The sequence below is a fragment of the Oncorhynchus kisutch genome, linkage group LG1 (assembly GCF_002021735.2).
Source record: "Oncorhynchus kisutch isolate 150728-3 linkage group LG1, Okis_V2, whole genome shotgun sequence".
Lineage (NCBI taxonomy): Eukaryota > Metazoa > Chordata > Actinopteri > Salmoniformes > Salmonidae > Oncorhynchus > Oncorhynchus kisutch.
The window spans coordinates 40312190-40383729 of NC_034174.2; the positions used below are offsets into that span (position 1 = coordinate 40312190).

At 43.3% G+C, this 71540-nt stretch overlaps 4 protein-coding genes across 6 annotated transcripts in view; 3 read left to right on the top strand and 1 right to left on the bottom strand.

The window, feature by feature from the left end:
- The window catches only part of LOC109902095 (protein unc-119 homolog B-like), a 7684-nt gene extending 6405 nt beyond the window's left edge, over positions 1 to 1279 (bottom strand). The window contains exons 1-3 of the mRNA XM_031824386.1: positions 924 to 1279; positions 559 to 672; positions 296 to 395 (exon numbers count right to left, since the gene is read on the bottom strand). Of these exons, the coding sequence (XP_031680246.1) occupies positions 296 to 395; positions 559 to 672; positions 924 to 1158 (449 nt within the window). The 5' untranslated portion in view covers positions 1159 to 1279. The remainder of the gene's footprint in view (positions 1 to 295; positions 396 to 558; positions 673 to 923) is intronic.
- Positions 1280 to 11172: 9893 nt separating this feature from the next.
- Positions 11173 to 37397, top strand: LOC109893913 (uncharacterized protein KIAA1671-like). Of its 2 annotated transcripts, none has more exons than XM_031824395.1 (7): positions 11173 to 11701; positions 31656 to 31771; positions 32648 to 32747; positions 32845 to 32998; positions 33480 to 33604; positions 33962 to 34128; positions 34352 to 37397. In XM_031824395.1, the coding sequence occupies exons 1-7, from the start codon at positions 11195 to 11197 to the stop codon at positions 34425 to 34427; spliced, it is 1245 nt and encodes a 414-aa protein (XP_031680255.1). In that variant the 5' UTR covers positions 11173 to 11194; the 3' UTR covers positions 34428 to 37397. The 2 variants fall into 2 exon arrangements, with proteins under 2 accessions (XP_031680255.1, XP_020342708.1); XM_020487119.2 differs by lacking the exon at positions 11173 to 11701 and adding an exon at positions 26986 to 28691.
- Positions 37398 to 40091: 2694 nt separating this feature from the next.
- LOC109871870 (beta-crystallin B3-like) lies at positions 40092 to 44202 on the top strand. Of its 2 annotated transcripts, none has more exons than XM_031824415.1 (6): positions 40092 to 40228; positions 40563 to 40671; positions 41258 to 41376; positions 42837 to 42969; positions 43475 to 43617; positions 43778 to 44202. In XM_031824415.1, the coding sequence occupies exons 2-6, from the start codon at positions 40597 to 40599 to the stop codon at positions 44013 to 44015; spliced, it is 708 nt and encodes a 235-aa protein (XP_031680275.1). In that variant the 5' UTR covers positions 40092 to 40228; positions 40563 to 40596; the 3' UTR covers positions 44016 to 44202. The 2 variants fall into 2 exon arrangements, with proteins under 2 accessions (XP_031680275.1, XP_020318505.1); XM_020462916.2 differs by having other exon boundaries at positions 40590 to 40671.
- Positions 44203 to 60300: 16098 nt separating this feature from the next.
- Positions 60301 to 70382, top strand: LOC109902009 (voltage-gated hydrogen channel 1). Its single transcript, XM_020498093.2, has 6 exons — positions 60301 to 60479; positions 68357 to 68582; positions 68847 to 68951; positions 69275 to 69506; positions 69714 to 69826; positions 69967 to 70382. Exons 2-6 carry the CDS (start codon positions 68406 to 68408, stop codon positions 70021 to 70023), a joined length of 684 nt encoding a protein of 227 aa, XP_020353682.1. The 5' UTR covers positions 60301 to 60479; positions 68357 to 68405; the 3' UTR covers positions 70024 to 70382.
- Positions 70383 to 71540: the final 1158 nt, after the last annotated feature.

The following is a 71540-nucleotide window of genomic DNA, read 5'->3' on the forward strand; positions in this document are numbered from 1 at the left end:
CAAGATTTGTGACCTGTTGCCACAAGAAATGGCAAAAGTGAAGAACAAACAGTATTGTAAATACAACCCATATTTATGTTTATTTATCTTTCCCTTTGTACTTTAACTATTTGCACATAATATGACATTTAAAATGACTTTTGTGAGTGTAATGTTAACTGCACATTTGTATTGTTTTTTTCCCACTTTGTTTATTATCTACTTCACTTGCTTTGACAATGTTAACATATGTTTCCCAAGCCAATAAAGCCCTTAAATTGAAATTGAATTGAAAGAGAGATAAAGTGTTACGCACGTGGCTCCCACTGTCCTCAGCTGTAGGAATGCTGCTGTGAACTGGTAGCGTACAAAACGTCCTGCACTCATGTCTCCCTCTCCATTCTCCTCGTCTTCCTCTGAGGTCAACGACACAACACACACCATTTCTTTTTACACCAATGACACGGTGATGATTTCCAGTACATGCAACAAACACAAACACATGATCATATTAGTCAGACATACTACCGTGGTAATACACAGACACACACACAAACTGAGAGAGAATATGGACTGTACCCGTATGAGGTGGTTTGGCAATTTCAAACAACACAGTCTCTGTCTCCAGGTCTCTGATTTTAAAGCGAATGAAATCTATGTTGAAGATGTTGTCCTCTGGTTTACACAGGTACCCTGGGATGGACATACAGGTTATGGGTATTCGGTGGCTGTTTTACAAGATCTAGTGTGCAATAAAATTATCTATATTCTGATCTATCCATCTATCAGAGCGACTATGCAGGTAAATAGACAGACATTCGTGTGCTAGTTTTACCCAACGCCACACTCAATGCTCAACGCCACACTCAATTACTGAATGGCACACTAAACTACTCAATGCCACTGTATATAAATGCATCGTTCAGAAAATAGATATATCCTACCCCGTGTAGCAACCCGCAATCCTAGGACCTCTTCAGGGGTGATGTGGCCAACTTGTGTCCGCAGATGGTCTTCTGTGACGGGCCTACTATCAACCTGGCTTCGCCGAGACTTGAGTCTCTTCAGAACCCCTCCACTTGGCTTGCGCTCCCGCGCAGGAGCCGCAGAACTGTGCCCGGCGCTCGAGACATTCTCAGCAGCAACAGGCGGGTCGATGCGGGCTTTAGCTCCGCTCATAATTCCCAGCTATGATGACAACCTTGTCTATCTGTCTCTGTCTCTCTCTACCTTAAAGTAATAAGATGGCGTCGTAGTTGTTGACTGACGAATCTCCGCTTCTCGTTGATGGGTCAAGCACTTGTTTTTTTAGGCACATGCTGTACAGTTGCCATGACAACTGATCAGAGCGCAAGTGCAGGTGAAAGGGGGACTTTCAAAGGAATAACACTAGGTGGCAGGATGTGCACCACACCTGGCATAGGTTACACATGCTTGCTTAAACGCACACTCAGACTTTTATGCGCAAAGGTCTTTTGGACAGATTGCGCCAAAATTGATTTACGCATGCGGTGGGCAAAGGCACTGAACCTTTGCGCCTACTGGTGTTGTGTTTAACCACCACTGATTCAGTCCCTCAATATTTTAAAGTTACAATATGTATGATGTATTGCTGTACCATCATTGATTCAGGCAGATCGAGACTCAAAGCGAATATATGCCTTATCCTCCTATGTGGTCAGAGGCTCTGTATGGAGGGGTATGGGGGGTGTGACTCATTTGCGGAGCCTCCAGAGAACAAAATCAGTACTCGTCAACTATGTGCCTCCCAAATTTTGTAACAATGCAGAGGGATCCTTATGGCGCAGTATAGCACCGCATTGACATTATTGGTTGACGGTAGGTGGGGGCAGGAGGTCCTGTATAAGCACTAACTCACTTCCTTGACAACTTCAATCACAACAGCTTTGTTCAACTGCGCTGCGCTGCTCCAGGAGGCGCACAAAGTCTGATGCAATATGTCCACCAAATGCTTATAGTTTTGCTGTATGTTGTATTTGCCAGATGTCTCGTCCACATTTTCCGTACTTGACACAAGGCTGCAGAAAGGTTTGCAGCACGGAGAAAGTCATTTTCGCTGTCTCTGGGTTCCCTGCCGTGTTTGCTACCTGGACCTACATGCTAAAAATGTTTCATGGAGACACTGCTTGTATGATTGGATTACCTGGTCATCTGAATTAGCTGGAAAGTGGAAGCTAGGTGCTGGCAATGTTTTAGCTAAGCTATCTAGCAAAGTGGTTCACGTCATAGTTAGATAGCTAACTGGATTGACTGTTTTATGAACTTCTGTTTGTATCACCGCAATTTAAAGCAACGCACGACTTGAAAATATTGAACGTATGCAGTACACAGAACGCACCGCAGTCTAGTGCGGCATCCCCAACGCAGCGCCGCGGACTGCTCCGTTGAAAATGATTGACTTCTGTCGGAACACAAAGAGTTAATCTGGTAGCTATGAGGCTTGAAAACCCTGACGTCTGCAAAGGCCATATCACCCTAAATGCTGCACGGGCAATGCAAATGCCAGATGGACTATGTCAATTTTAGGATGCTGTACTGTTTACATTAGCCCAAAATCGAAGGTTTTAGACTATTAGCCTACTTGACCAAGTTTTTTTTGCCTCGGCATAGGCCTACTAATTAGACTTTCAAAACTGCAACTACTAGTCTACTTAATAGCAAATTGTGTCCAGAGACAGAGGAAGTATACCAAAATCACCATCAACACTCAGCGGGATTTGAGCGTCTTGAATTGTGAAATTAACCCTTTCCCTAGGTAGACACAGAGGACAAATTTCCCGAGCCTTTAGTGCCAAGGAATGTGTTTCTCCGCTCATATGGGAGTACTAATGCCCAGGTTAACCGATTATTTATAGATATATATATATATACACACACAGTACCAGGCAAAAGTTTGGACATACCTACTCATTCAAGGGTTTTCCTTATTTTTACTATTTTCAACATAATAGCAATAGTAGTGAAGACATCAAAACTATCAAATAACACATATGGAATCATGTAGTAACCAAAAAAGTGTTAAGCAAATCTAAATATATTTTAGATTCTTCAAAGTAGCCACCCTTTGCCTTGATGACAGTTTTGCACACTCTTGGCATTCTCTCAACCAGCTTCACCTGGAATGCTTTTTTGAAGGAGTTCCCACATATGCTGAGCACTTGTTGGCTGCTTTTCCTTCACTCTGCGGTCCAACTCATCCCAAACCATCTCAATTGGGTTGAGGTCGGGTGATTGTGGAGGTCAGGTCATCTGAGGCAGCACTCCATCACTCTCACTATGTTAAAATAGCCCTTGCACAGCCTGGAGGTGTATTGGGTCATTGTCCTGTTGAAAAGCAAATTATAATCCCACTAAGCGCAAACCAGATGGGTTGGCGTATCACTTCAGAATGCTGTGGTAGCCATGCTGGTTAAGTGTGCCTTGAATTCTAAATAAATAACTGACAGTGTCACCAGCAAAGCACTCCCACACCATCACACCTCTTCCTCCATGCTTCACGGTGGGAACCACACATGCAGAGATCATTCATTCACCAACTCTGCGTCTCACAAAGACATGAACCAAAAATCTCAAATTTGGACTCATCAGACCAAAGGACAGATTTCCACGGGTCCAATGCCCATTTCTTGTGTTTCTTGGCCCAAGCAAGTCTCTTCTTATTATTGGTGTCCTTTAGTAGTGGTTTCTTTGCAGAAATTCAACCATGAAGGCCTGATTCACACAGTCTGCTCTGAGCAGTTGATGCTGAGATGTGTCTGTTACTTGAACTCTGTAAAGCATTTATTTGGCCTGCAGTGAGGGTCCCCAGTCCGGGGCCTCCAGCGACGGTCCCCAGTCCGGGGCCCGCAACGAGGGTCCCCAGTCCGGGGCAGGCAACAAGGGCCTCCAGTCCGGGGCCGGCAGCGAGGGTCCCCAGTCCGGGGCCCGCAACGAGGGTCCCCAGTCCGGGGTCGGCGATGAGGGTCCCCGCACCAGAGGCGCCACCAAAGTGGGGGGAGCCAGAGGCGGAGGGGGGTCTACGTCCCGCACCAGAGCCGCCGCCGTAAGGGATGCCCACCCGGACCCTCCCCTTTAAAGTCAGGTTTTACGTCCGGAGTCCGCACCTGGGGGGGGGGGGGGGGGGGGGGGGGTACTGTCACACCCTGGGCATAGAGAGGCTTTAATTCTCCATTTTGGGTAGGCCAGGGTGTGATTAGGGTGGGCATTCTAGTTTCTTTATTTCTATGTTTTCTGTTGCTATGTTTTGGCCGGGTATGGTTCTCAATCAGGGACAGCTGTTTATCGTTGTCTCTGATTGGGAATCATGCTTAGGCAGCCTTTTTTCCATTGTATTTTGTGGGTAGTTATCTTTGTTAGTGGCACTATAGCCCTAGTAAGCTTCACGGTCGTTTCTTTGTTTCTTGTTTTGTTGGCGACATTTACAGAAATAAAGGAAAATGTACGTTGACCACGCTGCACCTTGGTCCGGTCATTTCCATGACGACATCCGTGACAATTTGTGTTATTTCATAGTTTTGATGTATTCACTATTATTCTACAATGTAGAAAATAGTAAAAATAAAGAAAAACCCTTGAATGAGTAGGTGTTCTGAAACTTTTGACTGGTAGTTTATTTATATGTATAAAGGAGAGCTAGAGAGAATGGTGGAAACGGATACCGAGTTAGCAAAGATGAGATTGAGAAGGAAGATGCTGAGAATACTGGATAGACTAGAGTCACTAAAAGATGGGTAAAGAGTGCTAAAATCACATTTAAAACGCTGTCTTGTAATCCTACTGCTCATGGACCACCTACTTCACAGTTTGTATTAGGAGTGGGGTTTGAGGATGAGAAGATGTACTTGGGAGATTTGTTTGATGTTGCCAAGATGGTGAAGAAAGTCTTGGGCACTGTGGAATCTATCAGGGTGACCAGAAGTGGAATTTTGTAGAATTGTTCTGTTTGGAGAACAAAAGGAGAGCATGTTCGCCTCACTAGAATCAATGAGAAAGATTTTCGTAGTAGTGCACCAATCAAGGGTGTGATTCTGGAGTCTCTGAGAAGATCAAGATACAAATTCCTGGAGTATTTGGGGCATAATGATTGAGGTGTATGTTCAATGGAAAGATGATAGAGACTACGTCTGTGTTACTGTCATTTGATGAGGAGTCGCTCCACACATGTCAAGATGGGATATGTGAGTTAGCCTGTGAGGGCATTTGTCCCCCGGTTACTGCAGTGTTCCAACTGAAAAACATTTGGGCATGTGTAAAGTGTTTGCAAAGATAATGACTTGAGGGATTATTTGGTGTTGAATGTCGCAATTGTGGTGGGAAGCATGCGCATGAGTTCCCTGAATGTCCTGTAAGAGTGAGGGAGCCTGAGATTGCTAAAATAAGAGATGTTCAGCGTGTCTCCTATGCCGCGACAGCAAGAAAAGGTAAAGAATGTTCTAGTGGTTCTGTTGCCGTAGAGTCACTGCAGTCCAGTGCTGTGGCTGCTGTTCGCAAGGTGCAGGATCCAGATACCCTTGTCGTGAAGAAAGTAGATTTGTTTTGGCATTTATTGCTATGGTGATAAACTACCCTGCAGGAGTGGATAAGAACTCAATATCAATATCATCGTATCTGCAGATGAACGCTTCTTGGGAATGCAGGATGTAATGGGTGAGCAGCTGCGTGGTGTTCTGTGGTTCCGTTATCTCAGGTCAAACAGATCTGAGTAGGGCTCTGAGTGTATTTAGGGCAAAGTCAAAATCTGATGGATTAAATGTTTTAGTTTATTTCCCTTTTTGGATTTCTCCTTTTTTTTTTCTTCCCCGCATCCAGTAGTGGGCGGCGATACACTATTTCCAGTGAAGTCTGCCCTAAAACATCACTGAAGAAGAAGACAAAACACATACAGTTGGTGTGCACCAGACTTGACTGTCTGGACTGCCGCTCTAGGGACTTGTCGCGGACCATCGTTCGCTGTGGCACAATAGTGTTCTTGTGTGGGATCTGTGTTGAATGACTTTGGAGAGAGACATATTTGTCAAACAGCTTCTGTTCCACCATGCTGTAATCTGGAGATCCTGAAGTTTAAAGTCTTATCATATAAAACATCTGACTTGTCAGTTGGTCACAGCTATAAGTAACAGCTGCTTTATCGTTAAGCGGGCTAGAATGGTCCTTTTGGTTTAAATGTTTTCAAAGTGAAAGGCTCATAGAATCTACCTGTTTTGATAATGACTAAGTATATAATTTGTCACTATAGGCTAGGGATATGCAACAAGGAAAAGGGCTATTTCACTACCAGGAGTCAACATAGCAGGAGGTCATTCCAGGACTTTTATAATATGATTGTTATTATAGCGCCTTTATGGTTTTGATATGCCTCTGTTTATCCGCTCTCTACCTGCTGTGAAGGAGAGATTAGACTACGTGAGTTCAACCACAGTGAGGTCATTGTGTGCTGCATTTATTGGTCACATATTAACACCAACTGAAGGTTACAGAGTCAAACAAGGGGTTTGTTTCGTTGGTTTTTCTTACAACCAACCATTATTTTCCAAAAACTTTTTGCACGTTGCTAAACTTTGTTATATGTTCTGTATAAAATAACACGTCTTCAACATCAGTCTGCAAAGGATACACTCGGGCAGGTAAAGTGTATTTTTGTATTTTCTTTTGTGGACAACCTGCAAACACATACAACTATTTGAGACTAGGGGACACTGAGTTGCAGGTGTTTTGGAATTGCAAATACAAGAAGTATAAACAACATTTGACACAGGAATATTTTGGGATCTATTACATGGGGTGGAATAGACCACTAGCACATTAGAAGCTACTGCCTATATACATAGACTTGAAATCACTGGCCTCTTTAATAAATGGGACACTAGTCACTTTAATAATGTTTACATATTTTGCATTACTCATCTCATAGGTATATACTGTATTCTATACTATTTTACTGTATTTTAGTAGATGCCGCTCTGACATTGCTCGTCCATATATTTATATATTTTTAATTCCATTCCTTTACTTAGATTTGTGTGTATTGGGTATATGTTGTGAAATTGTTAGATATTACTTGTTAGATATTACTGCACTGTTGGAGCTAGAAACACAAGCATTTAGCTACAACCCGCAATAACATCTGCTAAACACGTGTATGTGACCAATACAATTTGAATTGATTTGATCATAGATAATGCCAATATCAGAATTGGCTGCTAGGTATTTGTCAGAAAGTGAAAATGGTGACAGTCACCATTTGTTTGCAACAACAAGTGATTATGTTGCAAACATTTACCAATAGATCGTATCTAACTATGTGACAAGAGTCCTATTCAATTGAAACCTATCCTGTCCTTAAAAGTGGAAACCCGGTTGATTGATGAGAGCCCTGAGTGCCACTACTATTATGATGGGGCTAGAAAGGGCTAGTCCCATAGGGCTCAAAAGTAGTGCACTTTATATGGAATTAGAGTGCCATTTGGAACGCCAACCCTTTGCCTCCCAGTCAGACCTTGGAGCTCCTCACATGATTTTAAAGAGCTTCATATGTGGAGCAGTGGTGTGTGGTTGGACTGGTTTATACTACACTCTGACAGCTGACAGGAAAGACCAGACAGGATGTACAACATGCAACTGGGACACATTTGTGTTTTGTTCCATTCAAATTTAGATGACATCACTCACAAATCAACCAAACAACCTGTCTTGACTCACTAGTGTCAATCTAAGTATGGTTAGAAATTAGAACAGCTTCCTTTAAACAACTCAAACAACTTTATAGTATAGAGATTTTGTGCAATCAGCTACCGTAGTATCAATCAGAGATTTTTTTTTAAATTAAAAGCTATTTGGATTTGAGATTAAGGGCTCTATTAAATCCGTATCACGGAAGTTCAGCATTACGGCAAGATTGAAATTTAAAGGCAATGTTCTTGCGTTAGCGAAGACTGCATTCACTGTAAACACTGCATATGTCATCTCAATCAGAAATTTTATTATACAAATGTATAGCGCGCAATCTGTAATTCTTTAGTTTACAGATTGAATAGAGCCCTAGATCATGAATATCAGGCCAAGGAACAGTATCTCACTGGGCAAAGATGTCAGTTCAACGTCTATTTTTGATTTACATTTGGTTGAGTTATCAACTAACGTGAATTCAACTTGAAATCAACAAAAAATGACCATGCCATTGTATTTAGGCTAAAATTTGGGTGATAAAAAATGCTATATTCCCTTACGTTGATAACTTTTAGCAAATACAATCAGTTTTCAACATTGATTCAATGTCATTACATCGATTTTATATTGTTGAAATGACGTGGAAACAATGTTGATTCAACCAGTTTTTGCCCAGTGGGATGTCACTGTTCCCCGTATTTCAAGTGATCATAAGTATACGATTTATTATCTTTAAGTGAATATAGTGCTAAAGGTTTGCATTTGGTGGCAAATCCCTCACAAAAATAAGTGAGTGGCCTGAATCAGAGTTGCCATGTTCATCCAGTTCAGATTCACTGACTTGATTTGCCTCCGAGGTTCCAGTTCGGTCAGATATGGTACTAGCCGGTGGCTCAGATGTTGGGGCAGTAAGGGAGCTGGATGTGGAAAGAGCAGCTTGGTTTTGTTCAGTGGTGTGGTGTTGTACATAATGTAGAATTGGATGTCAAACAAAATGTAAACAGTCAGTCCCATTGACATTTATTTGACTGACATAACAATAATACTGTTCAGTTACAGAGGTAGCTTGTAGTATGTCTCACTGTTTAGTTTTAATAGGTAGGTATTTTTCCTCTGTAAAAATCTAATTCAACCAGCCTCTTCTAGCTTGGCCTTAGAGCCAAACTGACTGGCTTTTAACCCAGGGTATCACCATAATATGTGAAAGTGATACGTTATGGTAAAAGTATTTGTCAGAGAGCAGTGTGACAGCTAAATGTGAAGTAAAGGAAATTATTTGTTTTCTACCTGGCTTCATGTAGCACCAGTAGCCTAAAATGGCCTTTCTTCTTCTCGCCTCTCTGTTCACTTCTTCCTCTCCCTCCCCTTCTGTCCCTTCTCCTCCCCTGCTCACCTCTCCCTTTCTCCCCACCATTCTCCTTTTCCACCTATTCTCCACTCCTCCCTTCGGTTTTTCTCTTCTCAAGAACGAAGTGAGGGCATGGCAGCTCGAATGGACATTGCCTCTGGTGAGGTGGGCCAAGCAAGAGGGGCTGGCTTCAAACCTGCGCCCGGCCCCAAACCTCGCCTGACTCCCAAACCCTTCTCACTGCAGAGGAACACCACCCTACGCTCCATCCTAGCCCCAAAGACACTCACAAGGACTCCACAGCCGTCTCAGACCACTTCCACTACACCCACTACCTCCAGAAAACCGGAGCCTAATCAGCCTATCAGTGGCCCTGTGTTTGACTCAAGCGGAGCTGTGAAACACGATACAGAGAGCACCATGACACCTGAACCGACCAATGCTCTCAAAGCTCCTTCAGCCATAACACCCCACACTGACTCAACCCACACCACTGAACAAAACCATGCTGCTCTTTCCACATCCAGCTCCCTTACTGCCCCAACATCTGAGCCACCGGCTAGTACCATATCTGACCGAACTGGAACCTCGGAGGCAAATCAAGTCAGTGAATCTGAACTGGATGAACATGGCAACTCTGATTCAGGCCACTCCGCTACTGGAACTGAGGCTGTACCATTACCATCGGTCACCTCAGCTCCCCTTCAACCCCAGTCTGAAGACACTGTGAGCGAGCTCACCTCTGCGATCGTCAGATGTCACGCCGGGGAGGATCAGACAGCCCGCTGGGGAGGATGCAGGAAGAGGCTGTCCATGGGGCTCACCTCCAGGTTTGAATCGGCCGGCCTCTCGTGCCCCTCACAGCCACCAGCCAAAGAAAACAACCAGAAGCAGGAACAGGCGACCAAGAGAGAGACTGCAGTCCTCAAAGTGTCGGTCCTCAGGACCAAGGAGGAAGAGAAGATAACAGATTCACCAGAGACACCGTCTGACCCGGAGTGCAGACTCAAGCACTCAGCACCGCTGAAGGAAGAGAGGTTTGAAGAAGGGGTAAAGGAGACAGGAGAAGAGAAAGTGTTCAGCATACAACGGAGGATCAGTTTGCTGCTGGACTCCTCCTCGAGGCCAGAGCCTCTGACCAAGAGGGAGGAAGTTCCTGATCCAATTAAACAAGCAGACGGTTCTGGGGGTGTGAAACAGCGAATTAAAGACTGGGCATTAGACACACCTCCTGTTCAGGCATCCAATCAGAGGGTGGATGTTGCCCCTCAACCAATCCCTGGCAGAGTTCACCGTGTGTTGAATGTCACTGGGGGGTCATTGGCGACGAGCGAAAGCGTTCAGCTAGCTCCCCGAGAGGACAAGGCTTCCATCCTATGTCGCTCAGGACGTTCTGGGATAAAGGTTAATAGTGAGGAGATAGAAGATGAGGAAGAGGAGGGAGAAGAGGAGGGAGAGGAGAAGGGGGCCCAGGTGCCACTCTACAAACCAGTAGGAAGACTTCTTCGGATGGAAGATGGAGGGAAAAAACAAGAGCTAGTGATTGATCAAATAGAGAAAGATATGGAGACCAAGGTGCAAGAGGAGGGAAAACTTAAACAGCTGGAGCTAGAAGAGAGACAAGCAGAGAAGGAGAGGGAGAAAGAGAGGAAACAAGAAGTGGAGTTAGAGATAGAAAGACAAAAAAAAGTGGAGAAAGAAAAGGAAAGGGAGAGACGTAGCGAGAAAGAAGAGAAAAAAATGAAAGAAGAGGGGAGAGAAAGACAAAGAGAAATAGAGAGGGAACGGGATAGACAGAGACAGAGGGAGGAGAGAGAGAGGGAGAGAAAGAGGAAGGAAGAGGATAGGGAGAGAGAAAGGCAAAGAGGGGAGGAGCGGGATAGGGAGAGACAGAGAGAGGACGAAGAGAGGGAGAACATGAGGAAAGAAGAGAAGGAGAGAGAAAGACAGATAGAACTTGAGAGGGAAAAGGAGATACTGAGAGAGGAAGAAGAGAGGGAAAGGAGGAAAGAAGAGAGGGAGACAGAAAGACAGATAGAACTTGAGAGGGAAAAGGAGATACTGAGAGAGGAAGAAGAGAGGGAGATGTTTAGAGTGGAAGAGGAGAGATTGAGAGAGGAGGACAGGGAAAAACTTATAGAAGAGGAGAGGAAAAGAGAAAGAAAGAGAGAGGAGGAAAAGATGAAGGAAGATGAGAGACAGAGAGAAAAAGAGCAGGCAAGAGAAAGACAAAGAGAGGAAGAGAGGGAGAAAGAACAAGTGGAGTCCCCAGTCCAATTGATCACTTTTGAACCTGACCACTCTCCCAAGCCAGAGCTTCCTTCTCGTTCCCCTACCATCCCCATCATAGAACCCATACTGAAGGATGAGGAGCAGCCTCACATCAAGGTGGTCTACAGCTTTTCTAACAAAGAGGAGAAACCTCTTCTCGAGGTGGTCAATGATAATTTCTCCATCAAGCTCGGAAGGTGGGGGTCTCAGACCAGGCTCCTCGCCGACTGTGCCCAGGATGAGACATCTTCCCCTGGAAGGTTACTGGGCCTCCAGAAAACCGTTGTTAACACCCAGGAAGCACTCAACGTCAAATCTCACCCAGCCGAGGGGAACATAGAGTGGGTAGTCCCCGCCCCAGAGAATAGGATGGAGAAGGTGGATGAAGAAGAGGAAGCAAATGTGGACACAGAGGAGGTAAGCAAAGGGAAGGTGGGAGGGGGAGGGAGAGAACTTGAAAATGATCTCCACATTTTTTTTTTTTTCATGGCCTTTTTCCTTTGCAACACTGTATGGGCAGACTTACCATGGGCTTAAAACCTGGTGTTATACTAGGGAAATTGTGTTTCCATAGCTAGGGCTGACACCATGGACAAGCAGAAACCACAAGCTCTGAATATTCCAACAGTTGCTTCTGAGGATTAAGCTCAGTGACATGAGAATCCACATAAAGGTAGATACAGTGGCAAGAAAAAGTATGTGTGCCCTTTGGAAATACCTAGATTTCTGCATAAATTGGTCATAAAATTTCCTCTGATCGTCATCTTGGTCACAACAATAGACAAACACACTCTGTGTAAACTAATAACACAAAAAAAAATATATGTTTTCATGTCTTTATTGTTCACACAGTGTAAACACGGTTCACACCGAAAAAGTATGTGAATCCTTGGATTTATTAACTGGTTGACCCTCCTTTGGCAGCAATAACCTCAACCAATTGTTTTCTGTAGTTGCGTATGAGATCTGCACAACGGTCAGGAGGAATTTTGGGCCATTCCTCTTTACAAAACTGTTTAGGTTCAGCAATATTATTGGGGTGTCTGGTGTGAACTGCTCTCAAGGTCATGCCACAGCATCTCAATCGGGTTGAGGTCAGGACTCTGTTTGGGCCATTCCAGAAGGCATATTTTCTTCTGTTGAAGCCCTTCTGTTGTTGATTTACTTCTGTGTTTTGGGTCGTTGTCCTGTTCCATCACCCAACTTCTGTCAAGCTTCTATTAAGCGGACAGATAGCCTAACATTCTCCTGCAAAATGTCTTGATAAACTTGGGAATTCATTTTTCCGTCAACGATGGCAAGCTGTCCAGGTCCTGAGGCAGCAAAGCAGCCCCAAACCATGATGCTCCCTCCACCATACTTTACAGTTGGGATGAGGTTTTGATGTTGGTGTGCTGTGCCTTTTTTTCTCCACACATATTGTTGTGTGTTCCTTCCAAACAACTGAACTGCAGTTTCATCTGTCCACAGAATATTTTGCCAGTAGCACTGTGGAATATGCAGGTGCACTTTTGCAAACTTGGGAAGTGCAGCTTTGTTTTTTTTTAACAGCAGTGGCGTGGTGTCCTCCCATGACCACCATTCTTGTTCAGTGTTTTACGTATCGTAGACTCATCAGATGTTAGCATGTTCCAGAGATTTCTGTAAGTCTTTAGCTGACACTCTAGGATTCTTCTAAACCTCGTTGAGCATACTGCACTGTGCTCTTGCAGTCATCTTGGCAGGACGGCCACTCCTAGGGAGACAGTGCTGAACTTTTTCCATTTATAAAAAAAAAATCTTATCGTGGACTGATGAACATCAAGGCTTTTAGAGATACTTTTGTAAGCCTTTCCAGCTTTATGCAAGTCAACAATTCTTAATCTTTGGTCTTCTGAGATCTCTTTTGTTCGAGGCATGGTTCACATCAGGCAATGCTTCTTGTGAATAGCAAACTCAAATTTTGTGAGTGTTTTTTATAGGGCAAGTCAGCTCTAACCAACATCTCCAATCTCGTCTCATTGATTGGACTCCAGGTTGACTCCTGACTCCAATTAGCTTTTGGAGAAGTCATTAGCCTAGGGGTTCTTTTTCCAACCTACACTGTGAATGTTTAAATTCTGTATTCAATATAGACAAGAAAAATAAAATAATTTGTGTTTTATTAGTTTAAGCACACTATGTTGGTCTATTGTTGTGACTTAGCTGAAGATCAGATTAAATTTGATGACCAATTTATGCAGAAATCCAGGTAATTCCAAAGGGTTCACATACAGTGCCTTGCGAAAGTATTCGGCCCCCTTGAACTTTGCGAACTTTTGCAACATTTCAGGCTTCAAACATAAAGATATAAAACTGTATTTTTTTGTGAAGAATCAACAACAAGTGGGACACAATCATGAAGTGGAACAACATTTATTGGATATTTCAAACTTTTTTAACAAATCAAAAACTGAAAAATTGAGAGTCTTGACTTGACTTGGTTGACTTTGTATGGAGCACGGTTGATCTAAAAAGAGACACAGAAAGGTGCAAACAATAACGAGCAATAATAGTAATGAACATACAATGAATCAGCTGTTAATGGCAATTGTGTATTTATTTTTATTTCACCTTTGTTTAACCAGGTAGGCAAGTTGAGAACAAGTTCTTATTTACAATTGCGACCAGGCCAAGATAAAGCAAAGCAGTTCGACACATACAACAACAGAGTTACACATGGAGTAAAACAAACATACAGTCAATAATACAGTAGAAAAATAAGTCTATATACAATGTGAGCAAGTGAGGTGAGATAAGGGAGGTAAAGGCAAAAAAAGGCCATGGTGGCGAAGTAAATACAATATAGCAAGTAAAACACTGGAATGGTTGATTTGCTGTGGAAGAATGTGCAAAGTAGAGAGAAATAATGGGGTGCAAAGGAGCAAAATAAATAAATAAATACAGTAGGGAAAGAGGTAGTTGTTTGGGCTAAATTATAGATGGGCTATGTACAGGTGCAGTAATCTGTGAGCTGCTCTGACAGCTGGTGCTTAAAGCTAGTGAGGGAGATGGGTGTTTCCAGTTTCAGAGATTTTTGTAGTTCGTTCCAGTCATTGGCAGCAGAGAACTGGAAGGAGAGGCGGCCAAAGCAAGAATTTGTTTTGGGGATGACCAGAGAGATATACCTGCTGGAGCACGTGCTACAGGTTGGTGCTGCTATGGTGACCAGCGAGCTGAGATAAGGGGGGACTTTACCTAGCAGGGTCCTGTAGATGACTTGGAGCCAGTGGGTTTGGCAACGAGTATGAAGCGATGGCCAGCCAACGAGAGTGTACAGGTCGCAGTGGTGTGTAGTATATGGGGCTTTGGTGACAAAACGGATGGCACTGTGATAGACTGCATCCAATTTATTGAGTAGGGTATTGGAGGCTATTTTGTAAATGACATCGCCGAAGTCGAGGAGCGGTAGGATGGTCAGTTTTACAAGGATATGGGTGAAGGATGCTTTGTTGCGAAATAGGAAGCCAATTCTAGATTTAACTTTGGATTGGAGATGTTTGATGTGAGTCTGGAAGGAGAGTTTACAGTCTAACCAGACACCTAGAATATGTGGACAACTACAAATACCTAAGTCAGAACCGTCCAGAGTAGTGATGTTGGACAGGCGGGCAAGCGCAGGCAGCGATCGGTTGAAGAGCATGCATTTAGTTTTACTTGTACTCAAGAGAATTTGGGGGCCACGGAAGGAGAGTGGTATGCCATTGAAGCTCGCCTGGAGTGTTAACACAGTGTCCAAAGGGCCAGAAGTATACAGAATGGTGTCGTCTGCGAAGAGGTGGATCAGAGACTCACCAGCAGCAAGAGCGACATCATTGATGTGAGAGTCGATCCAAGAATTTAATCCAGTGGCACTCCCATAGAGACTGCCAGAGGCCCGGACAGACCCTCCGATTTGACACACTGAACTATATCAGAGAAGTAGTTGGTGAACCAGGCGAGGCAATCATTTGAGAAACCAAGGCTGTCGAGTCTGCCGATGATGATGTGGTGATTAACAGAGTCGAAAGCCTTGGCCAGGTCAATGAATACGGCTGCACAGTATTGTTTCTTATCGATGGCGGTTAAGATATCGTTTAGGACCTTGAGCGTGGCTGAGGTGCACCCATGACCAGCTCTGAGACCAGATTGCATAGCGGAGAAGGTATGGTGGGATTCGAAATGGTCGGTAATCTGTTTGTTGACTTGGCTTTCGAAGACCTTAGAAAGGCAGGGTAGGATAAATATAGGTCTGTAGCAGTTTGGGTCAAGAGTGTCCCCCCCTTTGAAGAGGGGGATGACTGCAGCTGCTTTCCAATCTTTGGGAATCTCAGATGACATGAAAGAGAGGTTGAACAGGCTAGTAGTAGGGGTGGCAACAATTTCAGCCTATAATTTTAGAAAGAAAGGGTCCAGATTGTCTAGCCCGGCTGATTTGTAGGGGTCCATATTTTGCAGCTCTTTCAGAACATCAGCTGACTGTATTTGGGAGAAGGAGAAATGGGGAAGGCTTGGGCAAGTTGCTGTGGGGGGTGCAGTGCTGTTGACCGGAGTAGGGGTAGCCAGGTGGAAAGCATGGCCAGCCGTAGAAAAATGCTTGTTGAAATTCTCAATTATAGTGGATTTATCGGTGGTGACAGTGTTTCCTATCTTCAGTGCAGTGGGCAGCTGGGAGGAGGTGTTCTTATTCTCCATGGGACTTGTTCCAGAACTTTCTTGAGTTTGTGTTGCAGGAAGCAAATTTCTGCTTGAAGAAGCTAGCCTTGGCTTTTCTAACTGCCTGTGTATATTGGTTTCTAGCTTCCCTGAAAAGTTGCATATCACGGGGGCTGTTCGATGCTAATGCAGAAAGCCATAGGATGTTTTTGTGTTACAATATGCAATTGCATTAAGCATATAAATTGGTAACGTTCTGCATGAATGGCCAGAAAGGGGGTGCAATAGCATGCGGCAGCATAGTAGGCCGAAGCTATTGCAGGCTAATTTATTAATGGCTACATAGCATAGCATTGCAAGCAAACAGACAATAAAAAGCTAACAAAAGTAGTAAGCTTAGCCATTAAGCAGGCCTAGTTAAATTAACCAAGCAATGCACAAAAAAGGCAACAATTATTAATGTCTCCATTAACACAAGTAGCAGGGAGAACAGATCAATTGACTCAAAATGTCTGTTTGACTGACCCGTTAGCATTTCGCAGCCATTAGCGGCCAATGTCAACTATACAAAACAAACAATGTTACGGGGGTCCTCTTCTTATCCTCTTCTATAAGATAAAGGACTGTACTCACATTTCAATGATGCATACTGGTTGTTCGTCGTGCTCAACTACTCAATCCTGTCTGGGTGAAGGACCCGGATTGAAAGGAGGCACCCTCGAACCTGACCATATAAATACCTTGCCATAGAGTTATATAGAGGGCACACCTGCCACGAATGTCCTCCATCCTCGCTAGGGTTGAACATTTTCCCGGTATTTTACAAATGTTCTTATACCGAGAATTGTCAATAGGAAGTGTCATTCAAAAGCATTATAAAGTTTATGTCACAACTTCCGCCGAAGTCGGTCCCTCTCCTTGTTCGGGCGGTGTTCGGCGGTCGACGTCACCGACCTTCTAGCCATCACTGATCCATTTTTCATTTTCCATGGTTTTGTCTTGTCTTCCTTCACACCCGGTTCCAATCCCATCAATTACATGTTGTGTATTTAACCCTCTGTTTCCCCTCATGTCCTTGTCGTTGATTGTTCTATTGTATGTAATGTGCAAGTCATGTGTCGATGTGCAATGGGTTTTGTACCCAATTATATTATTTTTTGTATATTTTTGTTTTTGGAGTTTTATGAACACTTATTAAATGACTCCGTTTATACCAAGTTCGTTTTTCTGCGCCTGACTTCCCTGCCACCGACATGCACCCATTACAGAATCTCAGACCATAACTATAGAGTCAGCAGGAGAGGGTATGCCGACCATTGAGGTGGAGGAGCACGTCCAGAAGCATGCAGTTATGCTCTACCATCTTGGCGCCGCAATGGATCACATTGTCCAGAAAATGGACCACTGGGAGAGACAGGGAGTTCTTCCAGCGCCTCCACCAGCACAACCGGGGTCTCCCCTGAGCGCCCCTTACCGCTGGGCCCTGATCGACCATTACCGCTGCAGTCTACGCGAGGATGTCCGTCGGGAGCTGGCCTGCAAAGACACCACCCTCACGTTTGAGGACCTGTCCATCCGGCTGGACAACCTGCTGGCTACTCGCGGACGTTCAGATCGGGGTCTGGTGGTTCCATCCTCCCGCACTCCCTCTCCAATGCCCATGGAGCTGGGAGGGGCAGTGCGCAGGGAGACCGGAGGGGGTTCACGCTCATGTACCATGTGTGGCCTCAGAGGTCCCACTGCCGGTCCATGCCGGGTTGGTTCCTACGGGAAGTGAGGCAGCAGGCAGGGCGCTCTGTTCATATGTTTGTGTCTGTCACGTTCCCTGAGTTTTCCCCGCATTCCCAGCATAAGGCGCTCATCGATTCAGGCGAGGCTGGGAATTTTATTGATAGAGCTTTAGCCTATAGTTTAGGGATCCCCATCGTTCACGTGGATGTGCCCTTCCCCGTTCACGCCTAAGATAGTCGTTCATTAGGGTCAGGGTTGATTAAGGAGGTCACCGCGCCTTTGGGCATGGTGACGCAGGGGGATCATATGGAGAGAATTAGTCTCTTCCTCATTGACTCTCCTGCGTTTCCCGTGGTGCTGGGCCTACCCTGGTTAGCTTGTCATAACCCCACTGTTTCTTGGCCACAGAGGACTCTCACGGGGTGGTCACGAGAGTGCTCAGGTAGGTGTTTAGGGGTTTCCGTTGGTGCTACAACGGTGGAGAGTCCAGACCAGGTCTCCATCGTGCGCATCCCCCCCTGAATATGCCGATTTGGCTCTCGCCTTCTCCAAACAGAAGGCTACTCAATTACCACCTCATCGACAGGGCAATTGTGCGATAGACCTCCTGGTAGACGCTGCACTTCCCAGGAGTCATGTGTATCCCCTCTCATAGGCGGAGACGGAGGCTATGGAAACATACAGTGCCTTGCGAAAGTATTCGGGCCCCCTTGAACTTTGCGACCTTTTGCCACATTTCAGGCTTCAAACATAAAGATATAAAACTGATATTTTTTTGTGAAGAATCAACAACAAGTGGGACACAATCATGAAGTGGAATGACATTTATTGGATATTTCAAACTTTTTTAACAAATCAAAAACTGAAAAATTGGGCGTGCAAAATTATTCAGCCCCTTTACTTTCAGTGCAGCAAACTCTCTCCAGAAGTTCAGTGAGGATCTCTGAATGATCCAATGTTGACCTAAATGACTCCTTCCTAGGGTATCGCATTTCCACTTCAGGGGTGGAGATGGAGAGTGACCGCATTGCAGCTGTGCGTAATTGGCCGACTCCCACCATGGTAAAGGAGTTGCAGCGGTTCTTAGGGTTTGCCAACTACTACCGGAGATTTATCCAGGGTTTTGGTCAGGTGGCGGCTCCCATTACCTCACTGCTGAAGGGGAGCCCGGTGCGCTTGCAGTGGTCAGCTGAGGTGGACAGGGCTTTTGGTCACCCGAGGGCTCTGTTTACCTTGGCTCCCGTGTTGGCCCATCCGGATCCCTCTTTGGCGTTCATAGTGGAGGTGTACGCGTCCGAGGTTGGGATAGGAGCGGTGCTCTCTCAGCGCTCGGGTCCGCCACCGAATCTCCGCACCCTGTGCCTTCTTCTCAAAGAAGCTCAGCCCGGCAGAGCAAAACTATGATGTGGGGGACCGGGAGCTGTTGGCTGTCATCAAGGCCTTGAAGGCGTGGAGACATTGGCTTGAGGGGGCTAAACACAGTCCTGGAAATTCGTGTTTGTGCGCACTATGAAGACAATATGTACCTGCTAAAATCGGTTTCCTATTGAACATACTTCTTTCTGTAATTAATATTATAGTTTGATTACATTTTAGGGTATCTGAGGAGTAAATAGAAATGTATATTGACTTGTTGAAACAAAGTTTAGGGGTAGATTTTCAGATTCCTTTCTCTGCATGTTGAACGGCTAGATTACTGAAATCGATGTCGCCAATTAAACGTTTTGGGTTATAAAGAAGGATTTTATCTAACAAACCGACACTACATGTCTTAGCTGGGACCCTTTGGATGACAAATCAGAGGAAGTTTTTCAAAAAGTAAGTGAATATTTCATCGTTATTTGTGAATGTATGAAACCTGTGCCTGTGGAAAAATATTTTGATGTGGGACGCCGTCCTCAAACTATCGCATGGCATGTTTTCGCTGTAATGGCTACTGTAAATCGGACAGTGCAGTTAGATTAACAAGAATTTAAGCTTTCAGCCGATATACGATACTCATATGTACCTAAATGTTTAAAATCCATATGATTTATTATTATTTATTTGAATTGTGTGCCCTCCAGTATCACTGGAAGTTGCGTGACCCCTAGCCCTAAGAACTACATTAAACTTTCATATAGCTCTTTGTTGACTATTGCTTGGAATTATCGTCCACCATCATCACTGGCCTGTACCCTACCTGCCCTATGCTCTCCCCTGGCCCCTTACTCTAAATCTGAATTTGTCCTGCTAGGGGACCTAAATTGGGACATGCTTAAACCAGTCCTAAAGCAATGGGACTCCCTAAATCTCTTTCAGATTATTACCATTCCCACAAGGTATGACTCCAAACACTCATAAAAGGCTACCATCCTTGATGTTATCCTCACAAATAATTCTGATAGGTATCAGTCTGGTGTTTTCTGTAATGACTTAGTGATCACTGTTTTACAGCCTGTGTTCGTAATGGCTGCTCAGTGAAATGGCGTGTCCTGATTTGTCATAGATGCCTGCTAAAAAATGTAATGAGCAAGCCTTCCTTCATGACCTGGCCTCTTTAAATCAGCTTGATCCCCTCTGTCGAAGATGCTTGGACCTTCTTTTTTTATATGTTTAGTGATATTGTTAACAAACACGCCACCATAAAGAAAACGAGAATTAAAAAAGGTTCAGCCCCTGGTTCGGTCATGATCTGGCAGAGTTACTCCACCTCAAGAATTCCATTTGGCAAAAGGCTCGGTACACGCATACTCAGGCTGACTGGCTCTCGTTCAGGTAAATGAGAAGTGCACTCAGGCTATTCGGAAGGCCAAAGTTAGTTACTTTAAGGAGCAGTTCTCTGTCTGTGGGTCTAACCCCAATAAGTTCTGGAAAATGGTTAAAGACTTGGAGAATAAAGCCTCCTGCTCACAGCTGCCTATGTCCCTTAATGTTGATTAATGTTGTTACTGACAAGGAGCACATGGCTGAGCTCTTTAAGGTTGCAGCCCCTATCATCGCCAAGCCTATCTCTGACCTTTTTAACCTGTCTCTCCTCTCTGGGGAGGTTCCCATTGCTTGGAAGGCAGCCACGATGCGTCCTTTATTTAAAGGGGGAGACCAAGCTGATCCTAACTGTTATAGGCCAATTTCTATCTAGCCCTCAAAAGTGTTGGAAAAACGTGTCCATAATCAACTGCCTGGCTTTCTTAAAACGTGCCAATTATCAACTGAATGGCTTTCTTAATGTCTATGGTACTCTCTTGTATGCAATCTGGTTTCCACTCAGGTTATGGATGTATCACTGCAACCTTAAATGATGTCACCATTGCCTTTGATTCTAAGCAATGTTATGCTGCTATTTTTATTGACTATTTTCTTTGGCCTGGTTTGCTACCTGCCTCTCTCAAAGTGTATAAAGTCAAAACTTCTGCTGTCTCAGTCACTGCCTGTCACCAAGGGAGTACCCCAAGGCATGATCCTAGGCCCCAAGCTCTTCTCAATTTACATCAACAATATAGGTCAGGCAGTGGAAAGCTCTCTCTTCCATTTATATGAAGATGATACACTCAGCTGGCCCCTCCCTGGATTTTGTGTTAAACGTTCTACAACTGGTCATCTCTGTATACCCGTCGCAAGACCCACTGGTTGATGGTTATTTATAAAACCCTCTTAGGTCTCACTCCCCCTTATCTGAGATACCTACTGCAGCCCTCATCCTCCACATACAACACCCATTCTGCCAGTCACATTCTGTTAAAGGTCCCCAAAGCACACACATCCCTGGGTCGCTCCTCTTTTCAGTTCGCTGCAGCTAGTGTTGTGGAATTATTGTAATCAAAAGGAGAGACTTTTAACTTTTTTCAAAACAATCAAATTCTATTATTTAATTACTGCAGTAATGGAGCTAATCCCGTAGGTGATTAGTTGTGAGCCCAACGAGCGGATTTGAGCCACAGCATTTTATAGCAAAGTCCATCCTCTTGGATATTCATGACAAACAACAGATGTATGGAATGGGTCACAAGGTTAGGATTCGTATGAAAGATACTAATAATTCACAGCAAACAGTATCTGCTGTAAAGACTGTTCTCATTGTGTAGAGACCATGGTCTGGCCCCCAACTCCATACTGGAGCCATCTCCCCTTGGTACCACAGTACAGAAACATTAACTCATGCTATGGAAAGTGGTCTTGTTAGGCTTATCATCCAAAGACATCGCAAATCTCCTAGAGGCCCACTTTCAGTTCACACAGACACAATAGAGTTATAAGAATCCGCTATTCTGTTGCATAAAACAACCATTTGATGCAATTACAGGATTATAACATAACCTTGAATTTTCCCCCCACACTAGCGACTGGAACGAGCTGCAAAAAACACTCAAACTGGACAGTTTTATCTATTCATTTAAAGACTCCATCATGGACACTCTTATTGAGAGTTGGGGCTGCTTCGCATTATGTATTGTTGTCTCTACCTTGCCTTTGTGCCGTTGTCTGTGCCCAATAATGCTTGTACCATGTTTTGTGCTGCTACCATGTTGTGCTGCTGCCATGTTGTGTTGCTACCATGTTGTTGTCATGTTGTTTTGCTACCATGCTGTGTTGTCATGTATTGCTGCCATGCCTTGTTGTTGTCTTAGGTCTCTCTTTATGTAGTGTTGTGGTGTCTCTCTTGTCATGATGTGTGTTTTGTCCCATATTTATATTGTATTTATTTGTATTTTTAATCCCAGCCCCCGTCCCCGCAGGAAGCCTTTTGCCTTTTGGTAGGCATCATTGTAAAAAAAGAATTTGTTCTTAACTGACTTGTCTAATTAAATAAAGGGGAGGTAAAAAGACTAATAATTGTCACATTTTGCTATGTAAAAATTATAATAAATGCGATCAAATTTAATTCGTATTGGCTCTTCATTAATTCTCGTTTCCCCTCCAGATTAGAGAAGACTCTAATCTGTCAACTATAGGCTACCAAAATATTTGATCAATTTCCAAATATTGAGAGAGAGAGGCTTTTTTCACGAGCGCATATGCCATCACCAGCGAGTGAGCTCCACGTCATTGGGTGAGTCAGTGAAACTGGAAAGTATTTTTAGGACCGTCATTTCCTCATTATATTGTAGCCTACAATATGTCTCCTCACACCTAGGCTATTGATGGATTCAAGACAAGGTTGTTTTCATTGATCTCAGATTCTCAGTTTGTCAGTGTCAAAGTAGCCTGTCATTTCGATCTTTTGTGCGGTATTATGGTGCTTTCAAGACAACTGGGAACTCTGTAAAAAAAACGAGGTCCAATCATGACGTCTCAATCTTCAGGTCGGAAAGTCGGAGCTCTAGAAAGAGGCCAAACTTCCCCACTTGGAATTCCATGTTGGATGACCGTTCAAAATACATTTTCCCAGTTGGAGCTCGTTTTTTCCCGATTTTCAAGTTGTCTTGAACACGCTGATGTCGGACGTCGGAGATTTCCAAGCTCCGTGTTCCCAGTTGTTTTGAAGGTTGCATTTTAAAAAATTATGCCAAAGTCTCCAATCATGTAAAATGATGTAGAAATGCATGAAATGTGTTTATAAAAGGCCAACCATTTCCTGGACCCTAGGCCACAAAAATGTTTTTCCCATGTGTGCAACTTCTGTAAGTGGCTCTACTCTCTGCTCTATGCCACTACGGAAATGTGATGATATTATTATAAAGGTGATTTTTTTTCTTCTCATGCGTTCTGGTACCTCCGAACTCCTCAGGTCACCCCCCCCCCCCTCGCGCTCACTTTTTGTTCCAGCGCCTCTCGATTTACAAATTACGCACTGGGTAATGAAGACATATACAATCAAATCATATTTTATTGGTCACATACAGATATTTAGCCGATATTATCGCGGGTGTAGCGCAATGCTTGTGTTCCTAGTTCCAACAGTGCAGTTGGAGTCCTGATATAGTATTTCTTAGTCATTTAGAACATTTTCTACACATTCATTTTCACTTTGAAAATGTGGACTACGTTGTGTAGATTGATAGGAAAAAAAAATCGAATTTAATCCCTTTTTAGATTATTTTTTTAAGGCAGCAAACAGTAAATGTGAAGACTGTGCAACGGGTGTGTAGACAGACATTCAATAGCGACTGTAGATATGAAAAAGGAAAGGAAATTGAGAGTTACAGGAAGGACATACCGACCTAAGAGTGAGAGATAGAGGAGGAAGAGAGGATAGATTGTGTTCGGAGACAGAGTGATAAACTGGTGAAGGGGAATAAGAGAGAAGCAATGTGTCTGTCGTACCTGAGGCTTCTATGGGTGAGTGATCTTTTTTTCTCATAGAAGAACAAACAGCTACATTGAAAGCGGTCACACTTTCCGTCAGTGTAAAAGAGAACTAGAGAATTCAGGCCAGGTGACATGGTTAAATATGAATGTAATCTCTATTAATTTTGAATATCAATCTGGTTCTACCCGCTAGGAAGAGTTACTGCTAAAAAAGTTATGACATTCCATGCATGCACATTGGTGGGATTGAGAAGTATCAAATTAGCCACACGATCTAGTTTAGTATTTTGATTATGCAAACACCAAACATTTTGAATTTGAATGAAGGGTTTGAGTGACAGATGTATATGAAAGCAATTCTAGAGCTATGCAATGTCTTGAACAAACATATATATGGAGACTGCTCCTGTTGCTTTGTATTGACATTACCACCGTATTTACGTGTAGCAAATGCTGTTCTGCTTCAATGTGGTATTTTTAGTAGGCTGACTAATGCAGAACTATTATTTTCAATGAGTCATGTTCTAAGTATTTCCCCTTCATCAGTGATTCACACTTTCTTTGTTGTTGTGTGGCGTACTTCCTCGTTATATTGTACTACACTCTTGCGTTTACATGAAAGTGCAGAGAGAATTTTTGTGTGCAAAACAGATTTGTGATTCATATTGTTGGATTGTGGGCTCTGCTTTGCATTTTTGCCATAATGGTTTCTGTGACAGGGGAAGGTAACGCTATATAGGTCATTCTCCATTTTAAAGCCCTCAATGGCGCTGCCTATGCTGAAACAGGCTTTGTGTCATGTGAGAAGTTTATCCAAGTCTATGTTAGCCTTATATTTATCTCACTTCCTTAATTCCATTTTCTTTGAATGAGTGGTTTGCCATTTAGTCCACTAAGTGGTGCTAAATAACCAAACTACATTTACAGTAGTACAGTACAGCTAGAGCTAGAGTAGAGTAGAGTCAGCTAGAGTAGAGTCAGCTAGAGTAGAGTCAGCTAGAACTAGAGTAGAGTCAGCTAGAGTAGATTCAGCTAGAGCTAGAGTAGAGTCGTCAGCTAGAGCTAGAGTAGAGTCGTCAGCTAGAGCTAAAGTAGAGTACAGTAAGCTAGAGCTAAAGTAGAATCAGCTAGAGTAGAGTCAGCTAGAGCTAGAGTAGAGTCAGCTAGAGCTAAAGTAGAGTAGAGTCAGCTAGAGCTAAAGTAGAGTCAGCTAGAGCTAGAGCTAGAGTCAGCTAGAGCTAGAGTCGGCTAGAGCTAGAGTCAGCTAGAGCTAGAGTAGAGTCAGCTAGAGTAGAGTCAGCTAGAGCTAGAGTAGAGTCAGCTAGAGCTAGAGTAGAGTCAGCTAGAGCTAAAGTAGAGTACAGTAAGCTAGAGCTAAAGTAGAATCAGCTAGAGTAGAGTCAGCTAGAGCTAGAGTAGAGTCAGCTAGTGTAGAGTCAGCTAGAGCTAGAGTAGAGTCAGCTAGAGTAGTCAGCTAGAGCTAAAGTAGAGTACAGTAAGCTAGAGCTAAAGTAGAATCAGCTAGAGTAGAGTCAGCTAGAGGTTGAGTAGAGTCAGCTAGAGCTAGAGTCAGCTAGAGCTAGAGTAGAGTCAGCTAGAGCAGAGTCAGCTAGAGCTAAAGTAGAGCAGAGTCAGCTAGAGCTAAAGTAGAGTACAGTAAGCTAAAGTAGAGTAGAGTCAGCTAGAGCTAGAGTAGAGTCAGCTAGAGCTAGAGCTAGAGTCAGCTAGAGCTAGAGTCAGCTAGAGCTAAAGTAGAGCAGAGTCAGCTAGAGCTAAAGTAGAGTCAGCTAGAGCTAAAGTAGAGTCAGCTAGAGCTAGAGCAGAGTAAGCTAGAGCTAGAGTAGAGTAAGCTAGAACTAAAGTAGAGTCAGCTAGAGCTAAAGTAGAGCAGAGTAAGCTAGAGCTAGAGCTAAAGTAGAGTACAGTAAGCTAGAGCTAGACCTAGAGCTAAAGCAGAGTAAGCTAGAGCTAGACTGGAGCTAGGGCTAAAGTAGAGTAAGCTAGAGCTAGAGATAAACTAGAGCTAAAGTAGAGTAAGCTAGGGCTAGAGGAAGTCTGTTACTGGTCTCCCACATGAAAAAAAATACTATATCATGCATACAGTACTATAGTATTCACTGTAGAGTTTTGCGGACTTTACTGTACTGTTTACAGTTAACTATATTATAGATACTGTAGTAATGGAACTGTAGTATATTCACTATAATAAATAACGTAGTGTTTTTGCAGATTGTGGTATACTGTAGTATTTACTGCAGTATTTTTGTGGACTGTACTATACTGTAGTATTTACTGTAGTGTTTTTGCAGATATTACTTTCCATGGATACAATATATGGTCTATACTTGGCATGTAGGTTTCTCACTTATGGGTGGCACAAATTGTGATATGGGGGAGGGGAATGAGCAGGGTATATGCAAATTAAATACTGTAGTATTTACTATAGTTAAAAAAGTGTAGTGTCACTGTAGACTATAGTGTTTTTGCGGAAAATACTGTAGTATTAACTATAGTATTCTATAGTATACTACAACACGCTATAGTACTACACATGATCGAGGGATGCTACAGTGTGTACTATAGTATTCTACAGTATAATACAGTTCACTATAGAATTCTATAGTAAGTACTGTAGTATTTTTTAATGTGGGCTGAGAGAGCATAGTGTCAAAGGGTCTTGAGTATTTTCTATCCAAGCCCCAGGATGAGCAGCCAACCATGAGAGGCCTGTTCAGACTGACTGATTCACTGACTGATTGATGGATTGACTGTCGGACTGACTGACAGATAGATGGGCAGTATGTAGTAGTGGAAGGCATGCTAGCATAACTTAATAATAGATTAGAATCCTCCCCCCGCCCTCCCATCTATCAACACTGTTCAACCTCACTTCTCTCAAGACAGCAATTCATAAATACCATACATGGTACTTCAAGCTAGCTCTTGCTCTCTGTCTCTCTCCCTCCGTCCCTTGTCACCCCACCCCTTGCTGAGAGAGTGTCGCCTTCTCTCTCTCTCTCTCTCTCTCTCTCTCTCTCTCTCTCTCTCTCTTTCTTTCACAAACACACACACAAATACGTACACAGCAAGAGAAGGAGGGCTCATGGACTGACAGAAAAGTTCCCCCTTCTCTCCTTTTCCTCTTCCCCCTTTCTCTTTCTCACACAAACACTGTTCTCCTTTCCTCTCTCTCCCTCCTTCTACCTCACATACTCTCTCCATATAACTCTTTCTCTCTCCCTGTTTCTCTCTCTCTGTTGTCTCTCTCCCTCCTACCTCACATACTCTCTCCACATAACTCTCTTTCTCTCTTCCTGTCTCTTCCTGTGTCTCTCGCTGGTCTCTCTCTCTCGCTCTCTCTCTCAGTACTTTCTCTCTCTCTCTCTCTCTCCCTCCCCTAGCCTGAAAAAGGTAGGCTTTTCACTCCGGCACCTGCCCTTACCTACAGCACAGAGAGAGGGCGAGAGGGAGGCGAGAGCAGAGCAGCACCTTGGCCCAGCCTCACCTTCCTGTCGGATTTTCCACCTTACTTCTTAACACAGAGCCCAGCTTTGTTTGTTGTTCTCTGGGAACGTTGGGAACATTCCCTCAGCTCTGTGGAGATCAAAGCAGAGAATGAAGCTCACCTCACCTGGCTGTGCATGGATGGATACCCGAATCGGTCAAGATTCCCATCTGATTTTCCCATTTGATCCCATTTTCCGAAAATAAGTTTGAGGAAGGGTCAAAAAGAACCTGGGAGTTCAGGTGGTTTTAACTGCAGGAGAGACGGACAGGTTTGGTGTGTGTGTGTGAACGAGGGAATGTGCCAGAGCAAGAGAGAGAAAGAGACTTAATAGACAAAGAACATAAGTGAGAGCTAAAGTAGTTCTACGTAGTCCATTTTTAAGGCTGGCTGGGCATTGAGCAAGAACAATACATACAATAAGGAAAATAGTCTATCAGCTGCAACAGGAGTCATAGATTTATAACTTAGTACGTTTTCACTTTCAGGCTGTTTCTTAGTGTTTGTCAGTCTAGTTGTCACTGTGTGTGCTCAGATCCATTGTAGTCAGCCCTGTGGTGTCATTGGAGGATTTTGTTTTATTCTGAGCACACGGTTGGCCAGTTAAAATGATTGACAGGGCTAAAGAAGAAGAGTTGTTTCAGGAAGCGGGAGTGAGGTTTATACAGGAGGACATGGGGAGATAAGATGGATCCTGCCCTAGCAGCACACTTTGGACCTATGTCAGACTTTGATGAACTCAACCTGTACTGGCTCCTGTCGACTATCCTGGAGGAGGACAATTTCTACCACCGCCATCTTTGAACTTTGGCACCAGGAAGTAAAACACTGTCAGGGGAGAGGGTTATCTCGACCTCAAACCTTAATCCAAATTTTTTTAAAGTATTGACTCTTGGTTACCTCGTTTGACTGGTTTCCATGGTGACCCCGTCAGCACGGGGACCTGTCAGCATCATCGCGTGGTAGCCAACAGCCATGCAGTACCTGGGTGGTAAACTGTCCTCCGCCCAGGTCCATGTCTCTGGCTGGGTGGGCAGCGTGCGTCGTTCCCTACAGGGGGCACTGAACTTAGTCTGGGGAGATGAGGAGGAGGTGGTGGTGGTAAAAGAAGAAGAGAAGGAGAAGGAAGAGGAGGATGAGGGAGAAGGTGGGGGAGGGGGCAGGAGGTTCGACAGGGCTGTGTCACCTCTGCGTAGCTTTGCCTCACGGAGCCGGCAATCCCTGAGGTTGTTCTCTGTCCGGAGTCGCCAGCGGATGACGCTGCGTAGACGGGCAGCAGACACCAGCGCTGTAAGAGAACCTGTCTGAACAATGTCATTATCTGCACTTTAACCAAAACCTTTTTCGAATGAACATGGACATAAAAGTGATACTTAGCCGAACAACTTCTTTCTCTCCATAGTCCGTAGGGCCACTAATTACACGTCTTTCTCCACCTCTATCCCTCCAACACCTTTCTACCTATTGTTGCTTATTCCAATCCTTCTTCTCGACCCCTCAGAGGCTTGTGTAGGCCTATGGCATATGCCGGTGGGTGTGTGTGTGTGTGTGCTGTTTATCAGTATGCATACGGTTAGCATTTCCCTCTTTCAGTGGTGTGAACGTTGGGACACAAGGCCTGAGGGATAGCGATAAGGCCCATGGAAACACTGCTGTGTGTGTTTGTTCCCTGCTATGAATTTACTCATAATGCGTCTGCTCATGTTAACCTCACTTTTAGCCAGTGATAGGGAAGCTTCTCTGAAAATATAGTTTACCAAGCTACCAATTGCTTCACACTGGAAAAAGTTAAGCTACACTAAACCTACCCTTGAGAAAAATATAGTTTACTTAACTAAAGTTACTTTGAAAAAGTAGTTCACTGCATACAAACTACTTTGTGATTATCACATCTAAATCTGAAATGTCATAGACTACAAATTGCAAGAACAGTTTGCTCTGGAGTCAAATGTTAACAGAATGTGTAATTTAGTCTATTAAACACAAAAACGGTTTCAAGTGAGAATAAGGCCGGTCTGATGCCAAAAAAGAAAGGAAATGCTTGCCTACTTCACCCATATTTTCTTTTCTTTGTGGAAAAAAGGTAGTGTGTATTTCCAGTAGTTAGCTACACTGCTACATGGCAAAAAAAGTCATTAACTACTGAAAACACTACCTAGATTTGAATTTAGTTTAATTATCACCAAGCTACAGCAAAATGGAGTGAAATTACTATACTGAACAAAAACATAAACGCAACAACTTCAACGATTTAGTTAAAGTGGCTGGTCTCAGACGATTTTGAAATATGAGAAATACTCACTAACAAGGATATAAACAAATGTAGAGAAATAAGCTTTTTGTGCTCATTTTTTTGGAACATTTCTGAGATCTTTTATTTCAGCTCATGAAACACTTCACATGCGGCATTTATATTTTTGTCCAGTATAGTCGACCTACACATAGTTCTCTATTCCCCAACAGAGCTTTAAGCCACACACCTTAGCGAGATGTGTCTGTGCCTGTGTAATTTATCGCTGAATGTTTTCGAGGACATGCTAGCTAGCATTAGGTTGTATTTCAGTCTGGATGGCTTTAAGCCCCCCAATACTATACTGTAAAGATGTTCAAATGAGGTGTGACTGCAGAGCACTACCAGGAATCCTGCTCTGTCTTGACTTGTAACCCTCGCCCCACCCCCACCTATTATACTCATGCTGTTTGGATCCCCGCGAAAATAGTTTGGTTGTGTCATAACATCTCTCCCCAAGATGTGAACATTATTCCCAGTGGTGCCACCCATACGATAACATCTGCGTATACTACTTTAAGTCGCTTTGAATTGGAGCGTCTGCTAAATGTATTATATTTTTTTATTATAGAATGACTCCTTGTTTTGAAGGAGAATGGCTCCTTATTTTTGAATGACTTACTGCAATCGATATACACTAGTTATGATATTATCGCTGTACACGTGGATGACTTGCCCTTGATGTAAAAAAAAAAAAGGTGACTTTAAAAAATATATATTTTCATACCACATTGCTAGGTCTACTCACTATAGCATATAGTACGAAGTTGTCCTAAATTCCTAATTTGGTTACATATTACTGCCCACTTTATACACTGTAAGCTTTCTATGTACACCGGTGGAGATTTGTGAACCTGCTAGGCTAGCTGCCTTCTGGACTGCTATACAGCTGCCGGTGTAACACCAGCAATTTAACTCAGCTACTGTACATACCAGACAGGGTTGTGAAGACAAAGTCAAAAGTAGTGCACTATATAGGGAATAGGGTGTCATTTGAGACAGGGCCAAAGTAGACCCAGTCCTCCTGTCTGCCACTGTGCTTACTCTATGAGGACATAGCCTGCTGTACTGTAGGCAAATCTCTTGATAGAGGTTGATTCATCTCCACAGTGACAAGGCCAGCCAGGCCAGACGCATTGTGCAAATTAAGTCAGACAGAGAAAATAGCTCCTGCTCTCTGTGTGTGTGTGTGTGTGTGTGTGTGTGTGTAGCCCGACTCATCCAATCAATCTGCAATCAAGGCAGTAAAGGAGTTATGAAGAAAGATGTTTACCAAATCAACAGCTGTTCCTCTCCCACTGTATTTACACCGTGTTGGTTTCAGTGGAGGCTGGTGGGAGGAGCTATAGGAGGATGGGAATGGAATGCAATTAATGGAACGGTATCAAACAGATCAAACATGGAAACCACATGTTTGACTCCGTTCCATTGATTCTATTCCAGCCATTACAATGAGCCCGTCCTCCTATAGCTCCACCCACTGGTCTCAACTGGTTGGTTTTGTTGCTGGGTAACATAAAAATGACAATAGTGTGCGCCTTGACAAACACTAGAGTGAGGTGAGGTCAAAGAATGTGTGTGACTGTCAGTGTGTCTGTTAATGTGTGTGTGTCTGTGTGTGCGTGTGTGTGTAATCGTGTGTGTGAGGGTGGTGTTTTTTGAGGACAGTGTACCCTCTGTGACCAGCTCATTAAAATATTAATGCTTGGCTGGTTGTTTGACCTCTTTCTTTCTCTGTTGTGATGATCTCTCTTGGATTCACGTGCTCTCTTCAACACTGTTCTCTTGCAACCCCCTCTCCTAGTCACCCCACACGTTTAGGGGAATGCTCCTTACATTAACATTATATAGGCCCTCTAAAAGTGTCAGCTGAGTATTGGTATCTGTTTTGCTCCCTGCATAGTGTCCCTCTTCATGAAACTTACCTAAAGTTTTGATAACTCTCTCTTTCTCTCTCTCATCAGGAGCAGTTGAAGTGCTGTGTGGGGGCGGGAGAGGGACATGACACAGAGGCTCTGATTGGTGGAGAGCTAGACAAGCAGTATGGGGGATGTGACACTAGACTGTCTGAGGATGACAGGTGGGTACAGGAGAACCACCGTACAATAGTCCTATTCTACTGATAACTACACTATGGGTGCATGTCAATAGTCTTAAAGATCCCACACACCAGTAAGATTGTCAAATGTTTGCTTGCCGAGAGCACTCAGCACCTCTGAACAGAGTGTCGGCGGTCAGTCTCTTTTGTGTTCACACCGCACAGACTTTGAAGCCATCAGCCTTGTTAAAATACTCCAAACCAGAAGGTGGCAGTAGTGTTGCATTCTTAAGCTTAGTTTGGCAATGCTAGTCCCTGTGTATTTTGCTTTTTAGGTATCCAATGTTAGCTAACTAGCTAGCTGCACTAATGTTGCTATTGTTGTAGAAAGCCCTTGTTGATACTAGCCAGATGGCCACAACTAGATAACTAGCTAGCAAGATGGCAAAAAGCAATTTCATTCACTCTCCATAATCCCAAACTGCCAGTGTCAGCCCATAGACATTTTTTTTCTCCTAGCTAGCTAATGTTAAATAAACCGTTAGCATGTCATTCGCTAGATAGCGTAAGATATTTTTTAGCTTTTTGTTGTCACTCCTGTCGGGTCCCCCACATGGAGATTTGTGCACTCTGATTGGCTCAAAGTCAAGCTGTCGGCCACTGAGGAGCATTGCGATTCTATAAGTAGGTAGCCTACCAGGTCGGTACGCAGAAGGTAGTTAATTTGTTCTACCAAGACAAAGTGAAGGTAGCATACTTCTTCTGACATCTGCTGGTTAATAAAACATATTGCAGGGGGACACATGGATTGTGTGAACCCACATTGGAGCAGTACCAGATTAAGTGGACAAAGGTTTTCCATGTGTATGCCCACATTTGAATTGTTGGGATCTGTTTTTTTATTCCCCACATCCTAAGTCTGCAGACGACAGTGGAACAGATCTCCCCTGTCACACCAGATGAGCCTAACAGCACATCTCCACTAGAAGAAACAGAGGAGCTATTAGCCTTTCCTGATGTAAGTCTCTTGCCAAGGCCTATCTGGTACTTTCACTATGCATTTTTAGGCTACGATATTTGACTTTGCTTGTCCCTGCGTGTGTGTACGTGCACAGATTTCTCCTCTATTGGACACCAGTGCTCAGCGTGCAAGGGCAAAGCTGAGGAAGAGTCGGAGGACCCGCCCCCCTCGAGCTGTCCATCAGAACTCTACCACAGCAACGCTTGAGGAAAACCGCATCCATGACTGGAGGTTCTGTGACTCCTCAGGTTAGTAGACAATTCCATTTGTCTACTATCGACCCCTTTTTTTAAATGTTGTATTTAACCTTTTATTTACTTAGGCAAGTAAGTTAAGAACAAATTATTTTTTACAATGACGGCCCACACCGGCCAAACCTGGATGACACTGGGCCAATCACGGCTGGTTGTGATAGAGCCTGGATTCGAACCAGGGTGTCTGTAGTGATGCCTCTAGCACTGAGATGCAGTGCCTTAGACTGCTGCGCCACACGGGAGCCCAATGTAGCTAAATCTGTAGAGATCATGTACATTAGTTCTAGACAAAAGGTTGATAGCTACACCTTGCCCTCTAATAGGCTAGGTGGAATTTGCGGCATATATTTCCTACACCAATCTCATTCTTTCAGATACACAAGTGGCTAGGAGGTAGAGGTTAAGGGTCATTGCAACCATTCCTCATTAAAAGTAATTCACACAAGACCAAACATCTGTTATACCCCTTTTTCAGATAAGGTGGACTCTCTAACAAGGGGAGATTGTGAGTCTGATGAGGAGCAGCCCAGAGGGAGGGAGGTACCTTCCCAGCCCCAGAGAATACCCCTCTTTTCTGGAATGGACCCGTCCGCTCTCAAGGTACAGTATGTAGATGCTCTCAATCCACTGATGCTCTGTTACACCCTGAAAGATTGACTGAGGCTAAGTGTGCATCCCAAATGGCACCCTATTTCCTATTTAGGGTTCATAGGACCATAGGGTTCCGGTCAAAAGTAGTGTACTATATAGGGAATAGGGTGCCCTTTGGGACGTAATCTTAGATGTAATCAAACCTGCACTGCTGGACATGCTGCATGACAAAGTTCCTAAACCATAAAAAGTGCATATTGGGTGATAAGTGATTGTTTACTGCAGGATTTTTCTTAGTGCAGGGAACTCCTTACTATCAAAAATGTTTAGAACATGACTTGTTCTTACCTTCACTGCCTCTCCTAGGCCCAGTTAAAGAAGCGAACAGGGGGAGGAGTTAAAGGAGCAGATACAGACAGTCAGACAGACAGTCTTGCTCTGTCCCCCTCTCAGCTCTCCCGCTCTCCCGGATGTTCCTCCTTCCTCCCCAGGACGTCACAGATACTACCCCCTGTAGTGAACAAAGATGGAGGGTAAGTTTAGTCCCAACATGCTGCTCTTATCTTACTAGCATAAAACCACAGTTTCAGCATTGTAAGTTATTTTAGTAGTTTTAAAATGTTATTCAACATGAATCAACCAAATGTGATGAATGAGAACAACTAGCAACACAGATGACTGAAATAGTTAGCTGGGTAAATTAGTTAGCTGTTAGTACAAGGCAAACCATTTGATCTATGTTTGTGTGACCCTCAGGGGGGACTCGTCTCCTTCATGGCTGCAAGAACTCAAGTCTAAGAAGCGCTTGAGTCAATACAACAGTGAGGACTAGCTGAGTGGATGGACCTCATTTTTACACCAGCTATTACAATCAAAATACCTATCTGATCACATTCCCCTTCCATACACACCTTAAAGTGTTAGTTAACTCCAAAGAAAGCCTATAGCTTGTTAAAAGTTTGCAGTCTGAAGTCATCAGACACACTTTGATTTGAGTGAACTATCACTTTAAAATATGCCCTGTATCTGTGTCATGTAAATGAGCTTTTATTCCTGTTTACCTCTAGGAGATACCACCAAGCTAGCACATTCAGTTCCTTGGAACTTGTAGGAATGTACGTTTTTGGTTTACCATTGGTTCTGGGAACAAAGCCATTAGTATCTTGACCGGGAAAACGAAAAGTTCTGAGAATGGAAGTGAAAACGTGGTCTGTTCTGGAAACGTACATTTTTAAGTTGCAGAGAGATTCTGAGAAGCTTTCCTGGGAGGTTTTACTAACGTTCTGAGAACGTAAATTATAGGTTATTTGAAGGTATTTATATAACGTCCTGAGAAAGTGTTTCAATATGACTTTTAATAACACTGATAGCTTAGTTTGAACTCCAAGAACATATAGGACACATGGAAATGCATTTATTTTTATTGTGCCAGAGTCTAACCTATGATCTTCTGTTTTTTATCCATGGAATTAGTCAACTGCGCCACCAGGATGGAGCTAGCATTCCATGTTTGTTTTTTACTCATACAAAGCTGATCATTTTAATCTATTAAAATAGACCCCATTTCAAAGGAAACAAGCACTAATTAAGTCCCGGTATGGCCAATTAGTGGGCGTAGCCAACACACTTAACAAGATAGAGGATAGAGAGTTTTGTTAATGCTGAGAACAGAATGTATATGTTTTTAAATAACATTCTTTAGAACGTTCTCTGAATGTTAGTAAAGTTTTTGTGTTTTTTATGGAAAATATTCTTAACGTTCTCTGAACAATTTGAGAACATGAATTTAACTAGAACCTGTAGGAAACGTTATGCTGAAGTACCAAAATTACCACAGAAAAATGTTGTTTCTTAATGTTCTTTGAACTATTGGAGAACATTCTCAATGTCAAACCAGTTGGAGAACATTCTTAGAATGTTACCAAAATTGTAATGAAATATAACCATGTTTGAACTTTTTGGAAACATTCTGTTAAAGTAATGAAATTCCAAGAAAACAATGTTTTCTTAAATGTGCTGAGAATGTTCCAAAGCCAAGCAACTATCCTGTACCATTCCCAAAAAGTTGTGAGAAGGATGCATGCAAAATAACCATAGGACAACCACGCTCTCACCAAGCTCTAAGAAACATATGGTTCTCAGAACATTGTGTGCTAGCTGGGCATTGACTTGGAGATCATCCAACTGATGCTGCTGTTGTTGCTGACAAACACCCCTGTGACAAACACAGCAGTGACCTGGACTCCCTCCAATTGTGTGCCTTTCCAGAAACTCCCTTTTTTTATTGACAAGCAATGCAAGACAATGGAGAAGCATTGGATACTTTCCTGCCCTGCGTTGTGACCATCTCTTCGACTTTTCTATTCGTCAAAGGAATTATAAGCATGTAGACTATTTGCAACACAGAAACACACACACACACACACACACACACACACACACAGAATATTTGCAACATTTGGACAAGTGCCTCTCATCCCAGGCCACTATATGTTCTAGACTGTATCTTTCCATCCATCCAAATTTGCATGCCAGATTCTGTGTGGGAGCTTGACGTAATTACCTGTTTTTAGGTCATGCACACAAATATCCACAATGCCACAAGGTTCACATACATACTTGAATTGTACATCTTTTGGCACCTAGCCAATGGAACTTTCCTTCTTTCTCAATTGATCTCTTGTTTTGAACTAACCCGTCGGTTTCTTTCCTCTGTTATGTTATGCACTCACTCGCTGCTCTGATGAGCTGCTCTGATGAGCTGCTCTTGATAAAAGTATCTGGTAGATACAACGATATTATCTCTACTCTATCCAAACAAGAAAAGGAGAGGAATAACTCTGTCTGCACCCTTGTTGTGGTTTGATTAGAGACAATGTCTCAACACCTGTGTACAATAGGTCTTTCATCTGATCTCAGCCAATAACAAACCAATACACATGTGCTTACTCTGCCTGCCATGATGCCCAAATCCTGCAATAGTGCCATAAAGCACTTTAAGAGTGATCCATTTACAGTAACAATGACAGGTGCACTACAAAAATAATTGTATACAATACCATTCCCCGTCCATAGGTGCAGACTGACATTGACAAAATGATGTCTATCAAATAATAAGTACTAACTTTACACATTCAGATTCAAGTATATTTGGGCAAGGTCCTATTGTAGTTGCATTAGTAATAAACATGTTGATCTGATATGTCTGTATGTATTGCTGTCAGCCACAGATAAGATCTTGTTTCTTCTGAGTGTTGATCAGCTGATATTGCTCATTGCTGCCAGATCAATTAAGGAGTATTTTCTATCCGTGTTTTTTGAAAGGGTGCAAATCTCTAACATTTTCACTTTCATATTATCTTCATAACGTTCACTGGAATAATAGAAAACACAAACAATGCACACACTCAGAAATGCATATACTGTAGGCCTATATACAGTAAGAAACATATTTTGAATGGCACCATAGTGTTTTTGACACCTACACCTACTTGGCTACATTGAGTAGTACCCACAGTGTGAAAAGTGGGTAACACCACTTGACACCCAATGTCATAACACGTTATGATATGGCCATAACAGCTGACATAACTTGTCATAACTTGTCACAATATAGATATATATATATATATGTCACAACAGCTGTAAATATATATTTACACATTTATTCAAATAACTTTTTTTGCATGCCAAGAGGTTTCCTTTCGTTTGAAAGTTTGTTTCTTAAATCCTTTGTTGTTGTAATGAATTATTTTTAAAATAACTTGTAGAAAATAAACTTTTATGACACTGTCATGAAGAATTGTGACCATCTTGTGTAACTTTACTTAGACTAAGAAAATACACTTCATGACACTGTGAAGAAGCACTATGATCATCGTAATCATATAAGCCAGATTGGCCTATCACGTACATGCCCTTATATCAGTCATTAGTCAAAAAGAGGGTGTCTTGTCCTGCTCCTGCATTCATCTCAGTCATCAGCAACAGAGCATTGGGGTAGGTGCATGTCTGACATCAATGTGTGCGCAATTACAATGATAATTGAATATGGTCAATCATTTTTTATATATACAGTACCAGTCAAAGGTTTGGACACACATACTCATTCAAGATTTTTATTTTATTATTTTATACATTGTAGAATAATAGTGAAGACATCAAATCTATGAAATAACACATCATGTCGTAACCAAAAAACTGTTAAACAAATCTAAATGTATTAGATATTTTTCAATGTAGCCACCCTTTGCCTTGATGACAGCTTTGGACACTTTTGGCATTCTCTCAACCAGCTTCACCTGGAATGCTTTTCCAACAGTCTTGAAGGAGTTCCCACGTATGATGAGGTCATTAGCTGCTTTTCCTTCATTCTGCGGTCCAACTCATCTTCAACCATCTCAATTGGGTTGAGGTCGGGTGATTATGGAGGCCAGGTCATCTGATGCAGCCTCACACATGTAGGAACCACACATGTAGGAACCACACATGTGGAGATAATCCGTTCACCTACTCTGCGTCTCATAAAGACACGGCGGTTGAAACCATAAATCTCAAATTTGGACTCATGAGACCAAAGGACAGATTTCCACTGGTCTAATGTCCACTGCTGTGTTTCTTGGCCCAAGCAAGTCTCTTCTTCTTATTGGTGTCCTTTAGTAGTGGTTTCTTTGCAGCAATTCGACCATGCAGGCCTGATTCACGCAGTCTCCTCTGAACAGTTGATGTTGAGATGTGTCTGTTACTTGAACTCTGTGAAGCATTTATTTGGGCTGAAATTTATGAGGCTGATAACTTACAGCGCTTAATGGTCTTTGCGACAGCACTTGAAGAAACGTTCAAAGTTCTTGAAATGTTCCATACTGACTGACCTTCATGTTTTAAAGTAATGATGGACGGTCATTTCTCTTTTCTTTTTTGAACTGTTCTTGACATAATATGGACTTAGTCTTTTACCAAATAGGGCTATCTTCTGTATCCCAACCCTACCTAGTCACAACACAACTGATTTGCTCAAACACATTAAGAAGGAAAGAAGTTCCACAAATTACCTTTTAACAAGGCACACTTGTTAATTGAAATGCATTCCAGGTGACTAACTCATGAAGCTGGTTGAGAGAATGCCAAGAGTTTGCAATGCTGTCATCAAAGTAAAGGGTGGCTACTTTGAAGATTAACACTTTTTTGATTACTACATGATTCCGTATGTGTTATTTTATAGTTTTGATGTCTTCACTATTATTCTACAATATAGAAAATAGTAAAAGATCAAGAAAAACCCTTGCATGAGTAGGTGTGTCCAAACTTTTGACTGGTACTGTATAACATAAACATACTGTTGACACGCAGTCTAATGAAATGTCTTGCCTTGTGTGGTAGGTTTTGTGCATTTTGAAACACTTATGTAGGTGTCATAACCAGCCTTAAAACAACTACCGAGGTAGGTTTTGTGGGTTTTTACACTCTTATGTAGGTGTCATAACCAGCCATAAAACAACTACCGAGGTAGGTTTTGTGGGTTTTTACACTCTTATGTAGGTGTCATAACCAGCCATAAAATAATGCAATATATGTCAAAACAGGTCTAACTATGTGTCATGACAGTATTATGACCCTGTTATAACAAGTTATGTCAGCTGTTATGCCATATTATGACATGGTTATGGACGTATCATAACGTGTCATGACACTGGGTGTCAAGTGCTACCAAAAAGTGTGTGATAGGAGCATGTTGGTTCCATGCACCAGGTGTCAATAGACAATATGATTACTATATAGTAAGGAAGGCCATCTCCAGATTCTCCCTGGAAAGTGCGCTTGTGAAAATGTCCAGTGCGCCAAGGGAGGCTTGTAAGAAGATTTTTCAGGGTTTGCAGGGCAAAGACAGATGTTTGACTGGGATCCTACTGATATAGTACTGACACCTGGTGCATTGGAGAGTGTCACACATAGATTAGAGAAAGAGGTGAATAGTGGGATGCAAGGAGAGAAAAAGGGCAGGAGGAAAGAAACTTAAAGGATGAAGAAAGGACTGAAAGTAAAAGAGTAGTGATGAAAATGAAGTAATAAAATGCACGATGGAGGAGTGAAGGTAGAAGAAGACGAAGGAGAGTAAATAGAAAGCAACAATAGAAAGCAGAAAGTACGGGTGAGACGGCGGGGCAGTGGACAGGCGGACGGATGGAAAGCTGGACAGACAGATGGGCAGTTGGGTGTGGCCAGTAGTGCTGAGTGGAGTTGATCTCGCTCAATCCTCTTGGCTCGCTGTCTGTGTGTGCCCACCATCGGGCCACTGGCAGGGTGGCAGCGTGAGCGTGGTCGGCCCGGGTGGAAGTGGGTGCCAATATACCCCGACCGAGGGCACGCAGCCCTATTGAGAGGCAATGTGATGGACACAATGCGAGCGACAGACTTGCTGCATCAACAGCATCACCCGCCCCTGTTTTTTTTGCTGCTGTGTGCCATTTATAAACCATAAATACCCCCCTGGCTCCTAGTGCCTTCTCACCAGGCCTCCACACTCACACACCCTCATACAGAGACAGAAAGAGGGAGAGAAAAAGAAAAAAGAAAACAAGGAAAAACGGAGAGAGTGTGGCTCGTACGTGGTGCAGTGAAGCACAAGCCATCCAGGTAAAAATAGACAGATCTCTCTCTTTCCTTGCTCTGACTGTCTGTCTTGTGCTGCAACTCTTGCTGTTTTCAATTATCCCCATTTATCTCTCTCCATAACCATGTATGCACTGTTATTTTACCTGGAACTGAATATGCATCAATGTGTCAAGCGTAAAAGTCCCTTTGTGGAATCAGAATGTGTATGATTTTTTTTAATGTAAGAATGTTTTGGAATGTAGATGGTCAAACAATAATGTAATGGGTAAAAACCAACATCTCGGGCAAACAGTGGCTTCTTCTCCATCATGAAGTTACTATTCCATTAGTCGGCACCTCTCAAACATTTTTGGAGGATTGTCAACTTTTCTTTGGAATGCAGAGGGAACATGTCAGAGCAGCAGGGTGCACCGGAGCAGCTAGCAGCTGGAAAGAGCCAAGGAGGGGCAGGAGCCACCTACAAGGTGGGTGGAGTGTGAAGTTGCCTCTAGACGCTGATCTTGGGTCAATTTTGTATTTTCCCCACTAAAAGCTGATCTTAGTTCTCTACCTACTATCCTTTGGTGGTGAAACAGCGTATTCATAGAATCTTTTAGTGGTAAAAGGGTTCCACGTAGAACCTTGTTTTAGCAAAAGGGCATCCTCATGGAACCAAAAATAGTTATATTCAGAAGGTTCTCCTATGGAGACAATTGAACAATCCTTTATGGTTCTAGGGAGCACCTTCTTTCTTTTTGTAGGGAAAAATTCACCCTAGAGCTACAAGGTGCCCGACATCCGTTGGACCTTATTATAATCTTATTGTATCTTAGCCTAAGATTCACTTGGTCTGACTTTTTATGAAATGTCACTGATACTACTAGTATGTATTTACAATGACATAAGCAAAATAACACACAATAACACGGCAGTATAGTACAACACATTGTTAAATTACAACTGTGCAATCTTCATGCAGTTTCTGCCTATGTTAATGTTGTTGTTAAGCCTATTGTGTACTAATGTAATTACTTACCATTGACCCATGCCTCTTCCTGACTTATCTTGTAGGTAGTGGTGTTTGAGTTTGAGAACTTCTGTGGGAAGAAAGTGGAGCTGTCTGCAGAGTGTAAGAATGTGATCGAAAAGGGATGTGAGAAGGTGGGATCTATCATCGTGGAATCAGGACCGTAAGTGTCACCAATATTGATTTTCTACATTTTCCATCATGACTCTCTTGCCCCCTTCCTGTTTACCTGTCTCTCCAATACTCTCCAACACTGCCCTTATTAAATGTTAAAACATTTATGAATCCAACTTCAGTCTCTAGACAATGAAATTCCATTCTTATTCAACTGTGTATACATTTTGATCACAGTTCTTATCAATTACCTTTCATGCAGGGAAGATCAAGGTTGGTTGCTCGTGGGTTGGTTTTCACAGTGCTAATCTAAATGGTGCTGTGTAATAATTTTAAGGTTAAAATCTCTGAACTATTTGAAATAACTCATCCACCTGGTCAATTCATGTCAGCATGATAAAACATTGAGGTTAGGAGAATTTGTGTTTTTCATAGGTGAAAGTAAAAATATATTGGTGTGTTCTTTGTAAATGTTTATTATGGAAGTATCCATGAACAATGATGTTTTTTGAAAAGAGGAAAGGGAACGCTATATTTCAAACCAATTTCTGAGTTCCTAGGCCAAGCCATGTGGTAACTAACATATTCATTAGCATTGGGAGGTGGTTGGGGATGGATTTGAAAAAAGTAATGTTTTGAGGTTAACATTTTAACCATAGGATTATGTCATCATGGTAACCAATTTCAACATTGACAAACCTTGCATAAAATATGTTGAATTTGTACCTTTGAAACAACGTCAGATCTTCAATGTAATATCCACTAAAATAAAAAAGCAATAGGCTGGGCAGCACCTCCTACTGGAGAGTTTATCTATCTACAACTACCCTGCGGTTTTCCATCCAGGCCCTGCTTATCTTTGAGATTTGTCACTGTCTGTTACTAATGTGCTATTGTGAGAATTTGGATGTGCTTTTAGATGGTTAAAAGCATAGTGGTAACACATTGGGAATTCAACAAACTTTCAACTGTCTTTTTGAGTGGGTGAAAAAAAGTTGTAATCACATTGATCAACGTATCAACCAAATATGACCCAATTCTCCAAGTTGAAATGACGAGGTGTGCACAGTGGGATATTATTCTCAAGGCATAAAATTCTGAAGTTTGTTAGGAATATTATTCTATCGAAGAAAGGCTTGGCTACTTCTAAGACTGTTGGCTATATTGCTTCATTCCCTGTTACAAAAGGAATAAGTTACTAGCAAACATTGTGACAACCAACCCCATACTGTGACAACCAACCCCGCGATGGGGCTGGTTGTCACAAGTGGACAGAGTTTGTTTGATGCCTTATAACTGCATGTTGAAATAAGATAATGATCAAAAAAAGGTCCCAGTTTCAACCCAAGACCTTGGTCTTTCTCCTAAAAGAGTCTTGTAAGATATACTGCTGCTGAGAGAAACACACAAGTAAAAAGTGTGACAACCAACCCTGGTCTCTCCTACTATCTCGCTACTACTGTTTATGTACAAGAAATTGGTAAAGCGTAATTACCTTTGTGTTCTCAGCTGGGTGGCATTTGAGCGCCAGGCATTTGGCGGGGAGCAGTTTGTGCTGGAGAAGGGCGAGTATCCTCGTTGGAGCACCTGGACCAACAGCCAGACTAATAACTACCTGCTGTCCCTCAGGCCACTCAAAGTGGTCAGTATATCCCTGTACCTATAATTAGAATCATCATCATTTAACTGGGTATATTTACATGTACCAGGAATCTGACATGGTGCACTGGTGCTGACAACCCCTTACAATAAACAGAATACACAGACAGAATTTAGCCAAAATTATTTACACATAATCTACGTATAGTATATAAGGATGTAGCCTACTGACCATAGCAACCTACAGTGGACAGGCATCCAACTGTCATGTCAATGAGATAAGACTAACCTATCGAGCTAAAGGGCAAATCCCGTTTGTTTCCTAAGTTAACAGAATTCCACATAAGAAACGTATTTGTACCAAATGATTTGTGCTCCCAAGCCATCAAAAGTATTTATTTGATCATTATTTAGTTATTTGAAACTGCACTTTTCTAAGTAGGGCTACCAGCCCTGGAGTAGTAGCTACCTTCCTTAAAAGTAAACAACAAGTAAACAGCAGACATGAAAACATAGTGTAACCACCACCCATTCCTGTTCCTGCCCAGGACAGTGCGGATCACAAACTCCACCTGTTCGAGAACCCAGGCTTCGCCGGGAGGAAGATGGAGATTGTGGATGACGATGTCCCCAGCCTGTGGGTCCATGGCTTTCAGGACCGCGTGGCCAGCATCAAGGCTACGAATGGAGCGTAAGTTCAACACCTTTACACATCATTGAGATCAGGCATACAGTATCTGTCTACAGCTAGGTTACTGCAAGGTTATCTCTCATGCAAATATGGCTCTGAATTTCAACCGATTCTGTTCCATAAATGTCATTATAGCTGTATGTCCCCTTGCCCTCCCTAGGTGGGTGGGCTACATGTTCCCAGGCTACAGGGGCCGCCAGTACATCTTTGAGCATGGAGACTACAAGCACTGGAATGACTGGGGAGCATCAACACCTCAGATCCAGTCCGTCCGACGCGTGCGTGACATGCAGTGGCACAAGAGAGGCTGCTTCATTGCCCCCACTCCCACCCCCACTCCCACCCCCGCACCCAACCCCACACCACCTGCCCCCCCTAACGCCACTGGCACCAGCTGAAATAGAGTAGCTGTGGCCCCAGGCCCCCTAAGAAGCCAAATCCGGGTCTCCCATCCATCCAGGGCTCCACCGAACCTCACCTCCTCGTCACAGAGGGTCAGCAAGAAACGACGAACTCGGAAGTGAAGTAACCATCACTGACTTACCTATGTGTCTGGGGTGGAAATAATAAAGGCTTTGAACCCGATTTGGTTTGACCCAACTGGATGTTTTTGTCAGTCCCTCTTACGGAGTTGCTATGAAAACTTCTCTGAGGTTGTTAGAATAATATTATTTAGTGTGCCAACATCATACAATAGGACAAATAATATTTGGTTAATGGTGCTCGTTTACATCTCCTTCTTTAGAATGGTTGTAAGGTAAAACACTGACCAGTAGATGGTAACATGGAACCAGAAGATATCAACTTGCATGGGAAGTTGAGTTGAGTGTCTAGGAGACGTCCAAGACTAAATAAAACATTCAAATTTATTATCACCATAAAAAGTATGCACTTTCACCCAACAAAGTTAATGTAGACTACGGGACATTCCATTGAAATGTTACACACACACACACACACACACACAGAGAGAGAGAGAGAGAGATCCGGTCAACAGGTACAGTACACTTTATAATTTTCTGTGATTTGAGATTTGAGTAAGCACTAATGTCTTCAGAGTGTATTGGAACATGAGTCATGACATAGTGCACAAATTTGTTTTATTAGAATCATCAACACATGACTTAGATCATTTACAAAACCCAAAATATGAAATCAGTAACCAACAAGGCAACAGTAAACATGCTGGCCCCCACGAATGATGCAGCACCCCCCTAATCAGTGTCATTTTGTAAATGAAGGATCTCTATGCCAACAAGCATCATTCAGTCAAGTGTTGTCAAAATTGGGCCAGTGCTGTCTGAGATATCGCGTGGGTTAGCTAGACTCACATCCCTGAGCAAGTGTGCCATATTTCATCACTGAGTCAAACAGATCAAGAGCTATAAACATGTGCCCGTATTATAGCGCCATCGTGTGGTCGATATGAATGTTCTTGCATATGTTGAGTCTTTACAGTGTTTGCAATTTGTATACCAAATGTTGTTACAATACGAATATACTGACTGATTTATATTTATTTGCGCCAGACCATGCCCACATGAATGTTTACTGGTCAATAGCAGCCATGCTGTTTTTGTTCTGAAAAATTGTGTGTTTGGAGACCTTTCTACATAGATGCCACACATCAAGTTTAATGCAGATCGGCTATTTGATGACAGAAGAGTAGAGTTGTTTTTCACAAAATTCTAAATGACGAAAAATCCATTGTGGCAGAACTTATGGGTCCCTGAGGCAAATTTGTAGAGTAGAGGGACCTATGTACCAAATTTCATGACTTTAAGGTCAAATGTGGTAAGGGGCGTGACCTTCCAAAGCTTGCATTTTCAATCTTGTGTTATAGCGCCATCATCTGGCCAATCAGTGTAATTTTGTAAATACCGGATCTCTATGGCTAGATGCATCATTCACCAAAGTTTTGTCAAAATCGGGACCGTGCTTACAGATATTGTATGCGACTAACGTTTGTTCGTACAAATGTACAGAGACAGATTTCCTGATTTCCTGTTTTCATCGTGGGGGACAATTCCCTTTTCAGCGTACATGTATTCTAAGGACTTTCCGACACTGTGCAGAATAAGCTGCAAAGTTCTATTGCTGTGTTCATAACCAACTTGAACGCCCCTCCAACTGATAATTACAAGTGGGGAACTTGTCTATCATCCATGAGCTCCTATTTCTCCCACATGCTGACCTCTGACAACACCTACTAAGGAAAGGACTTCAATAACAGCCTTTTCAGCAGTTAAATGCAGCAACAAAATATTATTTATACAATGAAAACTATCAATATGGTTTTTGAGTACTATAATTTGTTAAAAATAATGATATCTGTACTTTTAGTTATGGATGACGCTGACCAATAGCCAAGCGGTGTTTCTCAACAAGTCCAAGCACGTGAATGCATGCAACTGGTATTTATGAGTTCACAAAGAGTAATTACCACCTTCCCACTTCGTTATGAAAGCAGCATATGCCCCAGAAATTGGGAAGGCTTTTTCAATTAGGGAGTTATTTTATGCTGACCCGGGTTGATCCAAGCAATGGCAGGGGCTTTTGTAGGATTTGAAGACATTTGGGGCTTAGCCCAAAGCCACTAGGAGGGTCCGGGGACATTCTCCCCCAGCAGAAAAAAAGAGAGAAAGAATTTCAACAGCTAAATGAATGAATTTGGTGCACTTTAAGATGAAGATTGAAAGATTAGAACATTGAGAGATTAGATCTTTTTCAGGTAACTTGCACCTTCCACAGCAGACACTGCCCGTACTCAATTATAGTTGCTACTGTGGGTCTCCGCTACTCTGGAGCACTCTCTACTCTCGAACAGGTACATTTACAGTTTATTGTCAAAAACCACTAAACAACTTCAAACATAGACTATGACCTGTCCAATGAGCCAAACTGATCAAACAATCCCACAGTACCCAAACACACACACAGACATGCACACACATACTCTGCAGTAATTAGAATACATAGAGCAGTGTGCCCACCCCTTCTCTGTCTCTCTCCTCTCAAGGCTCAGGAGAAGACCCAGATGCAGACAGTTTCAAAGTAACAAAAGTTTATTACAAAAACAGGGGGGCAGGCAAACAACAGGTCAAGGGCAGGCAGAGGTCAATAGTCCAGAGCAGAGTCCTAAAGATACTGAATGGCAGGCAGGCTCAGGGTCAGCGCAGGCAGAGGTCAGTAATCCAGTGTGGTATGACAAGGTACAGAACGACAGGCAGGTTCCGGGTCAAGGCAGGAAGAATGGTCAAAAACCAGGAAAGATAGAAAATAGGAACTAGAGACAGACAGGAGCATGATAAAAACCACTGGTAGGCTTGACGAAACAAAACAAACTGGCAACAGACAAACAGACAACACAGGTATAAGTACACTGGGGATACCGGGGAAGATGGGAGACACATGGAAGGGGGTAGAGACAAGCCCAAAGACAGGTGAAACAGATCAGGGTGTGACAGTACCCCCCCTCCCCCTCTAGGGGCGTCACCTGGCGTCCTACCTAGGCGCATACCTGGTTGACCGGGGTGCCAGCGTTGGAATTCAGCGATGAGGCCTGGGTCTAGGATGTCCCTGGCGGGGACCCAGCACCTCTCCTCCGGGCCATAACCCTCCCAGTCAACCAGGTACTGGAATCCCCTGCCCCGAGGATGAACTTTCAGGAGGCACCTCAACGTGTATGCCGATTGGCCTTCAATGAGATGGGGAAGAGGGGTGAGCCTAGAAACAGGAGACAATGGGCTGTGATACATAGGTTTAATCCTAGACACATGAAAAGTGGGATGTATACGGAGGGTGTAGGGCAACAGAAGATGAACAGCAGAGGGGCTAATAATATTGGAGATGGGGAAAGGGCCAATAAAGCAGGGGGAAAGTTTGCAGGATTCCAACCAGAGGGGCAGGTCTTGAGTGGACAGCCGGGGAGGATGCCAGTCCGGTGGCGGTCCGCTTGTTGTCGATACCTGGAAGTGGTCTTGAGAAGAGCCGACCGGGCTCTCTTTCAGGTACGGCAACAGTGGCGGACAAACATCTGGGCTGAGGGTATGTCGACCTCTTCCTCTTGTTCCGGGAAGATCTAGGGCTGATAACCCAGGGAACACTCGGAAGGTGAGAGCCCAGTGGCAGAGCAGGGGAGGGTATTGCGGGTGTATTCAACCCGCACAAGTTGCTGGCTCCAGGAGGTGTGGTTGGCAGAGACAAGGCAGCGAAGAGTCACCTCCAGGTCTTGATTGGCTCGCTCCGACTGGCCGTTGGACTGAGGGTGGAACCCGGATGACAGGCTGGCCAACGACCCAATGAGTGTGCAGAACACCTTCCAGAACTGGGACAAGAACGGAGGACCCCGGTCGGAGACCATGTCCACCAGGAGTCCATGGATTTGGAATACATGCTGGGCCGTCTCTTTGGCAGAGGGCAGCTTGGGGAGAGGAAGGAAATGGGCGGCTTTGGAAAACAGGTCCACTACTGTCAGGATGGTGGTGTTGCCATCAGACGGGCGAAGACCCGTGATGAAGTCCAGGGATATGTGAGACCAGGTACGGTGAGGGACAGGCAGCGGTTTAAGGAGACCAGCCATAGCTTGCCGAGGAGGCTTGTTCTGCACACAGACTGTGCAGGCGGCGCCGAATGCGGAGATGTCCAGGACCAAGGTAGGCCACCAAAAGCATTGCCGCACAAAGGCCAGGTTTCGACGGGAGCCTGGTTTGCAGGCAAGCCTGGAGGAGTGGGTCCACTCCAAGGCCTGAGGAACGAACAGAGTCAGGCACAAACACCTGGTTATCTGCCCACCCTCCCCCGTCACCAGGCACCAGGCACGAGGTGGGAAGGATGGTCTCGGGATCCGAGGGTGTAGATGGGGGGCTATAGCGGCATGACAGCGCATCCGGCTTGATATTCTTGGATCCCGGTTGGTAGGAGAGGGAGAAGTTAAACCGAGTGACCTAGCTTGCCTGGAATTGAGAATCTTGGCGGTGTGGAGATATTCCAGGTTCTTGTGATTGTCCAAACAATGAACAGATGTTCCGCCCCATCCAACCAGAGGGCTTAGGGATGTAGCTTGAGGTCCAGGGCAGAATGCTGGGACAGGACAGCCCCCACTCCGACATCCGAAGCATCGGCCTCCACCACGAACTGACGGGACGGGTCAGGATAAATCAATATGGGAGCTGTGGTGAAGCGGTGCTTGAGGTCCCAGAATGCCCGGTCAGCAGCTGGGGGACCACGAGAATGGAACTTTGGGAGAGATGAGTGCAGTCCGCTCATTCCACTCCCGTATCCACACTAGGTGGTAGGAAAAGCCCTCCGCTAGTAGGGGAGGCTGAAGGACGAATACACCCTGCGGCTAGGGAGTCTTCGATGTAGGTCTCCATAGCCTTGGTCTCCAGACCCGACAGAGAGTACAGTCATCCCAGGGGTGGTGTGATGCCTAGGAGAAGGTCGATCCTGCAGTCATAGGATCAGTGCGGAGGAAGTGAAGTGGCCCGGGCTTCCCACTGGAAGACGTCCCGGGGCAGGCTGCGCTGACTTCAGGCAATGGGCGTGGCAGAATGGGCTCCAGCCCATGATGGCACCAGCAGTCCAGTCAATAAGGGGATTGTGTTGCTGGAGCCAAGATAATCCCAATACCACGGGAACCTGAGGAGACTTAATCAGCAGGAATTGGATAGCCTCGCTGTGGTTCCCTAACATTCGTGTGGTTGATGAGAGTGGTATTCGTGTGAAGCCGGTGTAGACGTTCAGCTGGGGACAGCCTAGCTCTGCCTAGTTGCATTGGCTGAGGTGAATCGGCAGACTTCGGAGACTCTCGGGGGAACTCGGGTAGCCTCGGGTCCTCTCAGCAACGGAGACATCGGGGACTTTCGGGATGCCTTGGAGGTGAGGAGGAATCCTACGTTTCCGTAGCCGCCAGTCAATCCGGAGGGTCAGCGGATGAGTGAGTCGAAATCCGTCCGTAGTTCCCGGGCTGCTAGTTCGTCCTTAACCTCTTCCGATATTCCGTGCAGAAACATGATTCCGGGTTCCAGGCACTCTCAGCTGCCATCGTGCGAAAATCCACAGCATAGTCTACCACACTGCAGGAGTCTTCCCGAAGCTGGAGTAACTTCCTTGCAGCCTCTCTCCTGGACAATGGAGAATCAAAAACCTTCTTCACCTCTGCCATGAACTCCTCCAGATTGAAGCATATGGCCGACTGTTGTTCCCACATGGCCATAGCCCATGCGAGAGCCCTCCCAGACATCAGCGTGATGAGGTACGTAATCTTTGAACGGTCAGAGGGGAAGGAGGAGGGCTGCAGCTCGATGATGAGAGAACACTGCGGGAGAATTGCCAGACAGGTTTTAATAATAATTTTACAGGCTTCTTCACCTCACCTGCAAATTATTCGTAAACCATGTTTTACTTTTTCACTGTCTGTATTTCACCTCTTATAATTTGTGCAAATATTTTTTTTTAGAATCTATAGAGAAGTTTGAAGTGACAGTCTACTGTGTGCTCAGTCCACCTCTGTTCTATCTCCATCTGCCCTCTTCTGTCACTTTCTCTCTGTCTTGTCTGTTGCTGTCTGTGTCTTGTACGTTGCCGTCTCAGGTTCTTGTTTGTTACTGTGTCCTTTGTCTATCGTCTTCTGTTATGGCCCGTTCTGTTCTTCTCCTGTCTCTCTCCATCATATCCTATTTTTCTGTTGCTGTCTCTTTTTCTTGTCTGGTGTGTCTCTTACGTTTAGCAATCCAAAATGATCAAGGGGATACTGGGGTAGCTTATTTTGTTTTGGGCTTGTGTCTGGGTCACCCAAATCATCCTCTACCCTACTATGCTCCCCTGGCTGCTGTTGTTCTAAGTGCTCCACTGCTGTTCTCATCTGTCCTCCATCTGTCCTCCTCCTTGGCTCATCTGAATGGTAACAAGGTAGAGGTGCAACATGCCATTAGTTAGTTTTAAAGGGCGACTGCACTTCCTGATTTGGCCTCATTTTAGAATTGGCTGTTTAAGAAATGCTAGCAGCCATGACTGAATTCAGACGTGAGTTGGTTTTGGGGTGTGGTTAGATGTGAGTTTCCCGTGTGTTTGTTTACAGGTGAGAAGAGTTAGCCAAATTATTTAGCCAATTGGCTGGTGTGCAACTTGACTGACTTTGTATAGCCTATGTCCGTCAATAAATTACACAAAGTAAACGAGACAATATTTTCACGTTGCACACCTTTAATTCCTCATTAAATTATTTCAATATTTGTATAGAATTTTTTACAATTTATAGTTTGTTTGAGGTGTTTAAGTAATGAATTTTGGAGCTATTGGAATTTTAACATTGTTCCATGTACATTTTGCAATTTACAGATGGTCCCTAACTAGCCCCATAGGGATATCCAAAGCCAACCCAAATTTACAACAGGCATTATGATCAGGCGGCATGCAGCTGCACTCCGAATTGATGATTACATCACTGCACTCTATACTCCTTTGTAAACTGGTCATCTCTGTACATCCGTCACAAGACCCATTGGTTGATGCTTATTTATAAAAACCCTCTTAGGCCTCACTCGCCCCTATCTGAGATATCTACTGCGGCCCTCATTCTCCACATACAACACCCGTTCTGCCAGTCACATTCTGTTAAAGGTCTCCAAAGCACACACATCTCTGGGTCGCTCCTCTTTTCAGTTTGCTGCAGCTAGTGACTGGAACAGGCTGCAACAAACACTCAAACTGGACAGTTTTATCTCAATCTCTTCATTCGAACATTCAATCATGGACACCCTTACGACAGTTGTGGCTGCTTTGTATGATGTATTGTTGTCTCTACCTTCTTGACCTTTGTGCTGTTGACTTTGCTCAATAATGTTTGTACCATGTTTTTGTGCTGCTACCATGTTGTGGTGCTACCATGTTGTTGTCATGTTGTGTTGCTACCATGCTGTGTTGTCATGTTTTGCTGTTATGATGTTGTCTTACGTCTCTCTTTATGTAGTGTTGTGTCTCATTGTGATGTGTGTTTTGTCCTATATTTATATTGTATTTTCTATAGAATTTTTAAATCCCAGGCCTCCATCCCCGCAGGAGTTAAATAAAGGTTAAATATAATAAATAAATAAAACATTTACTTGTGTGCTGCCAGCTATAGGCATGTGGGCATTATTGAAACAAACCCAACATTCATTTACATTGTAATGCAGTCACGACCACAAGTCTCACAAAACTCAGTTTTGGACGAGTGACTTTATGACCAAAATTATCCTATTTACACTTTGTAGTCAATTTTGACACTAGAATAAATGTTTCTGACTTATATCGATGCCACATAGGCTTTTTTCTAGATGAGAAGTTTTCTAGGGGCAAATTCTCTTTAAAGTTACTGCATACGAACTTAACCAGGGCAACTCAACTGTAAAGAAAAATTTAAGTGTTCACATAACAGTGCAACACAACTCCAAACAGGACAGATACGACTAAGTTGCTTCTTATCTGTCCTGTTTGGAATGTGTTAGAGACATGAGCGAAAAACATACCTCTAGAATGGAGTTATAAGACTGCTATGATTCATTTCATAACATGAGTTCTACCAGCTGATGTCTATTAGCTAATGTGGTGTTGGTTTGGTAGTGGTATCATGGAAGATTCCCATTTTTTTGACCCGGGTTCGATTCCCGGGCGGCGCACTCCTTTTGGGCTCCCGAGTGGCGCAGCGGTATAGGGCAATGTGTCTCAATGCCAAAGGTATCACTACAGACCCTGGTTCGATTCCAGGCTGTATCACAACCGGCCGTGATTGGGTGTCCCATAGGGCGGCACACAATTGGCCCAGCGTCATCCGGGTTAGGCTTTGGCCGGGGGAGGCTGTCAAACCCGTCATTGTAAATAAAAAAATATTATTATGTTTCTGGCTTCCCTCCCCAAGTTTATTATATACACATGATATACATGGCGTGCACAGTGCAATGAAATGCTAACCCGCAGGTTAACCACTCGAGAATGCAACAATACAAAGTAAGTAGCCAAGTGAATAAAAAGTCATACAAATAAAAGCACAATTAAATATTTTCAGTCTTTACAAATACTTACATAGCCTATATGGAAAAAACAAGCATGTTTACCAGTAGAATCAAATAAAATCGAATTGTATTTGTCACATGCACCGAATACAACAGGTGTAGACCTACAGTGAAATGCTTACTTACAAACCCTTAACCAAAAATGCCGTAAAATAAAAAGAAAGTATTAAGTAAAAAATTGATAAGTAAAAAATAAAATAACTGATAATTAAAGAGCAGAAGTAAAATAACAGGAGCGAGGCTATATACAGGGTGTACCGGTACAGTGTCAATGTGCGGGGGCAGCGGTTAGTTGAGGTATTTGAGGTAATATGTACATGTAGGTAGAGTTAAAGGGACTATACATAGATAATAACAGAGAGTAGCAGCAGCGTAAAAAGAAGAAAGACAATGCAAATAGTCTGGGTAGCCATTTTATTAGCTATTCAGGACTCTTATGGCTTGGGGGTAGAAGCCTTTTGGACCTAGACTTGGCGCTCTGGTACCGCTTTCCGTGCTAATATCATGACTTATATAAATATCCTTAGCTTTCCCATTCACTAAATATACTGTTAAATAACTCTGACACAATAGCTGTTTAAGGATGCTGAGAGCTAACGCTAGTTTATTAGCATTAGCCAACCCTTATGGTGGGGAGACAAGCTAGTTAGCTATACCAAACCCTGCACAAACCAATCATTTATATATACACACTAGATGACCGTTTGGGGTCACAGTGTTGAAGCCCCCATGCCTCCATCTTGGCACTCCACCACCGTAAAAAATATTTTGGAAGCTATAGAAATGCATTTATTAAATGTCTAAATTTATTTTTGACACATGTATTATAATACAAACACCTTAATGCATACTTTGAAATTATATTATGTGAGCTAAACATACATATATATATATATTTTTACAATATGAAAACTTCCCTTAAAAACCTGTTGTGATTAGGGGGCAGTATTTTCATTTTTGGAAAAATAACGTACCCAAAGTAAACAGGATATTTTGTTAGGACAAGATGCTAGAATATGCACATAATTGACAGCTTAGGATAGAAAACACTCAAAAGTTTCCAAAACTGTAAAAATATTGTCTGTGAATATAACAGAACTGATATTGCAGGCGAAAGCCTGAGAAAAATCCAATCCGGAAGTGCCTCATGTTTTGAAAGCTCTGTGTTCCAATGCGTCCCTATTGAGCAGTGAATGGGCTATCAACCAGATTACTTTTTCTACGTATTCCCCAAGGTGTCTACAGCATTGTGACGTAGTTTTACCCATTTATGTTGAAGAATACCCGTAAGCGGCTACATTGTGTAAGTGGTCACCTGATGGCTCTCAGAGCGATTCTCGCGTAAAATACAGAGACAGCCATTTTTCCAATCGGTCCTACTGAATAACCAATTGTCCTGGTGGATATATTATTGAATAGATATTTGAAAAACACCTTGAAGATTGATTATAAACAACGTTTGCCATGTTTCTGTCGATATTATGGAGCTAATTTTGAATATTTTTGGGCGTTTTCATGACCGGAAATTATTTCTCAGCCAAACAATTTCTCAGCCAAACGTGAAGAACAAACAGAGCTATTTCGCCTACAAAAATAATATTTTGGGAAAAAATGTACATTGGCTATCTAACTGGGAGTCTCGTGAGTGAAAACATCCGAAGCTCATCAAAGGTAAACAATTTAATTTGATTGCTTTTCTGATTTTCGTGACCAAGTTACCTGCTGCTAGCTGGTAATAATGCTATGCTAGGCTATCGATAAACTTACACAAATGCTTGTCTTGCTTTGGCTGTAAAGCATGTTTTGAAAATCTGAGATGACAGGATGATTAACAAAAGGCTAAGCTGTGTCTCAGTATATTTCACTTGTGATTTTCATGAATAGGAATATTTTCTAGTAATATTTATGTCCGTTGCGTTATGCTAATTAGTGTCAGTCAATGATTACACTCCCGGATCCGGGATGGGGAGTATAGTATAATTTGTTGAGTTTACAAATTTTACTGTCCCCACTACAACAAAAAAATACATGCAATTTGTCCTTAAAACATTTTATTGAAATACTGCAGAATTCCATTCAGCCGCTCCTACTGGGGAGTGCCAATGTGGCCGACCGGTAGCTTCAAAGCCTTTCAATGGCCAATACATAGCATCAACAATCCAGAGCTTATATACACTGAACAAAACTATAAATGCAGCATGCAACAAGTTCTAAGATTTTACTGAGTTACATATAAGGAATTCAGTCTATTGAAAAATTCAATAGGACCTAATATATGGATTTCACATGACTGGGAATTTAGATATGCATCTGATCTATATGCATAGATTTGATCAGGCTGTTGATTGTGGCCCGTGGAATGTTGTCCTACTCCGAACTGGGACAAGCTGTCATACACGTCAATCCAGAGCATCCCAAATATGCTCAATGGGTGACAGGTCTGGTGAGTGTGCAGGCCATGGAAGAACTGGGAAATTTTCAGCTTCCAGGAATTGTGTACAGATCGTGCTGAAACATCCGGTGACGGCAGCGGATGAATGGCAAAACAAAGGGCCTCAGGATCTCATTAAAATTGTTGTCCGTAGCTTATGCCTGCCCATACCATAACCCCACCGCCACCATGGGCCACTCTATACACAACGTTGACATCAGCAAACCGCTCACCCACATGACGCCAAGCACGCTGTCTGACATCTGCCCGGTACAGTTGAAACTGGGATTCATCCGCGAAAAGCACACTATTTCAGAGTTCCAGTGGCCATGGAAGGTGAGCATTTGCCCACTGAAGTCAGTTACAACGCCAAACTGAAGTCAGGTCAAGACCCTGGTGAGGACGAAGAGCATGCAGAGCTTCCCTGAGACGGTTACTGACAGTTTGTACAGAGATTCTTCGGTTCTGCAAACCCACAGTTTCATCAGCTGTCCATGTGGCTGGTCTCAGATGATCCCGCAGGTGAAGAAGCTGGAGGTGGAGGTCCTGGGCTGGCGTGGTTACACATGGTCTGCGGTTGTAAGGCCGGTTGGACGTACTGTGGCATTGTGTTGCGTGACAAAACTGCACATTTTAGAGTGGCCTTTTATTGTCCCCCAGCACAAGGTGCACCTGTGTAATGATCATGCTGTTTAATCAGTTTCTTGATATGCCACATCTGTCAGGTGGTTGGATTCTCTTGGCAAAGGAGACATGCTCACAAACAGGGATGTAAACAAATGAATGCACAACATTTGAGAGAAATAAGCTTTTTGTGCATCTGGAAATTTTCTAGGATATTTTATTTCATCTCATAATCGGGCATGCTCACGATTGCAACATGAAGCCGTGCATTATCATGCTCAAACATGCGGTGATGGCGGCGGATGAATGGCCCGACAATGGGTGTCAGGATCTCATTAAAATTGCCATCGATAAAATGCATGGGACCAACACTTTACATGCTGAGTTTACATTTTTGTTCAGTATACATCATTGGCACAAACCTGTGGCTAACTCTGCTGCTGCTGCACTTTGACTTTCTGGCTGTTCGGTCCTCTCCACCTCATTCAATGGCTCTTTTTTTGCCACTCTTCGGAAGAAGTTCCAAATATCCATACTGACTCAGAGGCGTTTTGCTGAGTGATGACATTGACGTCTAACCAGTGTTGTATGGGTGGGGAAGGGGTCAATGGATGTGATCAGTCCACTGCATTGTGAAATCTCAACCAATCCCAGCATCACTCCAGGGGCTTCTTGCAATGCCTGCTACTCATTAACATATGTCAGTAAAACATAAATAAATACTGCATAGCGCAAGTGATGTGCAGTGGCGATTTTAGCATTTAAATCTTGGTAGGGCAAAACATTTTAAAAGTGGGATGCATGCCAGCAAAGCCACTACACAACACAACACTAAACAATACATGAATTTCACTATAATGGTAACAAACAGTGCCCACAAACTGTTAGGGCCTACATAAAGCTGTCCCAACAGCAGTTCCAACATCTTACCACTGCTAAACCTGGCTATCAGTGGAGCCTTGTCTGGTAGCGAAACAGTTAATTCAGCCTCATTTACTGCCTTTAAAAAAACGTAGTTGATATGTCTGTCTTGCTTAAACAATTGTGGTTTCTAATTAATATTATGATGTACAAACTATGGCATAAGGGGATGACAAGCGGATAAAAGGCAATCCGTAATTTCGATTAAGACATTCATGAGCGAGCTAGGACGGATGTAGTCAATATAACTATTTGTTTAGCACTTTTGAAATGTACAGCGACAGAATTCAGAACATGGGCCGTTCTTACAGTGTTCTCCCTGTACCCCAAGTCAGCACAGTAGGATAAATAAGGGGGGCATATAAGCAGACAATGGAAGCTCTTACAATATTCAATGATTACATTTCTCTAAAACAGGTTATAGGCTACATGTGGACCACCAAGAATAACAGGCAAAATTAAGAGGGGCAAATAAACCATCTTATTAGGTTGATGCACATAAGCTACTAACATCTTACTACACAACATACACTTAGTATTACTTTCTTAGCTACAGTATACATATCTCCCTGGCATATTACATAATTTATGCAGCACCATAAAGAAAAAAACAAGGTTGAACAATGATGATGTCATTGATCTTCAAGTCGTAGCCCTAGAAAGAGGATGGATTTACAATTCCGAGTTGGATGACCGTTCAAAGCATATTTCCGAGTGGGAGCTAATTTATTCCTGACTTCCCAGTTTTCTTGAACTTACTGAAGTCAAGTTTTCGCAGTCTTGAGTTAACAGTTGTTTTGAGCACAGCACATTGGTAATGAGCACCGATACGTTTTATGTATCATTTCTCTTCATTGTTTCTCTTCATGTGACAAGGATTAAAAGGGATTTGACAGTAGATTGTCGACTTGATTAATAATGATGACTGCTAGCTAAGATTTTGAAAGTATGATGTTGACATGATCAGTCAACTAAAAGCTACAGTACATATAACATGATTTGACTTCATTTTGTCTGCTGCCAATGACCTTGAGCCCTTTTAGATGTGCACTTCTAATGTAACTCTATGGTAGCACCCAAGGGGCTATAATTTTTTAGGGTCTCCCCTTAGACTTGGCGGTGACGTAATGTCCCCATGAGTGACAGAACACTGAGCCAATCATGGCGCAAGGCTCCGTATTTTCTGCTGGCTTGCCCCACCACCACAGAAAGCACTGAGCTAGGCTGAAACACCTGGATTTTGGAGCTGCCTTACTCAAGAAAACAAAAAAGAGACCATGTATGTATGTGGCTTTATTAACTGATATATATATGTTTACATTGTTTGCAAATTGATATGTGTGAATGCCAAAATAACATGCAAAACAGGCAAGGCCCCCAATATATATATATTTGTGCAAAAAATGTGGGGCTCAGAACATGTGGCTCTGCCCCACCTGCCCTGAATGTTGATGTTTTTTCTTCCTTTATTTAACTAGGCAAGTCAGTTAAAAACAAATTCTTATTTTCAATGACGGCCTAGGAACAGTGCGTTAACTGCCTGTTCAGGGGCAGAACAACAGATTTGTACCTTGTCAGCTCGGGGATTTGAACTTGCAAAAAGTCCAATGCTCTAACCACTAGCCTACCCTGCCGCACCGATGACGGGTTGCCACTGGTGATGTGTGGTTATGGAACATCAAAAGGTTCCTGCTCGATCAAAAAACATTTGGGGCTGAAGCCCAGCCCTAGTGATGCCACTGGCCCACACGTCATCGGGAGCTGCTCGGTCATTATGTCAACAAGGCAGCATGGTGATCATTCAGAAACATACATCAACAAACAGGTCACTGACCATCTCGAATCCCACCGCACCTTCTCCGCTGTGCAATCTGGTTTCCGAGCCGGTCATGGGTGCACCTCAGCCACACTCAAGGTACTCAACGATATCATAACCGCCATCGATAAAAGACAGTACTGTGCAGCCGTCTTCATCGACCTTGCCAAGGCTTTCGACTCTGTCAATCACCATATTCTTATCGGCAGACTCAGGATCCTCGGTTTTTCGGATGACTGCCTTGCCTGGTTCACCAATTACTTTGCAGACAGAGTTCAGTGCGTCAAATCGGAGGGCATGCTGTCCGGTCCTCTGGCAGTCTCTATGGGGGTGCCACAGGGTTCAATTCTCGGGCCGACTCTTTTCTCTGTGTATATCAATGATGTTGCTCTTGCTGCGGGCGATTCCCTGATCCACCTCTACGCAGACGACACCATTCTATATACCTTCGGCCCGTCTTTGGACACTGTGCTATCTAACCTCCAAACAAGCTTCAATGCCATACAACACTCCTTCCGTGGCCTCCAACTGCTCTTAAACGCTAGTAAAACCAAATGCATGCTTTTCAACCGGTCGCTGCCTGCACCCGCATGCCCGACTAGCATCACCACCCTGGATGGTTCCGACCTAGAATATGTGGACGTCTATAAGTACCTAGGTGTCTGGCTAGACTGCAAACTCTCCTTCCAGACTCATATCAAACATCTCCAATCGAAAATCAAATCAAGAGTCGGCTTTCTATTCCGCAACAAAGCCTCCTTCACTCACGCCGCCAAGCTTACCCTAGTAAAACTGACTATCCTACCGATCCTCGACTTCGGCGATGTCATCTACAAAATGGCTTCCAACACTCTACTCAGCAAACTGGATGCAGTCTATCACAGTGCCATCCGTTTCGTCACTAAAGCACCTTATACCACCCACCACTGCGACTTGTATGCTCTAGTCGGCTGGCCCTCGCTACATATTCGTCGCCAGACCCACTGGCTCCAGGTCATCTACAAGTCCATGCTAGGTAAAGCTCCGCCTTATCTCAGCTCACTGGTCACGATGGCAACACCCATCCGTAGCACGCGCTCCAGCAGGTGTATCTCACTGATCATCCCTAAAGCCAACACCTCATTTGGCCGCCTTTCGTTCCAGTACTCTGCTGCCTGTGACTGGAACGAATTGCAAAAATCGCTGAAGTTGGAGACTTTTATCTCCCTCACCAACTTCAAACATCAGCTATCTGAGCAGCTAACCGATCGCTGCAGCTGTACATAGTCTATTGGTAAATAGCCCACCCTTTTTCACCTACCTCATCCCCATACTGTTTTTATTTATTTACTTTTCTGCTCTTTTGCACACCAATATCTCTACCTGTACATGACCATCTGATCATTCATCACTCCAGTGTTAATCTGCAAAATTTAATTATTTGCCTACCTCCTCATGCCTTTTGCACACATTGTATATAGACTCCCCCTTTGGTTTCTACTGTGTTATTGACTTGTTAATTGTTTACTCCATGTGTAACTCTTTGTTGTCTGCTCACACTGCTATGCTTTATCTTGACCAGGTCGCAGTTGCAAATGAGAACTTGTTCTCAACTAGCCTACCTGGTTAAATAAAGGTGAAATAAAAAAAATAAAAAAAACATCTCTTTTCCATAAAATACATTTTTGCATTTTCAAACTTGTTTTCATTGGGAAGGCAGATAAAGCGTTTATCAAAAGCAGTCACATTTGCAAGAAAAACACATAATCCTACTCATTAATACACGTGCGTAAATTAGGCTACATCACTTTTGTTTTGAGCCGACATAGCCTTTGAATATCAGGCTCAAGTCTGGGAGGCGGTGCGGTTCCAAATTTAATGCAGTCAACTTTCGTCTACACGGGCGCCGTTCCTCTTGGAATGTGCTGGTTCTGGGACAGAGGCGGAGTTGAGGACAAAGGTTTTATGGGAAAAACGGAGGACATCAACAACTTTTCAACGGGACTATAGACTATTAAAGCTCTAGGTCTACATTAAGGTAAACAAATACTTTATTTGTTGAAGGTGGTTATCGCTTTACACTGCAATAGGATTTGGTGTTGCTCAGATGGTATTATATTAGTGAACTGGCTATTTCTTTGGTGGATATGAACATATTTTAAGGCGCTACTCTATAAAGTAAATAGTTCAAGGATGACACGAATTATAAACTATGTATTATGCCAGTTATCCAGTTGATTTGCACATAGTGTAAAGTGCAGAGCGGGCGTCGTTTTTTTTATACCAGCAGGAAATCACGAGTTGTCCTCAAGATGCCTGGGTTTGAGCTGTAGATTAGACATTCCCCGCAAGTGTCGCTCAGTATTCCGAAACATTGTTGCCAATACATTATATGGTTCTACAATAGTGAGTGTCAATTCCAGTCCTCCGTGGACTGAGTGGTGTCATTTCTCGTGTGGCCTCAAATTGATAGCCTGGTCCCAGATCTGTTTGTGTTATCATGTCAAAGCCTTGTCACTCCGGAGTGGTATACTACGAAGTAAGCTAGATCTACTCAGGATTTTATAATACTAGCCAGGTTCACTTAGTTTAACATTCCAGGTCAGGCTTCATCCATACTACGACGGTAGATATTGCTTTTCTACGGATTCACGGCCTGTTCACCCCACCGGGCTACCGCCTAGAAGGCGGAGACAGTACAGGTGCATCAAAGCTGGGACTTAGAGACAGACAAACAGCTTCTTATTTTTGATTGTGTGTATTACTGTAGTGTTGGACCTCCACTGAACACAAATATTACCGTAAAATATGGGTCCCATGTTTCATGAGCTGAAAAAAAGAGCCCATCCAGACATTTTCCATACACACAAAAAACGTATTTCTCTTAAACTTTGTGCACACATTTGTTTATATCCCTGTTAAAGCATTTCTCTGTGCCAACTTAATCCATCCAATCAAGAAGCTGATTAAACAGTATGATCATTACAAAGGTCAAATAAATCAAATTGTAATTGTCACATACACATATTTAGTAGATGTTATTACTGGTGTAGCGAAATCCTTTTGTTCCTGCACCTTGTGCTGGGGACAATAAAAGGCCACTTTAAAATGTGCAGTTTTGTCACACAACACAATGCAGCAGATGTATCAAGTTTTGAGGGAGCATGCAATTGGCATGCGGCCTGCAGGAATTTGCACCAGAGCTGTTGCCAGTGAATTAAATGTTTTTAGAGAATTTGGCAGTACGTCTAACCGGCCTCACAACCACAAGCCGCGTGTGGGTTAGCGGTTTGCTGATGTCAATGTTGTGAACAGAGTGCCCCATGGTGGCTGTGGGGTTATGGTATGGGCAGGCATAAGCTATGGACAACAATCACAATTTCATTTTATTGATGGCAATTTGAATTCACAAAGATGCCATGATGAGATCCTGAGGCCCATTGTCGTGCCATTAATCCGCCGCCATCACCTCATGGTTCAGCATGATAATGCACTGCCCCATGTTGTAAGGACCTGTACACAAAAAAAAATGTCCCATTTCTTCCATAGCCTGCATACCAGACATCACCCATTGAGCATGTTTGGTGTGCTCTGGATCGACGTGTGTTCCAGTTCCCAACAATATCCTGCAACTTCGCACAGCCATTGAAGAGGAGTGGGACAACATTCCACACAATCAACAGCCTGATCAACTCTATGCAAAGGAGATATATCGCGCTGCACACACAGCTCGGCATTTAACACCATAGTACCCTCCAAGTTCGTCATCAAGCTCGAGACCCTGGGTCTCGACCCCGCCCTGTGCAACTGGGTACTGGACTTCCTGACGGGCCGCCCCCAGGTGGTGAGGGTAGGCAACAACATCTCCACCCCGCTGATCCTCAACACTGGGGCCCCACAAGGGTGCGTTCTGAGCCCTCTCCTGTACTCCCTGTTCACCCACGACTGCGTGGCCACGCACGCCTCCAACTCAATCATCAAGTTTGCGGACAACACAACAGTGGTAGGCTTGATTACCAACAACGACGAGACGGCCTACAGGGAGGAGGTGAGGGCCCTCAGAGTGTGGTGTCAGGAAACGTCAACAAAACTAAGGAGATGATTGTGGACTTCAGGAAACAGCAGAGGGAACACCCCCCTATTCACATCGATGGAACAGTAGTGGAGAGGGTAGCAAGTTTTAAGTTCCTCGGCATACACATCACAGACAAACTGAATTGGTCCACCCACACAGACAGCATTGTGAAGAAGGCGCAGCAGCGCCTCTTCAACCTCCGGAGGCTGATGAAATTTGGCTTGTCACCAAAAGCACTCACAAACTTCTACAGATGCACAATCGAGAGCATCCTGGCGGGCTGTATCACCGCCTGGTACGGCAACTGCTCCGCCCACAACCGTAAGGCTCTCCAGAGGGTAGTGAGGTCTGCACAACGCATCACCGGGGGCAAACTACCTGCTCTCCAGGACACCTACACCACCCGATGTTACAGGAAGGCCATAAAGATCATCAAGGCCAACAACCACCCGAGCCACTGCCTGTTCACCCCGCTATCATCCAGAAGGCGAGGTCAGTACAGGTGCATCAAAGCTGGGACCGAGAGACTGAAAAACAGCTTCTATCTCACGGCCATCAGACTGTTAAACAGCCACCACTAACATTGAGTGGCTGCTGCCAACACACTGACTCAACTCCAGCCACTTTAATAATGGGAATTGATGGGAAATGATGTAAAATATATCACTAGCCACTTTAAACAATGCTACCTAATATAATGTTTACATACCCTACATTATTCATCTCATATGTATACGTATATACTGTACTCTATATCATCTACTGCATCTTTATGTAATACATGTATCACTAGCCACTTTAACTATGCCATTTTGTTTACATACTCATCTCATATGTATATACTGTACTCGATACCATCTACTGAATCTTGCCTATGCCGCTCTGTACCATCACTCATTCATATATCTTTATGTACATATTCTTTATCCCCTTACACTTGTGTGTATAAGACAGTAGTTTTGGAATGGTTAGTTAGATTACTTGTTGGTTCTTACTGCATTGTCGGAACTAGAAGCACAAGCATTTCGCTACACTTGCATTAACATCTGCTAACCATGTGTATGTGACAAATCAAATTTGATTTGATTCGGACTGCTTTTCTGATCCACACCACTACCTTTTAAAAATAAGTATCTGCGACCAACCGATTCATATCTGTATTCCCAGTCATGTGAAATTGATAGATTTGGACCTAAATCGACTGATTTCCTTATGAACATTTACTCGGTAAAATCTTTGAAATTGTTGCATGTTGCGTTTTTATATTTTTTTATTCAGTATAGAAACACAAACATTTTGCTGCACCTGGGTTATCTGCATACCTCTGTACGCGACCAATAAACTTTGATTTGAACCTGCTACGTTTATTCTCCAAACCTGCTATGTTTGTTTCTAACCTTCCACCTTAATGATCCTACTCTGCCTAACTGGCTTAGCTAAAATATTGTTAGGTTTCGACACACACCCACTGGTATTGATGATCCCACTTGTTTCGCAATATTCACGTTCAGACACACCCCAAGTAGGCCTATGCAGTTCCCCATACTTGCGTCCACCTATCACAAGCACACTTTTTACTGTGCGTGCACGTGACAAATGGCTAGCAGCATTTCCCAAACTCTGAGCAAATTTTGGTTTTTGCCCTAACACTACACAGCTGATTAAAATTATCAAAGCTTGATGATTAGTTGATTTGAATCAGTTTTGTGGTGCTAGGGCAAAAACCAAACATACACCCCTTGTGGTCCCGAGGACCGAGTTTGAGAAACACAGGAGCTAGTGGAATGCCGGAACATCAACAACCCATGGGACAAGTCCGTGCCACATTTTCATTTGTGTCAAAATGAAATACAAGTTATCTTGCAAATTCATCAGAAAGTAGGCTTTATTTGAATACTTATTGTTAATGCCATCTTGTTGTGTGATTATCAATGCACAAGCATCATTTTCCCACGGCTATCGCTCCTTCTTCTACATGTGGAACAGCTTGTTGCATTGTGGCCATAGACATACCATCCATAGAAGGGTTTTGGAATCTCAATTTGACTTTAAAACGAATGCGCTAGCAGTGGCTGCCAGTCTTAACTTGAATGGAAACTGCCATCAATGGATTATAGAGTATGTCTATGGTTGGTTGCAGCTGTATTTGCCTTTCGCAAATTTCAAAATACAATCTCGTGAAAAACGTACAGTTTGGAATGCAAATGCTGTCATTACTAAATGTGTAATGTGATAGGTATTAACAATTTGTGACCCACCACCTGTATTCGATCCTATGTAGCAAAATTAGAAATTGAGTTTTTTACATTGGATAAAATTAGAGACTCTGAGCCAGAAAATGGTATGGTACACTGCAGTTGAGGAACAATTACAAAGTAAACCTGTAACCCTACTGTTGAGAAAATGGCCTGGTTCGAGTACAGGCTCAGTCGCAGCAGCAGGACGGCGCACAATTTGCCCAGCGTTGTCCAGGTCAGGGGAGGGTTGGGCTTTACGTGTGTAGAGTGCATGTGTGATTATGTGTCTGTCGGTCTGTCTCTTCACAGTCCACGTTGTTCCGTAAGATGTAGTTTTCATCTGTCTGGACTTTCTTGGGCGCCCTGAAGCCTTCTTCACAACAATTGAACCGCTCTCCTTGAAGTTCTTGATGAGCCAATAAATGGTTGATTTAGGTGCAATCTTACTGGCAGCAATGTCCTTGCCTGTGAAGCCCTTTTTGTGCAGAGCAATGATGAAGGCACATGTTTCCTTGCAGGTAACCATGATTGACAGAGGAAGAACAATGATTCCTTTTGGAGCTTCCAGTCTGTTAATCAAACTCAATCAGCATGACCGAGTGATCTCCAGCCTTGTCCTCGTCAACACTCACACCTGTGTTAATTTGAAAATCACTGACATGATGTCAGCTGGTCCTTTTGTGGCAGGGCTGAAATGCAGTGGAAATGTTTTTGGGGATTCAGTTAATTTGCATGGCATAGAGGGACTTTTCAATTCATCTGATCACTCTTCATAACATTCTGGAGTATATGCAAATTGCAATCATACAAACTAAGGCAGTAGACTTTGAAAATTAATATTTGTGTCATTCTCAACTTTTGGCCACGACTGTACATACAGTGGGGCAAAAAGTATTTAGTCAGCCACCAATTGTGCAAGTTCTCCCACTTAAAAAGATGAGAGGCCTGTAATTTTCATCATAGGTACACTTCAACTATGACAGACAAAATGAGAAAAAAATCCAGAAAATGACATTGTAGGATTTTTAATGAATTTATTAGCAAATTATGGTGGAAAATAAGTATTTGGTCACCTACAAACAAGCAAGATTTCTGGCTCTCACAGACCTGTAACTTCTTCTTTAAGAGGCTCCTCTGTCCTCCACTCGTTACCTGTATTAATGGCACCTGTTTGAACTTGTTATCGGTATAAAAGACACCTGTCCACAACCTCAAACAGTCACTATCCAAACTCCACTATGGCCAAGACCAAAGAGCTGTCAAAGGACACCAGAAACAAAATTGTAGACCTGCACCAAGCTGGGAAGACTGAATCTGCAATAGGTAAGCAGCTTGGTTTGAAGAAATCAACTGTGGGAGCAATTATTAGGAAATGGAAGACATACAAGACCACTGATAATCTCCCTCGATCTGGGGCTCCACGCAAGATCTCACCCCGTGGGGTCAAAATAATCACAAGAACAGTGAGCAAAAATCCCAGAACCACACGGGGGGACCAAGTGAATGACGTGCAGAGAGCTTGGACCAAAGTAAGAAAGCCTACCATCAGTAACACACTACGCCGCCAGGGACTCAAATCCTGCAGTGCCAGACGTGTCCCCCTGCTTAAGCCAGTACATGTCCAGGCCCGTCTGAAGTTTGTTAGAGAGCATTTGGATGATCCAGAAGAAGATTGGGAGAATGTCATATGGTCAAATGAAACCAAAATATAACTTTTTGGTAAAAACTCAACTCGTTGTGTTTGGAGGACAAAGAATGCTGAGTTGCATCCAAAGAACACCATACCTACTGTGAAGCATGGGGGTGGGAACATCATGCTTTGGGGCTGTTTCTCTGCAAAGGGACCAGGACGACTGATCCGTGTAAAGGAAAGAATTAATAGGGCCATGTATCGTGAGATTTTGAGTGAAAACCTCCTTCCATCAGCAAAGGCATTGAAGATGAAATGTGGCTGGGTCTTTCAGCATGACAATGATCCCAAACACACCGCCCGGGCAACGAAGGAGTAGCTTCGTAAGAAGCATCTCAAGGTCCTGGAGTGGCCTAGCCAGTCTCCAGATCGCAACCCCATAAAAAATCTTTGGAGGGAGTTGAAAGTCTGTGTTGCCCAGCAACAGCCCCAAAATATCACTGCCCTAGAGGAGATCTGCATGGAGGAATGGGCCAAAATACCAGCAACAGTGTGTGAAAACCTTGTGAAGACTTACAGAAAACATTTGACCTCTGTCATCGCCAACAAAGGGTATTTAACATTGAGTATTGAGATAAACTTTTGTTATTGACTAAATACTTTTTTGCCCCACTATCTACCTGCCTTCATGTACATATCTACCTAAAATAACTCGTACCTCTGCACCTTGATCTGGTACTGGTGCTCCCTGTATATAGCTCCATTCTTGTGTATTTTATTCCTCTTGTGTTACAATTTGTTATTATTTTTAAACTGCATCGTTGGGAAAGGCTCGTAAGCAAGCATTTCACGGTAAAGACTACACCAGTTGTATTTGGCCAATATGACAAATACAATTTGATTTGATTTGTAGTATAGGGCTCTGGCATGACAAGGAGTTGACATGACACAAACAGATCTTGGAAAATAAAGGAGAGCCACACACACTAGGAGCTCAAATGCAGAAATGTTTATGTCCAACATTTCGACAGACAAGCTGTCTTCATCAGGGTACAATGACAAACATTGCGGGGTGACTCATTTATATAGTGTCAAAAGACACACATACAGGTGTCTGTAATCATGGCCGGGTGTGGCCTGATATCATTGGTTAATTCTCATATTTTAAAATGGCATACAAAAAACATGAATGGATGGCGTACGATCATAGATACAATTTGGCTACATAAGCCTACAAACATTTACAATGAATAGCAAAATGACAACAATCACAAGAATGGCTTCAGATCAAAGTCTATGTTGAGACCGAAGGGAGCAAAGGTCTTTAAATTAAAGATCCAGGCAGCCTCTCGTTTTAACAATAAATTGTCGAGGTCACCCCCTCTCCTAGATATTGGACCAGGCTATAGAATTGTTGACATATGCTTATTATTAGCCTACTATTTTACACTTGTTACGTTGTTAAAACCATTTGTTGACCATTATCACTAAATGTATTAAAGCTTTTTGACAAAATAAATAAAACAATTATTTATTGTAATGATAAAATCTATTGGTCTAGATTTTCTTAGGAAATTCAACGTAGGTTGGCCACACAGTTCACTTGCATCTTGAGTCAAAGGGTTTGGTTTGTTGACATCTTGCATTCTTTTGTAATGTTTAAAAGTAGAAGTATACTTGTATTGTACAGTACAATGAATTACTGTTAGAGCAGTCGGTCATAAGTTGCAATAGGCTGTCTATTCTTTGTGTATATGAAAATGTGAGGGTTACAATATGTATCCCAACACCTAATCAACATGCTGGGGATGATATGAACCTTGTTAATGCTAGTAAATTATTTAAACTAACTATGTCAATGTTAGGAAATGTAAACCTTAGATAAACACTAGGGCTATTGAGTTATTGTACTTCAGACAAACTTGTGACATTTGATAGCTTTGGCATTTAACATTCAGTTAACTTCTAACTAGGAAAACCACAGTCTCTTTGTGGTGGGCCACCCCACCCCCCTGCAGCACCATGTCCAAGTACCTGAGGCATTTCACCACGGTGGGTGATGACCACACAGCCCATTGGCACAACGAGGGGCTGCATGAGGCTAGAGAGGAGACGGGACCAGCCACAGGACAGCTGCCCCACTTACAAGTCACCTTCAGAGACTCCCTGAAGAGACTCTACAGCTCAGACAGATTCCAGGTATGGAATATGAGTGGAGTAGGCAATGCTCATACTATCTATCCAACACAGTTAGCCAATGTTACCTTTGCTCAAATCAAATGTCAACTGTGGATGGGGAATGTGTGTTTCTCAGTCTAGGCTGCAAATGTGACAGTAAATTCACTCCCCTTCTCTTGTTGTACATTGTCAGAAGGTTGGTCTTTACTGATGTTGGGTGTTTCACTGTGGTTTGGATCGCTATTGTGTTGGTCTTTGATGTTGAGTGTTTGCCTTTTGGTTTAGATAGCTGTGGTATGCCTGGTCATCCTGGATGCATTCTTTGTGCTGGGCGAGCTACTGATCGACCTGTCAATCATCAAGTTGGAGCATGGGCACGTTGCCCCTCAGGTGAGATATGTCCACCGAGTTGCGTAGTGGTCTAAGGCAGTGCATCTCGGTGCTAGAGGCGTCACTACATACCCTGGTTCGATTCCGGGCTGTATGACAACTTGTCGGGATTGGGAGTCTCATAGGGCGGTGCACAATCGGCCCAGCGTCGTCCGGGTTAGGGGAAAGTTTGCCTGGGGTAGGCTGTCGTAAAATAAGAATGTGTTCTTAACTGACTTGCCTAGTTAAATTTAGGGAATAGGTTGCCATTTGGCACACGGATCAAGAAATGCGTGACCCAAACCTTCTTACAACTCCTCCTCTGTCCTTTCCCTCTTCACCAGATCTTCCACTACCTGAGTCTGGCTCTTCTCACCTTCTTCATGGTGGAGCTGGCTGGAAAGCTCTTTGCCTACCGGCTGGAGTTCTTCCATCACAAGTTTGAGGTGTTTGATGGGCTGGTGGTGATTGTGTCCTTCATCCTGGACATTGTGTATATCGCCAGTGAAGATGCCTTTGACGGCATGGGCCTCCTGATCCTCCTCAGGCTCTGGAGGGTGGCCAGGATCGTCAACGGTGAGAGATCCCCCACTGGTCATGTTCATTAGGCACTCCCTGGACATGTCCAATAACAAACACAAATTTTAAGGTTTCCATTGTGAAACATGTTAAAGCTTGCCCTAATGAACACAACCTTTTATGTCACATACAGTAGCTAGCTAGGTCACCAATGTCACAGAATGGGTTTGTGTCCAACATGACATGGTTTCTTCCACCACCCAGGAATCCTGATGTCTGTGAAGTCACGGGCCGATCGCGAAGTTCAAACGCTGAAGGAGAGCAACGATCACCTGGTCCAGCAAGTTAACGACCTACAAGAGCACAATGGCAAGATGGTGAGTTGGGCAGCCCCTGGGAACCCAAAACACCACCTGCCCGAGACCTGTTAAGGCGTTTAGATTCTACATCTTATGAAGAGCATCAGTCAACAAACCCGGTTTTAACCCACCCTTCAATCTCTTTCCCCCTTTTTTAGGAAAAAGAGAACAGTAAACTACGAGCTCTCCTCCGACAGCATAAAATTGAGTTCTGATGCAGGAAGAGGAACATGATGCCATTTTTCATTATCCACTTATAGTGTCATTGGAATTGTTCTATAAACAAGGCTATATTCTAAATAGTGTTCACCATCCATATACCATTTCAGTAAGTAATTCCACAATGACAGGAGCTTACACTGAGTTACTAGCCTGGTCCTAGAGGCGTTTGTACTCTTGCTAACTCAATTGTTGTAATTCTCAAGCCAAACTTTTGGCATGACAATGAGTGAAAATAAGTTGGTATGATAACACACTGGCACTCAGGCTAGATACAATTGAGGTTGAAAGTTTACATACACCTTAGCCAAATGCATTTAAACTCAGTTTTTCACAATTCCTGACATTTAATCCAAGTAAAAATTCCCTGTCTTAGGTTAGTTAGGATCACCACTTTATTTTAAGAATGTGAAATGTCAGAATAATAGTAGAGAGAATGATTTATTTAAGCTTTTATTTCTTTCATCACATTCCCAGTGGGTCAGAAGTTTACATGCATTAAATTAGTATTTGGTAGCATTGCCTTTAAATAGTTTAACTTGGGTCAAGCCTTCCACAAGCTTCCCACAATAAGTTGGGTGAATTTTGGCCCATTCCTCCTGACAGAGCTGGTGTAACTGAGTCAGGCTTGTAGGCCTCCTTGCTCGACACATGCTTTTTCAGTTCTGCCCACAAATATTCTATAAGATTGAGGTCTAGGCTTTTTCACACTAAAGTATGTTCATTTCTAAGCCATTTTGCAACTATGTTTGGGGTCATTGTCCATTTAGAACACCCATTTCCGACCAAGCTTTAACTTCCTGACTGATGTCTTGAGATGTTGCTTCAATATATCCACATAACTTTCTTTCCTCATGATGCCATCTATTTTGTGAAGTGCACCAGACCCTCCTGCAGCAAAGCACACCCACAACATGATGCTGTCACCCCCATGCTTCACGGTTGGGATGGTGTTCTTTGGCTTGCAAGCCTCCCCCTTTTTCCTCCAAACATAACAATGGTCAATATGGGCAAACAGTTCTATTTTTGTTTCATCAGACCAGAGGACATTTCTCCAAAAAGTACAATCTTTGTCCCCATGTGCATTTGTTTACTGTAGTCTGGCATTTTTATGGTGGTTTTGGAGCAGTGGCTGCTTCCTTGCTGAGCAGCCTCTCAGGTTATGTCGATATAGGACTCATTTTACTGTGGATTTAGATACTTTTGTACCTGTTTCCTCCAGCATCTTCACAAGGTCCTCAGCAAGGTCCTTTGCTGTTCTGGGATTGATTTGCACTTTTCGCACTAAATGTTCATCTCTAGGAGACAGAACGCGTCTCCTTCCTGAGCGGTATGACGGCTGCGTGTTTATACTTGCGTACTATTGTTTGTACAGATGAACGTGGTACCTTCAGGCGTTTGGAAATTTCTCACAAGGATGAACCAGACTTGTGGAGGTCTTGGCTGATTTTCTTTTGATTTTCCCATGATGTCAAGCAAAGAGGCACAGAGTTTGAAGGTAGGCCTTGAAATA

Coding starts and splice junctions, on each gene's coding strand:
- LOC109902009 (XM_020498093.2), top strand. CDS start 68,406: ATGTCCAAGTACCTGAGGCATTTCACCACGGTGGGTGATGACCACACA. Junction 69,507..69,713: donor GGTGGCCAGGATCGTCAACG/GTGAGAGATCCC, acceptor TCCACCACCCAG/GAATCCTGATGTCTGTGAAG. Junction 69,827..69,966: donor AAGAGCACAATGGCAAGATG/GTGAGTTGGGCA, acceptor CCCCTTTTTTAG/GAAAAAGAGAACAGTAAACT.
- LOC109893913 (XM_031824395.1), top strand. CDS start 11,195: ATGAAGGAAGATGAGAGACAGAGAGAAAAAGAGCAGGCAAGAGAAAGA. Junction 32,748..32,844: donor AGCTATTAGCCTTTCCTGAT/GTAAGTCTCTTG, acceptor GTACGTGCACAG/ATTTCTCCTCTATTGGACAC. Junction 34,129..34,351: donor GTAGTGAACAAAGATGGAGG/GTAAGTTTAGTC, acceptor TGTGACCCTCAG/GGGGGACTCGTCTCCTTCAT.
- LOC109871870 (XM_031824415.1), top strand. CDS start 40,597: ATGTCAGAGCAGCAGGGTGCACCGGAGCAGCTAGCAGCTGGAAAGAGC. Junction 41,377..42,836: donor ATCATCGTGGAATCAGGACC/GTAAGTGTCACC, acceptor TTGTGTTCTCAG/CTGGGTGGCATTTGAGCGCC. Junction 42,970..43,474: donor CCCTCAGGCCACTCAAAGTG/GTCAGTATATCC, acceptor GTTCCTGCCCAG/GACAGTGCGGATCACAAACT.